This window comes from Lolium perenne, chromosome 6 (assembly GCF_019359855.2).
Source record: "Lolium perenne isolate Kyuss_39 chromosome 6, Kyuss_2.0, whole genome shotgun sequence".
Taxonomy (NCBI): domain Eukaryota; kingdom Viridiplantae; phylum Streptophyta; class Magnoliopsida; order Poales; family Poaceae; genus Lolium; species Lolium perenne.
In genome coordinates this window covers 181,289,142-181,360,092 of record NC_067249.2, presented here as the reverse complement: position 1 = coordinate 181,360,092, position 70,951 = coordinate 181,289,142, and the positions used below count along the sequence as shown (strand labels likewise).

Here is a 70,951-nt window from a genome sequence, read left to right as displayed (position 1 = left end):
GCACCGGTTCATCCTTGTGTTTGTTTCATATAACCTTGCTAGCCTAAACCTTGTATCGAGAGGGAATACTTCTCATGCATCCAAAATACTTGAGCCAACCACTATGCCAATTGTGTCCACCATACCTACCTACTACATGGTATTTTTCCGCCATTCCAAAGTAAATTGCTTGAGTGCTACCTTTAAAATTCCATCATTCGCCTTTGCAATATATAGCTCATGGGACAAAATAGCCTTAAAAACTATTGTGGTATTGAATATGTACTTATGCACTTTATCTCTTATTAAGTTGCTTGTTGTGCGATAACCATGTTTCTGGGGACGCCATCAACTATTCTTTGTTGAATATCATGTGAGTTGCTATGCATGTCCGTCTTGTCTGAAGTAAGGGAGATCTACCACCTTATGGTTAAGCATGCATATTGTTAGAGAAGAACATTGGGCCGCTAACTAAAGCCATGAATCATGGTGGAAGTTTCAGTTTTGGACACATATCCTCAATCTCATGTGAGAATAATAATTGTTGCTACATGCTTATGCATTAAAGAGGAGTCCATTATCTGTTGTCCATGTTGTCCCGGTATGGGTGTCTAAGTTGAAGAATGATCAAAAGCGAGAAATCCAATGCGAACTTTCTCCTTAGACCCTTGTACAGGCGGCATGGAGGTACCCCATTGTGACACTTGGTTAAAACATGTGCATTGCGCTGATCCGGTAGTCCAAGCTAATTAGGACAAGGTGCGGGCACTATTAGTATACTATGCATGAGGCTTGCAACTTGTAAGATATAATTTGCATAACTCATATGCTTTATTACTACCGTTGACAAAATTGTTTCATGTTTTCAAAATAAAAGCTCTAGCACAAATATAGCAATCGATGCTTTCCTCTTTGAAGGACCATTCTTTTACTTTTATGTTGAGTCAGTTCACCTATCTCTCTCCACCTCAAGAAGCAAACACTTGTGTGAACTGTGCATTGATTCCTACATACTTGCATATTGCACTTGTTATATTACTCTATGTTGACAATTATCCATGAGATATGCATGTTATAAGTTGAAAGCAACCGCTGAAACTTAATCTTCCTTTGTGTTGCTTCAATACCTTTACTTTGATTTATTGCTTTATGAGTTAACTCTTATGCAAGACTTATTGATGCTTGTCTTGAAGTACTATTCATGAAAAGTCTTTGCTTTATGATTCAGTTGTTTACTCATGTCATTACCATTGTTTTGATCGCTGCATTCATTACATATGTTTACAAATAGTATGATCAAGATTATGATGGCATGTCACTTCAGAAATTATCTTTGTTATCGTTTTACCTGCTCGGGACGAGCAGAACTAAGCTTGGGGATGCTGATACGTCTCCAACGTATCGATAATTTCTTATGTTCCATGCCACATTATTGATGATATCTACATGTTTTATGCACACTTTATGTCATATTCGTGCATTTTCTGGAACTAACCTATTAACAAGATGCCGAAGAGCCAGTTGCTGTTTTCTGCTGTTTTTGGTTTCAGAAATCCTAGTAACGAAATATTCTCGGAATTGGACGAAATCAAGACCCAGGGTCCTATTTTGCCACGAAGCTTCTGGAAGACCGAAGAGGAGTCAAAGTGGGGCCACGAGGGGCCGCCACCATAGGGCGGCGCGGCCCAGCCCTTGGCCGCGCCGACCTGTGGTGTGGGGCCCTCGTGTGGCCCCCCACGTTGCCCTTCCGCCTACTTAAAGCCTCCGTCGCGAAACCCCCAGTACCGAGAGCCACGATACGGAAAAACCACGGTACGAGAAACCTTCCAGAGCCGCCGCCATCGCGAAGCCAAGATCTGGGGGACAGGAGTCTCTGTTCCGGCACGCCGCCGGGACGGGGAAGTGCCCCCGGAAGGCTCCTCCATCGACACCACCGCCATCTCCATCAACGCTGCTGTCTCCCATGAGGAGGGAGTAGTTCTCCATCGAGGCTCGGGGCTGTACCGGTAGCTATGTGGTTCATCTCTCTCCTATGTAGTTCAATACAATAATCTCATGAGCTGCCTTACATGATTGAGATTCATATGATGATGCTTGTAATCTAGATGTCGTTATGCTAGTCAAGTGAATTTTACTCATGTGATCTCCGGAGACTCCTTGTCCCACGTGTGTAAAGGTGACAGTGTGTGCACCGTGTGGGTCTCTTAGGCTATATTTCACAGAATACTTATTCACTGTTATGAATGTTATAGTGAAGTGCTTATTTATATCTCTTTATGATTGCAATGTGTTTTGTATCACAATTTATCTATGTGCTACTCTAGCAATGTTATTAAAGTAGTTTTATTCCTCCTGCACGATGTAATGGTGACAGTGTGTGCATCCGTGTTAGTACTTGGTTTATGCTATGATCATGATCTCTTGTAGATTGCGAAGTTAACTATTGCTATGATAGTATTGATGTGTATTATTCCTCCTACATAGCATGAAGGTGACAGTGTGCATGCTATGCTAGTACTTGGTTTAGTCGAATTGATCTTTCATGCACTCTAAGGTTATTTAAATATGAACATTGAATTGTGGAGCTTGTTAACTCCGGCATTGAGGGTTCGTGTAATCCTACGCAATGTGTTCATCATCCAACAAGAGTGTAGAGTATGCATTTATCTATTCTGTTATGTGATCAATGTTGAGAGTGTCCACTAGCGAAAGTCTAATCCCTAGGCCTTGTTCCTAAATACTGCTATCGCTGCTTGTTTCTTGTTTCTTGTGTTACTACTGCTGCAATACTACCACCATCAACTACACGCCAGCAAGCTATTTTCTCGGCACCGTTGCTCTTGCTCATACTTATTCATACCACCTGTATTTCACTATCTCTTCGCCGAACTAGTACACCTATTAGGTGTGTTGGGGACACAAGAGACTTCTTGCTTTGTGGTTGCAGGGTTGCATGAGAGGGATATCTTTGACCTCTTCCTCCCTGAGTTCGATAAACCTTGGGTGATCCACTTAAGGGAAAACTTGCTGCTGCTCTACAAACCTCTGCTCTTGGAGGCCCAACACTGTCTACAGGAAAAGGAGGGGGCGTAGACATCACTCTGCGTGATGCCTCAACTCAGGGTGAGACTGCAGTGTCATGGGCACTCCCGCAGCATCACGCCTCACCATGTGAGCGAAGCGGGACGCAAGCAGGCGTACCACGTTCTGTCCACAGAGGCGTGCCAGTGCCTCCTGAAGGGCTCTCGCAAGTCCGTCGAGCCAGTTGCTCTCACGGAACGAGAACAGGATCCTCTCCTGGTTGGGGGACTCCATCGTGCCCCTCAGATCTGCAGTGATGATCCACTGCAACTCGCCGCCCGGCTGGTCGTTCACCTGAATTCCGTGGAACTCAGGGTGAAGGCGACCCAGAAAGGTCGAGACAGCGGTGAGGTCGTGCTCGAAAATCAGACTCCCACCGTTGCCGAGCTGGTAAAACTTGGCTTGGATGGGTTCATTGGGCTCCATCTGAAAAAGAATTGGATGAGTAAGTTAGAGAGTGGACAAGTGTGGCAAAATTTTAAGTGGATTCAAACAAGTAAGAGCATGATTCATCAATTTTTGGAAAAGATCTCAAAGGCAAGAGTGTGAATAACTTTTCATAAATATTCCCTTCATTTGATTTCAAAGTTAAGTTTTTCTGAACGTCCATTCTAACTAGGGTCTCCTAAGGTCAAACAATGGCTCTGATACCAACTTGTCAACACCCGGATTTTTAAGTCCAGATGCCTATTATGTCATTCATCGCAATCCCAGGATAATGTTGTTGCGAGGCATAATAGTCGAATATCATAGTCATCATTTATTACAAACCATATTGTCTTACAACTTGAATCACATGATCCATATTACACAAATAGTTGATCTATCGATCAAAGATCAAACACAAGTTCATAGCGGAAGCGTAAATATAAAGGGACTCTCTAGTCCACAGGCCAACGCTTGACGTTGGAAGACTCCTAGTTGTCATAAGCATCCTGCTGGTTATCTCCGGGGTAGTTCTGTTCATCTTCATACTCTGGCCATTTGAATAGCCAGGGACAAAGCCGTAAGTACTTTAAGTACTTGCAAACTAATACTAAAGTAAAAGCTAACTATGTGAGTAATGAGGTTAAACTCTAGTTTATCTTGCATAAGCCACATTTTAGTTCAAAGCAGTTGATTCATGTGCTAACTAACTCAAGTGGGAACATTAGTGTCATTCCCACAACAGGTATTGTAATTCAACAAGTCACCAAGTCACCATTCACATACCAAAGGTTTTCAAAAATCTGACACCGGAAACTGTATGGCCTTTCCAACCGTCCGTAACCGTGGACACGGCTATTCGAATAGATTCACACTCTGCAGAGGTTGCACACTTGTGCCACAACATTTGATTTCATCCGTCGGGATAACCCCGAAGCATCGTAACACAGTACGCGGATCATCAACCCTAACCTTTCACTTATAAACCCTAGTATGAGCACCTCTCCCCATGAGCTTGGCCTCCCAGTGAAAACCAACTGTTAACCTGGGAGCTGCACAGGGCTTGGCCTTACAAGTCACCTCAAGTCACATCTTTTCTCAGCAACGGAGGCAGCCTCGGCATAACCCCTATGATGTGTGTTCAGAGGGAACCCATACTAAGATGCATAAACTTCCAGTTAAGCCCTACCCATAATCAGGTATTGTGGGGGTACTCAATATTGGAAAGGTATCGCATTCAAACCAAACATCAGTTTTGTATCAAAATCACCATCTTCTCTTGGTTATTTTCACCTTCACACAACATTCAATGGAATGACTCATCATTCCAAAGTTTCAAATTTAACAACTCATATGTTCTCATCTAGTGTAGTCAAGTTTTAGTATTTAAGCACTAGCACTAATCATGAGGGGTGCTACATTTGCTTTGCTATCTTTGCTACTCTAGTAATCTTATTCACCTACTAAGTTGCATTAATTCTTTGAAAACAACAAGTAAACTTGTATCATATAAACTTAGGATAGGCTTGTGTTAAGAAGATAAGAATCATGATGCTTGGCCCAAAAGAGCTTTGCACTTTGCAAGAGTATTAGCTTGCCTTGGTAGTTCTCAAGGTTCTCTTCTTCCTCTTCTTGGTAGTATCCTTCCTCTTCTTGGTAATCTCCGGTGCTAGCGTCTAAATTTGAATACGAGTATAATTACTCACTAACTCAATGGCTATTCCCAAGCATCATAAATATATTCACACAACTATGCTAAGCACAAAATTAATCCCATTAAGGTGCATTGGTTGTGTGACTTGAGAAAATAAAATCATTCCCCTTTATTCATAATGTGAAAGTTAATTTCCATAGGGTTCTTGAGGAATAATTTCCTCTCATTGAATCTTCTTAAGATTTAATTTCTCAAACAATAATACATGAGCTTATGTTGACCCAAGTCAACCATTCATTATCCTCATTTGAGAAAATGATTTAAATGAGGTAGACCACCTCATACCATTTAATAATTCTACAAAATGATTTAATTCTCCAAGTCTTTCATATAAGAGTGTTTGACCAGGGGTTCAAACATCACATGAATTCACTTGAGACAAGATTTAAATGAAGTAAAACACTTCATATGATTTCTATATTAGTTTTGGACAATATCACCTAGGTAAACTAGTCATATTGCCCATTATTTAACTAGGACATGATCATGCAAAGTGACCACATCATTTTCTTGCAAAAACAATTAGTGTAAGTCAAATGTGAGCTATTGGAGTTGGAATTAACTTAATAGCTATTTTTGTTGATTTTTAAAAATTATCTGAATATGGAAAAGTCCCTGCCTTCATCTTTTTCTCAGATTAATTCTACAACAGATCTTGAGGTGAGACCAGTGGCATTTGGTAGATCTTTTTACTAGCTTTCCAAAAATATAAAATTTGCTAAATTTGGCCAAGCCAAACAGATTCTATGAAATTTCAAAGTTGGGTCCAGTATTGATTTTGAATTAAATTTGTTAAACGAAATTTGAACTAAAAAGGCCGGCGGGAAAGCTAACTGGGCCTAAAGGTTTAAAAACGGCCCAAGGCCAGCCCACCACGCATCCACGCACGCGCGGGCCGCCTGACAGTGGGCTCCACCCGTCAGCGACACTTAACGCCCGAAGCGGTATGGATCAACTAGGTGCGTTGGATTAGATCGTGATCTAACGGTGCGCATTCATCGTCGTCGCCGGCGAGAGAGGAGCTCTGGCACGGCGGCGGTAGGGGGTCGGAGGCTCACCGTGGCTCCAGCTAGGGTTGGTCAGTGTGCTTGGGGACGTTGTGGACGACGGCGATGCAGCCTGTAGCAGTGGCGTCGCTCGGGGAAGTCTGGATCGACGGCGATTGCTGCAGAGCTTCCGCGGCTCCGATCTTCCGATTGAGCTTGCTCCGGCGATGATTGATGTGGCTAACGGTGCTAGGCGAAGCGGTGGTGAGTGGTGATCATGGTGGTGTTCTTGGATCGTCGAGGGGAGGTCTCCTTTTATAGGCGCGTGAGGGTGGCCGTGGTTGCTGTGGCAAGTCGACAAGGGCGCGGCCTCTCCGGCGAGCTAGAGGTCTAGGCGACGACGGGGTCGTGTTCACGACGTCACGACGAAGCTAGGAGCGTGAACGGCGAGGCAAGGGGACGCGTAGGGTGGTCGGGTCCTTGCGCGTACTGGCGCGGCAATGGCGGGCGCGTTCGTCCTCTCCGGCGGCCGTGGTCACCAAGGCATGACGAGAGCGTGTCCGGCGAGCTCCGCGTGGCGAGGAGAGTACCAGGGTGCGCGGAGATGGTCGGGGTACGGCGAGGTACGGCGAACGCCGCGTGGCCGTGTCGCGCGCGTCTGTGCGCGATGACGTCGCCCATGCCGCTCGCGTCACACCTGGAGCGTACTGGGCGCGCGTCGTCCGGGTCCTGTCGTCGTCCTCCTGGTCAATGGCGAGTACGGGCGGATCCAGGGGATCAATGGCTAGCTACTGGACATGATGGCGAGGCTGAGAGAGGTAGGGAGAGAGGGGTGGCATGTCGAGATGGAACATGGCCGGCATGGTCGTGTTCTTGCCATGTCTGGCCATCTCCTGATGTTTCTTGGCATGGGTTAAGTGTAGGAGTGTCTAGGTATCAATGCTAGGGCAAGTGATGGTCAAGTGGTGGCCTGGTTTGATCAATTTTGAAAAATGGGGAAATGTTGCATATGTTTCAAAGTCCTCACTTTGAATGCCTCTAACTGTTGATCCAAGAAGAATTTTGTAAGATGATCTTTACCAAAGTTGTTCACCTTGTTGTGTACTTGGATGACATGCAAAGGTTTGAATTTGTTTGGTTTAGAAATTTTGAAATATAGAGGCTCAAAGTGGTGACCAGAGTGTAATTGTCAAAAATGACCATTATCACATGTGCTTCCTATTTTGATTTTTGGATTTGGTTTCAAAGGGGTTTCTTTGATTCTAAAAGTTGTAATAACTCTTTGATATCATAAAACAAGTAATGGTGAAGATCAAATGGGTTTGGGATCAAATTTGCAAAAATGGCATATACCATATTTTAGGGTTTTTAGGGTTTTACTCTTATTTGAAAACTTTCTCTTTTTGGTTTATTTACTTTGTGATCTTCACTTGATCACTTTAGGGTTTTAGAGTTCATCATATAAACAATCAAACAATCATCATGGCATATCACTCAAAATGCACAAGTCCTATGCAGGGTACTATATGCACTTAAAAAGTTTTTGTTTGTTCTGAAATTTGGTCTCTGGAATTCTTCTTCTCTCTTTATTGAAATTTGGGATGTTACAACATGGTGGGAAAATTACACAAGGCCTCGCCAGGAGGATACGAGTATATGCTTGTCGCTGTCGACAAATTCACCAAGTGGATAGAAGCGAAGCCGATAAATTCACCAGATGCAGCGTCAGCAATAAAATTCGTGAAGAGCATTGTTTTTCGGTTTGGAGTACCTCATAGCATCGTCACGGACAATGGCAGTAACTTCACATCCAAGTAATTCAAGGCATACTGCGCAGAAGTAGGCATTAAATTGCACTTCGCGTCAGTTGGGCACCCGCAAACTAATGGTCAAGTCGAGAAAGCCAACGGTATCATCTGCAACGGTATCAAGAAGCGCCTGCTAGGACCACTAGAAAAGGCTCGACATACTTGACCAGAAGAGTTGCCAAGTGTTTTATGGAGTATTCGAACAACGCCAAATACAGCGACATAGGAAACTCCGTTCTTTCTGGTCCATGGAGCCGAGGCAGTACTACCGATCGAAATAGAGCATGATTCCCCAAGAGTCACAGAATATGATGAAGAAACTTCCAGAAGAGCATTAGAGGACGATGTAGATGCACTCGATGAGGCTCGAGACGAAGTACTATCACGGGTCACCAAGTACCAGCAGGACTTGAAAAACTACCACAGTCGACGACTGCGGCCAAGGTCTTTTCAGGTCGGAGATTTAGTCCTACGGCTCAATCAACAGAGTACTGAAAAACTCGAGTCGCCATGGCTTGGCCCTTACATCGTCACAGAAGTAATCGAAGGAGGAGCATACAGGATCAAGGACAAGAAGACAGGGGTTCCCGAGAAAAACCCTTGGAACGTGGCACAACTCAGGCGGTTCTACGCTTAAAGTCGAAATATAGTCCTCCTTTGTAAAAATACAATGTACTGAAACGCCCGCGAGTTTTCAGACACACTCTTTTCCTTTTCAGGGCACCGAGTGGGGCTGGAAAGGTTTTTAATGAGGCGGGCTCGAGGTGCTGCAATATAGTAAAAGATATTGGTGACATACATCTTTTTCGTCGACAGGCTCGGGGGCTCATAACCCACAACAGCAAAATATATATATACTCTCGCAAAATAGTAAATTCATCAAGACGCAAAAATAGTATAAGCTCCGGCCAAAGGTTCGGGGGCTTCGCAATATAGATTACACTTCACAATATAGACAACTTCATTATCACAAAGAATTCGACAAAAAATACAGACATGATTTCTCGCAATATAGTACAATTCAGTTAATGCCTAATATACTATCTATGGATAGACCTTTGTTATTTGCAGCGGTTGTCGTATGTTCAGCATAGCTCCCTTTGACAAAGAATTCAGAGTCCATCCGAAGAAGTTCGTCCATCATTTCTTCGGCTACAGGAGTTACAATGTCATTGATTTTGTCGACGTTCCTTTTTCGCTTCGACTGCTTGGCCAGACATTTGGAGACAATCGTCGTCAGGTCTAATTTTCGATAGAAGATCTGTATCATGATCATGGCGAATCTTGCCCCAGCAGATAATTGAGCTCGCACAAAGTTATGGATACGAGGAGCATCCCGAAATTTATCCATCAAACCAAGAAGAGTGTCGGGCGCCTCGTTCCGAGGAAACATCGTCTTGTAAACCAGGGACAATGTTCTAGTGCAGAAATCAAGGAACTCGCGAACCTGACAGGCGCGGTCTTGAAACCTGACAATCTGTCGGGTCCGCTCTGGAGTGGCCCAGAACAGAGAACCATGGTCAAGAGAAAGGTTAACGAGAAGATTTGTCCTTGCGTTTACCCTTTCGTCTTTGGCAGCAGCGTCGAGAAAGGAACCTATTTGGCGACGACACAGGAATTTCAAAAAAAGGATACATCAGGAAGACAGAAGAAGTTTTGATTTGAAAAAGCATACCTGACATATCCACACTGGCTTCACTCATCAATTGGAGCATAAAATTCTCTCGAGTGGTTGCCTTTTCAGCTTCAGAAACGGCGGCTTCCTTGGCAGCTATGGCTTCTCGAGCTTGTTGAAGTGCAATTTTCTCTTTTTCGGATGCCTTGCGAGATTGCTCCATCATCACAAGTGTTTGCTTCTTCGCATACTGAAGTTGTTGACGAAGTTCTTCCAAGTCTTGCGATAAATTCTTACTCGAGGAATCTTCACCAAGTTCAGTATTAACAAGCGCTTTCTTCGAGCGAGAAGAAGTAGGCAAAACATCGGAAGGAGCAGGAGTTGGAGTATAGTTATCGAACGTCAACTGAAAGAAAAGGCTCTACATCAATCATCAAGCAAGATAGAATTCCATTAATTTTCAGAATATTTACAAGACATTACAATGGAGAAAGCCCTAACAAACTAGTGGGATAGGCGTCGCCAAAGATACTTTGGCGACAGCATCAAAAGAAAAAAGAAAAGAAAGAAAGGGTGGTCTACTTGACCTCCGGCTTGGATGTGCTTGGAGCAGGAGTTGGTTTAACACCAAGGAAGGAAAGGATTGGTTTTGAGGGAGGCTTGGCAGCTCTAATTAGAGATTGCCATTTCTTCGTTTCCATCTCCCCTATGTCGCCAACCTTGGTCCAATCGACGTTTTGCTGGCTATCAGCAATCAGCGCGATGGTGCCCTCAACGCCAATCTTTAGGCCCTCTTGGCGAAGTTTGAGCCCAAGATCTTCCGACACGTTGAAGCCTTTGGCAAGAGCAACAAAAGTGTTGGGCTCCTCTTTCTTCGGGAAGAAGTAGGGGAAAAGCTTCGACAGACCTGCCTCAGCGTCAACAAGGCCTTCGCGTGCTTCATCCCCATGGATTTCAAGAAGGGTCAGCGCGTCGAGAAGCTCGTCGCCTTCAGGACCATCCACTTCGTATTCTTGATGAGTTCTCCCTGAAAACAAGCAAAGGGTAGCTCGTAAATAAAGAATGCTCGGAAAATGTGAAGTAACCCGAGGAAATGCACAAGGATTCGAGCACTTACTAACAAAACTTCGACTCTGTGACTCCAAGCGACTGAGGATCTTTTCTTCTCGAGCAGCTTGCTCAGTTACTTTGTCGCTCAAAGCAGTCTCTGCGTCATGAAGCCTCTTCCGAAGATCTTCAACACCAGCAGCATCTGCCTTGGCCTTTTCAGCATCTGCCTTGGCCTTCTTGGCATCCGCTCCAGCCTTCTTACGAGCCTTTTCACTTTGCTCCAATTTTTGAGCAAGTGCATCAGCACGCTTGTTGGCTTTCGCAAGATTTTCTGCCAAAATAGTCAAAACCAGTCAAAATCACGACAAGAAAGGAGTGAGAAGTCGTGGGCCAGGAGACGCAGCAAAATATTACCTTCAGCTTTGCTAGCATATTCACGGTACCCGACGAATTGGGCATCGAAGTGGATGAATTCCTTAATCAAAGGCTAATAAAGAAAGATAGAGAAAGAAAGCGTCAGTATAGTAAAAAGCTCGACAGCACAAAGCAAAAACGAGGCAAACAATGAAAAAGTCGATAGCATCGGAAAATACTTAGCACAAAAAAAGAGAAGGGACTTACATCATCCAAAAGAGGAGTCGTGGAACCACCCAATTGTAGGGCAGGCTCCGTGATTGATTCAACCCTTGCCCTTTTTGGCGAAGGGACACGGGGGCTTGCAGGAGGAGTAGGCTATTCGGTGTTTTGTTGAGGAGGCGAAGATTCTTCTCCTTCAACTTGCACTTTTGAAACAACTAAAGTACGCGACGTACTCGTTCGAGCAGTCGCGTCAATAGCTTGCGTTTCTTCCTCGTCACCACTACAGTAAAATGGCGACAGTATAAGAAGCAAGATAGACAAAAAACGTCAAGAGCAACACAGTAAGAAGCAAGGGGTAACTTACGAGCTGACGAGGGCATCATCGTATGGATTGAAAGCCGCCTTCCTATCTGAAGGACCAGCTTCTTCGGCTTTGGAGGTGCCGGAATCTTCGACTTCATCCCTCTTCCTCTTGTTCCTTGGAGAAACAGCAGGAGGAAGGGAGTGTGTCGAGGCAGTGGCCTCAGACTCAGCGTCTTTTTCAGAAGAAGCCGCGGATTTGTGAGAACCCGCGACTTCACTTTCAGGGCGCGAGGTGCCTTGGTTGTCATCATCGACAACGGTACGGTCTTCAACTTCTCCACCCTCAGGAAGAGGAGGAAGAGAAGCGAGAACGGGGTGGTTCTGAGATAAAGAAAGAGTGTCGATGAAAAAGAAGTTATGCAAAAAAAGCTAGCAAGACAGTAGTCGATAAAATAGTAAAACTCGAGGAGACAATATAGCAACTAAGAGGAAAAATTACCTCAGGGAGGGGATTGGCGACACTATATGGCGCAATGCGGCAAGAGGATGGAATTGGATCCTTCTTGTTGAGCGATGAGATTTTGCAGATAAGCTTTTCAAAATCCTTCAAAGGAAGGTCTTTTGAGAGCCTGTCGACATCTTCTTCACCAGCATACTTCCAGAGGGGATTTTTGCGAGCCTGGAGAGGCTGCACTCTAATCCTAAGGAAATAGGAAGTAATCTCAATACCCGAAAGTTCCTTGCCGCGGGTGTTCTATAGCTCGTGGATGCGAGTCATCAGCGCTTCTGTCGCCAACTTCTCAGCTTCGGTAGCTTCAGCATCCCAGGAACGGCGGTGAAGGATTTTGGCTTCTCCGTCAAAAGGAGCGATGTTGTCCTCCACTGGATTGGAGCTTTCTTCATGGATATACAGCCACTTCTTCCACCAACCTTGGACGGAGTCGGGGAATTTGACGTCGAAATATTCGACGTCAGAACGAACACAGATAACAACGCCGCCAAAGTTGTAGGCGACGTTGTGGGAGCCATTACGGCGGAGGCAGAAGATACGCTTCCACAGAGCCCAATTAGGTTGGACCCCGAGGAAGCACTCACACAATGTGATAAAAATCGACACGTGGAGGATGGAATTGGGCGTCAACTGATGCAGTTGAAGCCCATAGACAAACAAAAGACCCCAAAGAAACTCGTGGATTGGGGGAGAAAGACCTCGGATGAGGTGGTCAAGAAAACTGACCCGATACTCGATTGGAGGCCTTGGATAGCTCTCCTCCTTGGGGAAGCAGAGCGAGTTCTCCTTCTTGCTGAACCCCATCTTCTTCAGCAGGTTGATGTCTTGGGCAGAGATCTTGGATCTCTCCCACTCGGCGTTTCCCAGATCCGCCGTCGCCATCTTCGACTCTGGAGTGCTGTGCCCAGTCAAATGGATGCGAGGCGGCATCAATGAGCTTGGCGGCGAAGGGTGTGAGTGTGGTTGAGCGCTTGAAGCAATGGGAACAATGGAGGATTTTGCAGAGGAGAAGCAGAGGTGCGGCGCGAGCGAAAGGACTAGAGGAGGAAGACGATACCTTTATATAGAGGTGCGGTGAATCGACGCGCCGTTGGATTGAGAGATTGCGGGACAGATGGTGTACACGTGGACAAGGGGTAAAAAGTAATTTCATACAGACGAGAAAGCACAGGAGCTACAGTACGTGCGCCAGGAAAAGCGGAGGACGTGTGTCCCCCACTGGCACGACGTGTCAATACGATGCGTAATTTGGGCCCGCAAGGCAGTGAGAGAGAACTTCTCGCGTTTTCCAGGAACAACGGTCGTGGCTATCGTCAGCAGTGATGTCACCTTAGCAAGAGAAAATTTCGGCTCAACAGCTTCATAAAAAGGCGACAACAGAAGATTACGGATTATTTTGAGAGCCTTTGATCAAATACAAGTTTTTGATCAAATGCTCGGGGGCTACTTTGGAAAAATAAAAATTTCGAGAAAGACAAAATAGAAATGGCGAGAGTCTATGATCAAATACAAGTATTTGCTCATAGCCTCGGGGGCTACTCCCATCGGGAGCGCTGTTCGCGCACCCGAGAGATTTGAAAAACTATGCGACAGGTGAAAAATATAGCGACATAAGGCGTGGAGCCTACACCCAAGCACAAGTCCTTGACTGTAACCTCGGGGGCTACTCCCATCGGAAACGCTGTTCGCGTGCCCGATGAAATTATAAAAAAGAGAGAGAAAAAGAAGAAGAAAAAGTGAGCATATTTCGAGTTATATAAATAACTCTACATATACTCCCATCGGGAGAGCAATATAAGTCATCCGTTGACTCAATAAAATGTGCTATTCCAACAGCCGAATAAACACTCGACAATATATTCTCAGAACGCCAAAGTTGCGAACAATTTCTGAATGCCGAACTTTGCGAAGGTAAGACCCCCGGATCCGTTCTGTGTGGCGTGGCGCCGTCTCTGACTCGGTTTGCTACTTTTTTCCGTATCAACAGATACGAAGAAAAATCCTAACGGACGCGTTAGGTACCCGATAAATATGACTGGGACTCGACAGAATGGTAAGACCTTAAGCGGCACCTGTCGAAGTTTACACCAGTATCCCGAGATCATGTCCAGGGACGTGATCTTGAAGTAGGTTTTTGCGGATTGCCACTAGAGCAGTTAAGTAGTACCTGATCCGTCAGATGAACTAGCCCCAACTACCATTATCCCTGTACAATATAGAAATTCGTATGCAAAGATATGTGGTAAAGTTCAGAGTTATCGAATAAATATAAAGGTGGAGATTTTCTCTGACTCTACGATTCAAGCAAAATCTCGGGGGCTACTGACATAGGCATCCCCAATGGACCTGCCGAAGATGGTACCCGGGGTTTATTGAAGGCCCACGACCCGAAGGATAAGGAGAATTCAGAAGCCCAACTTGCTAGTTAAGGAAAGCTAGAGTTGTATTAGGAGAGAACACTTGTAATATTACGGGAGGAGTTGGAAACCTTCCCGGACTCTGTAACTTGTACATCACGAATCCCTCGGCTCCACCTCCTATATAAGGGGGAGTCGAGGGACAAAGAAAGCATCGATTCATTGTCTCACAAACCCTAGTTTTCATATCATCGAGTACTTTTCGGCTGAAACCTTCGAGATCTACTTGCCCTCTACTTCTAACTAAACCCTAGTCTACAACACGTAGGCATTGACAAGTTAATCCCTTGTCAGCCGGTTAATTACATCCATAGGATTGAGCCTACGGAAAACCTCCGATTAAACTGTGCTGATGGTCGTCGTCGTTTATATAGATATGAGAAGGATGTGGCTTTGTTTTGCCAAAACACTATCACGCATGCCATCGCGACGTGCATAATTAAGAATGAGATTTATTGATGAAAAGGGTGACTTTCGCCTCGTCGGTGCCCAGTCATATGGCCCTGACTTCATCAAAACGTGTTGCTTTTGCCTCGTCGGTGCCCAGCAACGGTGTGACTTTTCTCATCAGAATTACAACGTGTTGATGACATAGTGATCGAGCTTCGTTGTCACTTGGCCAGAATTTAGCCTAGCCTCGTCGGCCTAGACATATGGTGGGTATGGTAGTTTTCAGCCGTTTTCTCATGGAGATTGGGCCGATCCGAGCTAGACAATTGATGGGGCATGTCTTCGCTCGTTGTTCCAACCAAGGTCCTTCACCAGGAACAAGGTTGTACACCGCCGACATAGATGAGACAGTCGAGCGATGGTGTTGCGAAGCCAAAACTGATTCCAGCATCCGATGTGGATGAACTAGAACAGCTAGCACTTCGTGATGAATTTTGTATGATCCGCATGGTCGATTTTGATGAGGCAGTCGAACCATGGTCGTAGATATTCAGTAGAATCCACACGGTCGATATAGATGAAGCAATCACACCATGGTTATGTACGTGTAGCCGACCCTCTAGCACCCATCTCGGATCACTAGGAGAATAGCTATGCATAGATTGATTTTCACCCTTTCTACTAAACCAAGATTGATACAACAATCCGATCTACTATAACTTACCACCAAGAATCCAAGGCGGCAGCACGACCGCGTGATGACGTCCGGCACAGCGTAGCGCCGGCGCTCTTATCTTGTGTGTAGATGAAAAAGATGGGAAGATCAAGTGGTGGCAGGTGGTTTTCACAATCCTCAGCGCCCTCACGACGTTGGCATGTGGTGTTGTATTACTTGGGGCACTCGGCCGTTTGGGTATGGCCCAGTCTCGCCGTATTTCCTTCCGCGCGGGGAGCACCGCTGACATGGGCACTACCCTTCGGGTAACCCACATTACCCTATCCTGTATTGACTAATTGGAGGCCCATGAAGACACCTGAAGGCGAGATGGGCCACCAGGACGACGCACCAGAAGGTTCCTTGACGGGCAAGACAAGGAAGCGATCGAACAAGGAAAGATCGGATCTAAAACTACTGTAAACCTAGTCGTACTCGGTGAGACCTCTTGAGACCTAGCCTCCTATATAAAGGCCAGGAGAGGGGCTGCCGAGGGACACGATCAATCTTAGCAATCTTAGCCAACAAAAGCTCAGAGCTAGGTCATCTTAGCAATAGCCATCTCGACGAGATCTCAGCCGAACTATTCGGCACCCCATTGTAACCCATTATCATCATAATCAAGAACAGACAGGCAGGACGTAAGGGTTTTACCTCATCGAGGGCCCCGAACCTGGGTAAATCGCTCTCCCCGCTTGTCTGTGAACCGATGTCTCGTGTCAGCTTGCAGGATTTCATCAACCCTAAGCCCCTATCGGAGGGCATTGGCGAGGAGTACCCTCGACAATTGGCGCCGTCTGTGGGAACCCTGTCGGCACAAGGCAAGTCATCGGCAGTACCAGTCACGTCCGCGGCGTTCTTGCTCGAATCACCAACGCCAGCAGAGTCAACAGATCCGATCCGCTGCGGGTCCTTCGAGTTCGTGCCACGCCGCGAAGTACTTCACCGAAACTCTATGGAATCATCTCATGACGCGGAGGCTATTTTCGGTGGCGTCCACTTCGTCATCGATTTCGAAGGTTTCCTTCGCCTCCCTAGGGCCGGTGCGTCCGACTCAAAGGCCGTACCTCCGGAGGGTGTCCCTTCAGCGACAACCCTAAAAATTTCGCCCAGAAGCATACAAGGGAGCGACCGAGGGAATCTCGACACCGCGGTTGGACAAAGAAAGAGACGAAGAAGCTCACACCGTGAGGAGGAAGGCAGAACAACAGTTCATCCTCGACAGTGCGAGCAAGGATGCCACGACACATCGGCAATCAGGGGCCGCACCCGTTCTCCGTATCTTTCAGCTACAGAGCAACTCGAGGCGCCATGTTACCTCCACTCATACTTCGATCCAAAGGATGGTCGGGAGAAGTCCAGTCATTTGTTGAGGAACTGCCGACACTTCCTAGAGATTCGACAGTTCTGTGATGATCTTAGAGCCGAAGCTATATCAAGAGTTCACATGATGGAGGAGAAGGCGAGGTCCTACGACCATCCGCCAGAACCGTATGTACAGAACCATACGAGCCAATGGAAAAAGATGAATATGTACCAGCCGAAGTATTCCCAGCACTACGAGGACAAATCAGCATGATCCATAAAACCAGCTTTTCGAAGAGAGAAATCAAGAAGTTCTCCCGAGAAGTAAAATATGCGGAAGTCGCCATGGTTGATACGCCGGATTTCATCGACTGGTCAGAACAAAGCATCACTTTTAGCAGGGCAGATCACCCGAAAGCTGTCCCAAGGCCCGGTCACGCGGCCCTTGTCCTTGAAGCACAGATTGGAGGGTACAGTATGGGCAAAGTATTCATGGATGGAGGAAGCGGCTTGAACCTGCTATTCGCCAGCACAATGAGAGCAATGGGTTTAACAGTCGACATGCTAAGAGAATCTGACACAGGGTTCCACGGCATTATACCGACTCGACCCGCTTACTCGCTAGGCAAAACATCATTGGACGTAGTCTTCGGCACGCCCAGTAATTTCAGGAAAGAAAAGATCGAGTTCGAGGTAGTCGACTGGGAATCTCAGTACCACGCCATCCTCGGCAGGCCTGCGTTTGCTAAATTCATGGCCGTGCCTCATTATGCATACTTGAAACTGAAGATGCCAGGCAACAACGGGACCCCAATAACCGTTCACGGCAGCTTCGCTCGATCAGACAACTGCGACAGGGAATTCCAGAAGATCGCTTCGAAGTTTGGAGCCAAGGAAGAACTCAACGCGATCGATACCGTCACAGACCACACACAACCACCAGCCGACAATCGAAACGTAAGATCCGATGAGTTCGATGCTGCAAAGGAAACTAAGAAGCTGCAGGTGCACCCTACTGATCCGAAGAAGACGGTCAATACTTCGGCTGACCTCACTGACGCATAGGAAAGCGCGCTCATCGAGTTCCTCCGTGAGCGCTGGGAGATATTTGCATGGGAACCATCCGACATGCCAGGTATCCCCAGGGAACTCGCTGAGCACGCCCTAAATGTTGACCCGACAGCCAAACCAGTGCAGCAATCAATGCGACGATTTTCTGAACCAAAGAGAAGAGCAATTGGCGAAGAAGTTAATCGGCTCCGCAAGGCAGGATTTATTCGGGAGCTTAAGGAATCTGAGTGGGTGGCCAATCCCGTCATGGTGCCAAAGAAGGACACAACCACCCTCCGCATGTGCATCGATTACACCAGCCTTAACAAGCATTGCCCGAAAGATCATTCCCCACTGCCTCGAATAGACCAGATAGTCGACTCCACGGCCGGGTGCGACCGTCTCTCTTTCCTCGATGCATACTCCGGGTACAATCAGATTAAGCTGAAGAAGGAAGACCAGGAGCTAACCGCGTTCATCACCCCGCACGGCGTTTTCTGTTACAACGTCATGACCTTCGGGTTGAAAAATGCAGGAGCTACTTACCAACGCTGCATGCAAGCTTGCCTTGCGGAGCAGATTGGAAGAAATATTGAAGTTTACATCGATGACATCGTGGTGAAAACGAAGCACGCAGCCACACTCATCGATGACTTACGGGAAACCTTCGACAATCTGGACAGATACAAAATCAAGTTGAATCCCAAAAAATGCTTCTTCGGAGTGTCGGGAGGACAAGTACTTGGGTACTTCATATCAGCCAGAGGAATCGAAGCCAATCCCTCAAAGATCAAAGCTATTCTTGATATGGAGCCGCCAAAGAATCTGCACCAAGTGCAGCAGTTGGCAGGCCGGCTAGCAGCACTCAGCAGGTTCATTGCAAAGCTAGGGGAGAAAGCCTTGCCCTTCTACAACCTGATGAAAAAGTCGGAAAAATTCGAGTGGACAAAGGAGGCACAGGAATCCTTCGACAACTTGAAGAAAATCTTATCGACCTCCCCAATGCTCGTGACTCCGCGCGAGAAGGAGACGTTGCTCATGTACATAGCTGCAACAACACAAGTCTTCAGCAGCGTTTTAGTCGTCGAACGAGAGGAAGCAGGGAGAGTTCATGGTGTGCAGAGGCCCGTTTATTACCTCAGCGAAGTGCTCACTCCTGCAAGGCAGAGGTATCCCCATCACCAGAAGCTGGCGTATGCAGTATGGCGGTCGGCTCGCAAGTTGCAGCACTACTTCACGGAGCACCCGATTAAAGTTGTAAGCGAAGCACCCCTGAAGAGCATAATGACCAATCCGGAAGCCACGGGTCGAGTATCCCAATGGGCTATCGAACTAGCGCCACATGACATAACTTACGTTAATCGAACGGCGATAAAATCCCAAATCCTCCCAGATTTCGTGGCAGATTGGATCCAATCACAGACGCCGGCAGTACCCGACATGTCAGGGTCATGGATAATGTACTTTGATGGGTCAAAACGGAGTACAGGTGCAGGAGCAGGAGTGGTGCTGATATCACCGCAGGGAGATAAGATGAAGTATATACTGCGTATGAATTTCTCTCTGCCGACAAACAACGAAGCAGAATACGAAGTGTTGTTGCACGGAATGAAAATGGCAAAGGCGTGTGGTGCTACTCGTCTGGAGATCTACGGAGACTCAAACTTGGTGGTGCAGCAGTCGATGAACCTATGCGACGCAGTCAGCGACAACATGATCGCCTACCAGCGGCTGTATCAGAATATGGAAGCTAAATTCGAAGGATGCGAGCTCAAACATATCGGCAGAGCCAGTAATGAGGAAGCCGACACTTTGGCAAACATCGAGTCCACATGCTCCCCCATCCCAGACGGAGTGTTTTACGAAGTGATCACTCAACGATCGATAAAAGAAAAGACGTCGGCACCTCCAAAATCATCGGCTGATGAATTAGAGGCAAGCTCAGAGCAAACTCCTTCGGCTGAAGAATCTCCAACTCCTCCTGCCGAACAAGTCCTCCTCCTCGAGCCATTATGGACCAAACCGTTCCTAGCGTATCTGACAAAGCAAGAGCTGCCAGAGGACTCTGTGGAAGCTAGGCGACATTATTACGGCTGAAATGCTACTGAAATAATATCGAAATGCTACCAAAATATTCATGTTAGCTTATTATTGATAAATGCAAGTGAAATATTGCTGAAATGGTACTCAAATTTTATGGGCATGGATATCCATAGATATCCAGGTATCCATCGGATTTGGATTTGGGGCAACATCCATGCCCATGGATACTTTCGTGGGCGGGGCAGAGCGAGGCTGATGGATTTGGGCATGGATCTGGTTTTCCTATATCCGTCCAAACCCGCTCCATTGCCATCCTTATCCTCCAACATCGCGATACAAGATGATGTCGATCTCCTTGACGAAGCACGAGATATCGCCTTGGCAAGAACAACGGTGTACCAGCAAGCGCTGAGAAACTACGACAGTCGACGAATACGCAGTCGAAGTTTCAATGTTGGGGATATGGTACTGCGGCTGAAGCAAAAAAGACCCTTGAAGCTAGAATCTCCATGGGAAGGACCATACATCATCACCGAAGTGATACCAGGAGGAGCCTATCGGCTCAAAAATCCAGCTTCAGGGAAAGACGTCGAGAATCCGTGGAACATCGCCCAATTGCGACGGTTCTATTCATAGGACACGATTGTTTTGTCAGCGGCCTATAAGGTTGCTTTTACATTATGAATAAAGATCTAATCAGATTTTCTACCTTTTTTCTTGCTTCAGGCTTTGTCATCCGAACATAACGATTGGAGCCCCTACCATCGGCTATAACTCCCATCGGGAGCGCTGGCCCAAAAGAAATATGCTTACACAGTGTCATTAATTAAAATACTCTCAGCGAGAGCTAAGATTAATGACACACAAAAACAACCAATCCAAGCCTCGAAAAATACGCGAGTGCTGAAGTTGATGGTTACATTATCACAAGATAAGGCTCAAACCGGTGCACCGCGTGACGAAGCCAAGCTCTCAAATAAATTACATATCGACTTCGTAATAACATTGCATAAAACTCAACGAAGTCGTCGAGAAAGCAGGTTGAACTGATCACTCAGCCGCACTCGACAATAAAATATCAATCAAACTAACATAGCGTGCAGCGTACGCAGTAAACAATCTTATGCAGATACAAGGTTATTACATTTATAATTGGGTTCCCCGGTCCCAGTGAGCCTTCAGTTCCTTTTCAAGGCATGATTCCATCCGAGAAACGACGGTGTAAGCAGGACCTCTAGCAACATCATAGTACTGGCCTAAATCTCTTTCAGTATTTGCTACGGTTTTCAAGTCTAGAGATGGATGACACGCCGATATTGAAGCAAAGGCAAGCTCAGCACCAGCTAGAAGCTCTTTCCGCACCAGCTGTCGAATCCTCTCAGGAGACTTAAATCGGGTGAACAAGCCAGACAAGGTTTCGGGTGCTTGGTCCAGAGGAAACAAGGTGTTCCAAACCATCGTAAGATGAGCATGGTACTTATCAAAATAGTAATGCGCCTTCATCACCCGGTACTTAAACTTCGCCATGACGACAACCTTCGGACGATGCAGCCATAAACCATGTGTTGGATGCGCAACATCGGTCATCGCCTCAACCTCTTCATGAATCTTCTTGTCCTCTTCAGCCGCATCCGAAGCTACGACTGGAAAAGGAATGAATGTCAGATAAAAGAACATTCAAGCTATGCCAGAAATCAGAAGATAGGCTAATACTTACAGCCCAAGCTTTCGGTAGCAACATGAAGACCATCGAGAGCGTATTGTTCGACAACAACCGCTATCTCTCCCTTTTTCTTCACCAAAGCAGCCATCGCACGAAGAGAAGTGATGTCTTTATTTAGACAAGACACCTGATCACGTAAGCGACGAACAAGGCCTGGCTCGTCATTACTCGAAGGGTTCGGAAAGAGCTCGGCACGGGAAGAAGATGAAGGAATCTGCAGTACAGTCATCGGTTCAGATCAAGCATTAATATAAAAACTCCCATCGGGAGCATTGAACACACATCATCATACAGGCAAAAGGATGTTTAAACTGGCAACAGAGCCGAATTTTACGAGTTACGGATGATCTTATGTACAACAAGTCAAATAACAGTTCAAGGATTCGCCGACGATGAACCAGGAGCAGACTCAGGAACAGGCTCAGCTTGTGCTTCATCCACCAGCTTCAGAAGTCGGTTGGCGCAAGTTATTGCCGATCTCTTGAAAGGCTCAAGATCGACCAAATGGTTTTCATCATCAACCGGCAGTGCCTTAGAAAACTCCTCCAATTCCGACCTCATCCCATGGCCCATAAGCAACTGAAAAGCAAGAACCGCTCCAATCAAGCGGCTGCGGAGTTTTAGTACCTCCACGGGCTCGGAAGGATCAACAAGGAAAGCTTCCACCATCTCGTCGAGAGTCTTGTCCAGCTTCATCTTTGGGAAGATCATCGAGTATAGCTTCGACAGTGCTCCCTTGGTCTTTTGCAGTAGTCTAAGGACCTGGATATTAGACTCAGCGGCAAGTGACAAAGCATCGGCTGTGGAGTCCTCCCGAAGCTGATGGCATCGGCTGACAGTTATATTGGCGGCCTCTGAAAGAGAGACGTATCAGTAATCAATGAAGAAACATCAAGAAAGAAGCGGAATATCATGAGGATTTTTACCCAATAAATTCTTGACGGATTCACGGAGGACACCTTCCTTCTCATCGATTGCAGCCGCCGCTGCACGCCTGGCATCCTGGTCATCCTTCATCTGACGCTTCAGCCTCTTCACTTCGTCCTTCAACAAGGCGTTCTCATTCTTGACATCGGTAGTAAGCCTGTTGGCCTCAACCACCTGATCAGCCGAAGATTTGACGGCCTTCCGAAGTTGGGAGTTTTCGGCCTCAAGACGAGTGAATTGTTCAGCAAAATCCACCACATCGTCGACTGTAGCGTAAATCGGCTGCAGCCAGAAAAAATCAAGAGGAGTCAGACGATAGAAACTCGGCAAAGCCAGATAGACTAAGTACTCACATGCTTACGGCCAGCCGACGGGGTGGGAGCATCATCAGGAGGAGTAACTCTCGATACTGGGACCTTCTCCACACCCGTTCGTGAAGGAGGTGTTGACTTGGCAGGAGAAGGATTTGGTTCCTTAGCCGATGCTGCTCTCTTAGAGGCTAGCTTGGCCCTCTTCACGAGAGGAACATCGTCATCATCAGAGCTACTTAAATACAGTGCACAGTTAGCATGCAGGATGACAGGAAATAAATTAAAAAGAAAAAGAGTATAGATGCTCACAGGTCCAGATCATCTTCGTCCACGAAGAAACTTGTTGAACTCTTCTTAGCAGGAGGAGGCGAAGCAGCTTCATCGGCATCATTATCTCCTCCTCTAGGACTTGATTCAGCCGATGTGATAAGGTCATCGTGTACCTACTTACGACGCCTGCTCCTGAGGAAGGCGTCATCTTCGGCAGCTTCCTCCTCTTGGACATCGCTGCCCTCAAGAACGTGCTGAACGTCCTCGGTTCCCTCAGAATCATCGTCGTCATCCTCCAGTACCACGCCGCTCTCGGGTGAGGGAGGATAACATTGGGCAACAGTGGGAGCCTGTAGAAGGAGAGAAACTTGTAAGGCACAGACAGGAAAAGAAATAATAACAGAAAACGAGGAGCGGTAAGGTTACCTCGGACGGGAGGTGTTTGAAATCATAAGGAGGACGGGCCGATGTCAAGACAATGGTGTCCTTCGTACTAAGGCATGTTAGGCGACGAACTTCGTCTCGAAGCTCATCTGCCGATAGGTCGGCAGAGTTGATCCTTGACTTGTCGCTTTTGCCAGTATAAAGCCACAACTGGTGAGGCCGGGACATCAGCGGCTGCACTCGACGTTGTAGGAACACTGAAACTACTTCAGTGCCGCACATCGTCAGGCCTCCTGTATTCTTCAAAGTGACTATCTGCTCAAATAGTTCATCGGTTGTCGCCTTTTCTTCGGGAGAAAGGACGTTTTGCCAAGACTTCTTCTTGAGAGCTACCAAGACGTCATCAAAAAGAGGGAGATTCGAACGCCGCCCAGGAACGATGGGATCTCGCAGGTAGAACCACTTGTTGCGCCAGCCTTGGACGGATTCCTTCATCGGATAGTCGAAGTAGTCGACCTCCTTCCTGACGACGAAGCCGACGCCACCGACAACGGGGGGCCATTACTGTCGTTGTGACGCTTCACATAGAAGATCTTCCTCCAAAGGCCCCAGTGAGGCTCAATGCCGAGGAAGGCCTCGCAGACGGTAATAAAAATGGAAAGGTGGAGAATGGAATTTGGGGTCAGCTGCCAGAGCTGAATCCCATAGAAGAAAAGGAGGGAGCGAAGAAACTCGTGGGCCGGAAGAGAGAGGCCACGAAACAGGAAAGCAGCGAACATGACAGTGAAGCCCTTCGGGGGCTTTGGGCGAGAAACCGAACCTGGGAGACGAATGTCATCCTCAGATGCGGAGATGAAGCCGAGAGCGCGAAGTCTGCTGATGTCGCGGTTGGAAATGGCGGAGGCGCTCCAATCGCGGCTAACTTTGCCCGCCTCCGAGGTACTGCCGCTCTTTTTCTTGCCCATGGTGAACGGAGCTTCTGGTGAAGAGGCAGAGGAACAGGGAGGCTTGAGGGAGAAGATGAGCAGTAAACGGGGTAAAAGATAAAAAGAGAAGAGGCCCCCTATTTATCCTGTAAGAATTCGTGTTCAGTCGTGGCCATAACTCCACAAAGCATCGTGGGGGGTGGAGCGGATCTGACTGTACACGTGGCGCTTGAAGAAGGAGTGGAACCGGCGGCCCATTATTCCCACGTCGTGCAAAAATCGAGGAGACGCCTCGATCGCCACGCGTGCATTGGTCAAGCCCTAAAAACTGCCCGCGCAGAGCTAGGGTGGGCCCGTCAGGTCAAGTCCTGTCAATCGGCCCACAGCAGTTACACGTCAACAGTGACGTCATAAAAGAAACTCTTGAAGAATTTGAAGGAAAAATGAAAAGTTATCGGATGAAGGACTTGAGTCTACGCCCGGCTGCAGACATCCGCACCTAGACTCGGGGGCTACTCCCATCGGGAGCGCTGACACGCACCCGATAAAATGAAGACTCGACAGAATGAACAGTCGAAGGAAGAAGGTTTGAGTCTGCACTCGGTTACAAGCGCTTGCGCCCAGACTCGGGGGGCTACTCCCATCGGGAGCGCGGCGTGCACCCGATAAAAGTTTTTTGCACTCCAGGATCATGCCCGGGGACTTGATTCTGTGTAGGGTAACGTTGTTTTGCCATCGGCAGTTAACCAAACAACAGTTGGGCACGTTACTCATTATCCTTTGCATAAAGAAAATATATCGGATGACCTATGAAGATCTGTGGAAAACATCGGCAGAGGAGAATATTCGAGTGGTACAACTTGAGTCTACGCACGGACTGCGAGCATCCGTACCTAGACTCGGGGGCTACTCCCATCGGGAGCGCTGACGCGCACCCGATAAAATGAAGACAGAGCAGATTCAAGATGAATAAGGACAATGAAGGAGAAGAACATCAGGAGAAGACATGCTTTAGTCTCTACCCGAACTATCTTCGGCTAGACACTCGGGGGCTACTGACGTGGGCACTACCCTTCGGGTAACCCACATTACCCTATCCTGTATTGACTAATTGGAGGCCCATGAAGACACCTGAAGGCGAGATGGGCCACCAGGACGACGCACCAGAAGGTTCCTTGACGGGCAAGACAAGGAAGCGATCGAACAAGGAAAGATCGGATCTAAAACTACTGTAAACCTAGTCGTACTCGGTGAGACCTCTTGAGACCTAGCCTCCTATATAAAGGCCAGGAGAGGGGCTGCCGAGGGACACGATCAATCTTAGCAATCTTAGCCAACAAAAGCTCAGAGCTAGGTCATCTTAGCAATAGCCATCTCGACGAGATCTCAGCCGAACTATTCGGCACCCCATTGTAACCCATTATCATCATAATCAAGAACAGACAGGCAGGACGTAAGGGTTTTACCTCATCGAGGGCCCCGAACCTGGGTAAATCGCTCTCCCCGCTTGTCTGTGAACCGATGTCTCGTGTCAGCTTGCAGGATTTCATCAACCCTAAGCCCCTATCGGAGGGCATTGGCGAGGAGTACCCTCGACAACCGCAGCCTATCGGCTGTACGGCGTCTGCGCCTCTCCCTCTGGCCGAACGATTGCATGGGTTTATATAGGCAGGGGCAGGCGTGTGGATGAAATCAGTTGGCTTAAACCGCGTGATCCTTTATTTTTTTTGAACACAAGGTGGGGTCAGAGACCCCAGAGGAGCAATTCATAGAAACATCCGTGGCAGGTACATTTTACAGCGAAGTCCTATGTCATCTCTTGCCCTAATAAACCTATAATTTGAAATAAGGACCTCGCACTTTACAGAAAGCACCCTGAAATTATATGAGAAAAATCAATCGAGGACAGTGCCTCTGCCACCCTTCGCCGGCGAACTCCAAGCGTCACTGCCGAGCTCAAGGAGCTGCATGCTCGAATACTCCATGCCGGCGAGAAGATTCCGCCACTGGCAACCACCAGAATGCCGGGGACGCACCACTTGGTCCTCTGGAGGCGTCGAGCTCCAGCAGATGAATCGGACGGCCTCCGATCTGGAGGTTGAAGAAGGGCCACCATGCTGGCCGAGGATCACGGCGACGAGCTCGGTCGCCATGTGTTGCGCTCGAAGAAGATCATTTGCTCCAGGATGCCTCTCCGGCGATCTGCCAAGAACGGCGTCACCAGGAGCCTCATCTTCGATTCCACCTCCATGGTGGCGAAGAAGAAGAGGATCCAGGCTAGATCCGTCCAGATCGTGGGAGAAGCCGTCGAGCTTTATTGAAGGGGGTGAGGAAGCTCCGCCGCCCTCTGCCTCCGGCTCCTTCCATCGGAGCGCCACAGAGAGCAAACCCGCCACCATCAGCCACCGGGAGCAGCTCGAGCTCCGCCGTGGCCTAGCCCCCAAGGGCATAGCGCCATACTCCACAGGGGTAAACCGAGAAAAACTACCAGATCTACACCTACACCTAAGCCTAGCTACTCCGGCGCCTACCCATGACCATCTCCGGCCGGCTAATCCGGCGGAGGAGGCCCTGGAGCGGCCCGGCCGCAGACGGTGGACTCTCAAACCCTGTAGCAGCTCCGCGTGATCCTTTACTATCTTCGTTGGTGCAAAACGTCACCCATGATGTCAGCTGTTTAGCAACCGACGGTAGACGTGAAGGAGACCTGTGCAGGATCCATGCCATATGGGTCCTTCGTACTTTGTACGTATGACTCCAGGTATATGTGTTGCATAGAGCTAGCTTTAGTTACTTGATTAAATGAATATCCAGCTAATTAATCATCCGGCCATTAGCTGGTTAAGACCATTTGAGCTAGTGTCGCATCCCCTGAATGCAGACATGTAGCTGATCGATGTGGTGCTCAAGAACTTGACTAGGTAGCTAGCTCATTTGCATTTTAAATCTTTGTAATACCACATTACTTGAACTGTCTATCAAACTTGTAATCTGTTTGCACAAATGAGTCCAATATCATATATATATATATATACTCTTTCATAAATATTTTGCCTCTCATGGGACCCACACGTCATAGGCAAACACTATTATATTACGAGGGAGCCTGGCCAATGCATGCACGTTTCATTGATCGACCAAGGTGCTGCCCAAAACATGACTAGCTAGCTAGTACCAAGTTTCAAATGTTTGGAAGATCATATTATTTGACATATTCACCAAAATTGTGAATTTTCTGGTACAAAAATCCATCAAACAATGTTGCGATAAAAATTGCACTAACAGCCCGGTCAGTTACATCATGGTGAAAATTCAACCAACATCTCATGGGAACTGCGCCGCACTAAATTTAACTACATCCAGTTATCTATCATCGACTTACATTCTGCGAACAGAAAAGAGATCAAATGAACTGCACCGCACTAAATTTAACTACATCCATGTGAACTGAGCCGCACTAAATTTAACTAGATCTAGTTGTCTATCATTGACTTCATTCTGCAAACAGAAAAAGTAACCGCTCGTCGCTAGGCCCTACTATTTTGCTATGAGCTACCGGTGAAGTCTGAAATTGCATAACCATCAGTCAACGCACCAGCAACAAGTCATCCCGGCAGCCATCTCTCCAGGTCCTGCGACAAGTCATCCCGGCAGCCATCTCTCCAGGTCATGTAGCACCACCAGGTCACCACGATGCCAATGGACACTTCGCCGCCGCCGCGCTGTCTGACAACAACCGTCTGCTAGTGAATATCCATGGTGAAGGCTGATAGATCATGTAATAAGGTTGGACGTTGAGAGTTTAGTGGTGGTGTGTTACTAAGTAGAGTCCATACCTGCGCGTCGAGACCGGCTTGGGTGTAATCCAAATTCAGTTTCTTAATTAATACATAACCACTTTTCAAAAAGAAAGAAAAAGAAAAGAAACACGCAGAAACTAACTCTCCACTAGATGTGTGTTCCCTGTCAAGCTTATATGCCGCAAATGGCTGAGTAGGTCAATTGCAAGTCAATGCTTTTTAAGTCCGAGAGAAAATCTAAAGCAAAGTAAAGAGAATAGAAATTATCCAGCACACCTCCTATTTTTAGACTGATGCAAGTTATGGGATTTTCAAAACCAATAGGTGAAAAATCTAAATTGCAGCCAGGACAGGACTGGTTGACATACAGGTGGTTCTAGACTCCGAGCGGTGTACGAGCGCCGGCGTCGTCGATTAGTTTGATCAGGCTGGCGGCGCTGCTCCGTGGACTTCGGCTTCCACCACGAGCACGTCGGCAAACCGAGGAACTGAGGGAGACGTCGGTCGCCGGGGCCTCGACCTCCCCGTCTCGCGATTTTGGTCACTCCAGATGCTTCTTTCCTTTCTCTTTTTTGGGCAAACCATGCGCCGCCCCCGTTTTGTTACTACATTGGCTTGGGCCTTTGAAATTGTTGTCAATGTACTTGACCAGATCCAAGCTCTCTTTCTCCTGTTTGTTATGCTCCAGAGAAGGCACCTGTCAAGACAATGAAAGTACATAAGTGTGGATGAATATTAGAGAGATAATGGACTGCATCCTGAAACAATGTAGCATATTGTACACGTGAGACAGAATTGAGATGAACCACACCTTGTTCCTCGAGTAAACCTTCTCCTTGTACCAAACCGGAAAGTCTGCCAGATCGACCTCAACTATCTTGATCTTATACTCCAAACCCTGGACAAGAAAGCATGTACCAAACAGAAACAGTCAATTTGGCTGCAAAAAATCATTCAGTTTTTCTCAAAAGTATGAATGACATAATTCATTGTAGTTCATGGCAATCCAGACATGTAAGCTATTTTTGACTCTTATGTGTAAAAACAACAAGAAAAGCAAAATAAAAAGTGGGATACAACCATACCGGCGAACATAATGATATGAAATGTAACACACAAATTAACATCTAATGATCGGAAAACCACATGTACAACACTACCACCTATCATCGTCTATGTTACAACTAGTGTTCACTGGATACATGGGCTGAGAAGTTCCATTCTAGTATGACATGGGGCCTAAATATTGGCTCACCCTAAGCTCCCCAGGTAATCTATTTAGTGGGAAAAATATACTAGGTTACATCTACAAAGCACATACAAACACAAAATGTACAGAGAAACACCTGTTCATCATCGGCAGAAATCTCTCCTAGCATGAATCGAAAAAAAACCACACAAATCTACTAGATCAAAAAGTTTTCAGTTAGATCGAAGATTAGCTTACCGTGGATGTAGCCGGAGACGCGGCTGATTTAGCAGGAGGCGTGGGGATGTAGCCGGACAACGCGGGGAATTAGCTGTCGGCGCGAGAAGGTAGCTGGAAATCGGCCGCTGCCACGGTGAACCGGCCGCCGCCGGCACGAGGTAGCTGCGGACGCCGCCGCGAGGAAGCAACCTCTGCCACGATGTAGCAGCCGGCACGAGGAAGCAGCCGCCGGCATGAGGAAGCGGACCCCGGCGAGAGGAAACAACCGGCGCCGACGAATCTCTCCCCCGGTGCTGTGAATCGCCGGCGAGATCGAGCGAATCGACTAAAAGAGGAAACAGCTCGTCCATAGGTAACAACTGGATAGGCTTCTGCGCGCTGGGGCCAAGAGAGTGAAACGCCCAGCTCGCGTCGGGTCGTCCGATCGCGATCGCGCGGCCACAAAACGTGACCTCGGTGTAACCCTTGAACAAGGTCGACTGAGTAATAGAAATTGCGTAACAGAACCCGCTAGTCCCATTCTCCCCCATTCTCCTCGCACTCAGCCGCCGCTCCTCTCTTCCCCAAATCCCCAATCGACAGCGCCCTGCTCGACCCCAAATAAACCACCAGCGGCGGGCGGCAGACGTCGGCGGTCCGTGCACCTCCGGCCGTCCCTTCCCGTGGGTCACAGCTACTCCTCCCGTTCTCCTCCTCAAGATCTAAGGCAAGTCGCAAGTGACGGCCAGACAACGACGGCGACCGGCGAATCCACGAAGACGGTGACGGTTGAGAGTAGGAGCACGTACAGGCGAGGCTTGTAGCAGTCGGGGACCATCTGCATCCACGGATCCATCAAGGTAATAGGAAATTTCTACTCCTTTTTTCATGTATTATGAGCGATCCTGCATACTGCATACAACACATCGACCAAATCACACTTGCTAGTTGCAGCGACTCAAATGATGGATACAGATCCGTATTCTACTGGGACTAGACAAGCTCACGTAGGAATTTGTGCAAGTGGGAGGTCAGCAGTTTAGGATAAAACAAATATGAAAGTAGTCTGTCTGTACATTGTACATCTATTTGTTCCAATAACTTATTATGTAGTTATGTGCTCCTTGATTTGTTAGAGTTCATCACTGATTGGCTGCAGCAGAAAACAGTCTGTTCAGATAATTGTTGTGTAATTTGTGGTACTGTGTGGTAGGAATGGCATCAAGTTCAAGTGAGTCTGTTGAGCAGGAAAATGTCCCATCTCCAGTTCGTTTGAAGAGAAAGCCCACATATATGGTGTGGAATGAGTTCAATAGGGTTATTCTTGCTACTGGAGAATTGAAGGCTGAATGTGTATGGTGTCACGTGCTGTTTGGAGGAGAATTTAGAAATGGGACATACTGAATCATGAATACTATTCAAAGAAGGTGCAGGGAATATTGAAGACAAAGAAGATGCAGGATCAAAACAGGTTACTTGAATAGGATTGTGCATCACAGCATTTTGTTAATCACAACACTAGATTTTTGTAAAATGTTGAAGGTCTACAGGAATTTCGGAGTTATGGTAACTTCAACATGTTGCTCCAGTCCTTCGGTAATCGGTAGTGCTTTGTCCGAGACTGGAAACTGCAACCCCAAGTCCCAATAGGATGGTGATTTGTATGTTTTATAACAAAAGGTTAAACAAGCAACGATGGAATAGATTCTAAAAAAATGTAGTCCATTAAACCATTAGAAGGCATGGAATGGAATATAAGCATTCTTGTACATTACATATGACACTTACATATACATGTACAGCATTAGACAGCAAAGTTCCGTATAAATTGCATGGACATACTGAAGTTACTTTTTTTCTATTAAAAATAAGGAAGAAAACAAAATCTCAAGACATATCAGCCACACATATGCATCAAGAAAACCGTTATCAAACATGAAGATTACCTTAGAGGCAAGGCAATCTTGTTTTGGTGATCAGAAACGGCTAGCCCCACATACTTACTGCCAACATCGAGCCCAAGCAGCCGGCCCTGCTTCTTTGACCCACCCTCAAGTACTTTCCGGAACAACTCCTCCGCTTTGAGCAGCCTCATTGTATGCCTCCTCTGCTTTCAACTGCGAGCACAGAAAGGCAGGATGATGATGGTACATCACAAACATGTGCAAAAGCACTCTTAATTTTTCTATATTCATCCCAAATTTCAGAAAATCAAAGAGTTCAGATGGATTCACATCACAGTGTTACCCCCACCGAGTTCACGGAGGATGGATTAGTGGGGAAACCGATCTAGATTAATGATTCTATGCAGTGTCAAAACGAAAACCTGAACATGGTCAGAACTCAGAAGACATCGCATAAAAAACTTCTGTCAAATGGAACTCGAGTGCAGCCTCAACCAAGATTATGGATAGTTGGTACTACAGCATGCTAGAAGATATATGGACTTGTAACGGCGGAATAACACATATGGTAGGCCTACTAGTTACTAATTTCCCCCTTTGGCACTGTTATCTTTTCATTAAACTACTAATCCAGTGTACTAGTCTAATCATATTCTGAAATTACCACTCTGCCGTCGTCTCTTTTCTTCAGGTCTCGGCAGACAGAGACGTCGCTCGTTCTCTACTCTTTCTGCTCGTCCTGCCCGTGACCCCTAGCCGCAGGAGCCGCTGCATCTCGCCTCCGTCGGCCCAGGGAGGCAGTTACGAACTGCGCAGCGCCGGCGAGCTAGCCTAGCTCGTCAATGTTCGGCGTCGCACTAGACCGTGTGCCAGGGAAAACGTAGGAGGGGAGATAGTGGAGTTGGGGCGCGTGTGCTCACCCGATTCGCTCGGCAGCAGCGGGCAACAGCCGGTCGGAGCAGAGATCGGTGGTGGCCGGCGGAGCTGAGGCCCGACGGCGACCAGCAGAGCAGAGGTCCGCGCTAATCTGGAGCGACCCAACCTGGAGGAGACGCCGCCGGTGGAGAATGCGCGCCGCGCCGGGGCGCCAGGGAAGCAAAGAGGAGCGAGCTGCCAGGGTGCGGCGGCCGGGGGTTTGCAGCTCGTCGGAAGAAAATTTGGAGCTGCAAGCAGGCCTATGTGCTGGGCTGGGCTGGGCCAGCAATATACTTAGGGGCTCAGATATCAAGCACTGGAGACCACACTGAACTGGTGCTCAGATTGACAGATTCGGAGATTCCCAGGTCCTCCCTCCTCTTCAGCCATCGGTGGTCGGAGACTGCACGACGACGAGCAGAGAAGCTCCCATGGCGGAGGCAGCAACAGAGCAGCGGAGCCCCGACAAGCCGCGCCCCGTCCGCTGTATCATGAAGCTAGGTGCTCGCCCCAGTCGTATCTTTCTTGCGCTGTTGCGCATTTCTCTATAGCTGTGTATTTCCCCTGCAGCCGGTGCTGATCGATTCAGAGCATGAAATCTGCCGACGCAGGTGGAGCGGCCATCACGAACAAGGGGGAGCTGCAGAGCATCGACGAGGGGAGCCTGCGGTCGACGTGCGCGCAGCTGCGGCAGGCCATGTCCGGGTCCGGCGCCGCCACCCCGGAGAAGGTCATGGGGATGGACTGGAGCAGGAGGCCCGGCGATTATTAGAAGTAGAATTTAGAAATGGGACATACTGAAATTCTCGTAGCCACAAAGCCAGCCTTCACCAGGGGTGTATGCAACCCTCCCTTATGAACTCCAGATCTACTTGCTTGGAAGTGAACAAAAGAACCTGAAGCATTAAATTCAGGTAGCAGATTATTACAATCTCGACATCATTGAACAACACAATTACAAACTCAAACTCTAGCGGTCCAATTATAGGTACTGGTATTACAGGCAACATGATATTAACCAATCTCCCTTGTTAGTGTTTTCGCAAAAAAAAAAACTCCCTTGTTGTTTAGCACTGTCCCTTAGGAAGGACCCAGAGACTATCAATCAGACGAGCCAACTTAAATTGAAATCCACAAAAACGTCGAAAAACAATGTGCTGAACCTGCTCGCTAACTGGGAGGAATTTCACGGGCACTTGGCAGTTAGCAATCATGTTCATCTGGATTCTACACGACTACACCACAAACCACCCAGACAAGCTCATCATCAGCAAGCCAAAGACAGAGAACCACAACCCAGAGGCAACAACAGATTTCGAGCTATACATACCGGCATCATGGACGACGATGAAGTTGGTGTCGATCCCCAGCCCCGCCATATCCCTGAACCCCTCCGTGTCCACGGCTGGGTCGGCCGGATCGTCGGGCCTCCTGCTCCAGTCCATCCCCATGACCTTCTCCGGGGTGGCGTCGCCGGACCCGGACATGGCCTGCCGCAGCTGCGCGCACGCCGACCGCAGGCTCCCCTCGTCGATGCTCTGCAGCTCCCCCTTGTTCGTGATGGCCGCTCCGCCTGCGTCGGCAGATTTCATGCTCTGAATCGATCAGCACCGGCTGCAGGGGAAATACACAGCTATAGAGAAGTGCGCAACAGCGCAAGAAAGATACGACTGGGGCGAGCACCTAGCTTCACGATACAGCGGACGGGGCGCGGCTTGTCGGGGCTCCGCTGCTCTGTTGCTGCCTCCGCCATGGGAGCTTCTCTGCTCGTCGTCGCGCAGTCTCCGACCACCGATGGCTGAAGAGGAGGGAGGACCTGGGAATCTTCGAATCTGTCAATCTGAGCACCAGTTCAGTGTGGTCTCCAGTGCTTGATATCTGAGCCCCTAAGTATATTGCTGGCCCAGCCCAGCCCAGCACATAGGCCTGCTTGCAGCTCCAAATTTTCTTCCGACGAGCTGCAAACCCCCGGCCGCCGCACCCTGGCAGCTCGCTCCTCTTTGCTTCCCCGGCGCCCCGGCGCGGCGCGCATTCTCCACCGGCGGTGTCTCCTCCAGGTTGGGTCGCTCCAGATTAGCGCGGACCTCTGCTCTGCTGGTCGCCGTCGGGCCTCAGCTCCGCCGGCCGCCACCGATCTCTGCTCCGACCGGCTGTTGCCCGCTGCTGCCGAGCGAATCGGGTGAGCACACGCGCCCCAACTCCACTATCTCCCCTCCTACGTTTTCCCTGGCACACGGTCCAGTGCGACGCCGAACATTAACGAGCTAGGCTAGCTCGCCGGCGCTGCGCTGTTCGTAACTTCCTCCCTGGGCCGACGGAGGCGAGATGCAGCGGCTCCTGCGGCTAGGGGTCACGGGCAGGACGAGCAGAAAGAGTAGAGAACGAGCGACGTCTCTGTCTGCCGAGACCTGAAGAAAAGAGACGACGGCAGATTGGTAATTTTAGAATATGATTAGACTAGTACACTGGATTAGTAGCTTAATGAAAAGATAACAGTGCCAAAGGGGGAAATTAGTAACTAGTAGGCCTACCATATATGTTATTCCGCCCTTACAAGTACATATATCTTCTAGCATGCTGTAGTACCAACTGTCCATAATCTTGGCTGAGGCTGCACTCGAGTTCTTTTTCACAGAAGTTTCTTATGCGATGTCTTCTGAGTTCTGACCATGTTCGTTTTGACACTGCATAGAAGCATTAATCTAGATCGCTTTCCCCACTAATCCATCCTCCGTGAACTCGGTGGGGGTAACACTGTGATGTGAATCCATCTGAACTCTTTGATTTTCTGAAATTTGGGATGAATATAGAAAAATTAAGAGTGCTTTTGCACATGTCTGTGATGTACCATCATCATCCTGCCTTTCTGTGCTCGCAGTTGAAAGCAGAGGAGGCATACAATGAGGCTGCTCAAAGCGGAGGAGTTGTTCCGGAAAGTACTTGAGGGTGGGTCAAAGAAGCAGGGCCGGCTGCTTGGGCTCGATGTTGGCAGTAAGTATGTGGGGCTAGCCGTTTCTGATCCCCAAAACAAGATTGCCTTGCCTCTAAGGTAATCTTCATGTTTGATAACGGTTTTCTTGATGCATATGTGTGGCTGATATGTCTTGAGATTTTGCTTTCTTCCTTATTTTTAATAGAAAAAAAAAGTAACTTCAGTATGTCCATGCAATTTATACGGAACTTTGCTGTCTGATGTTGTACATGTATATGTAAGTGTCATATGTAATGTACAAGAATGCTTATATTCCATTCCATGCCGTCTAATGGTTTAATGGACTACATTTTTTACAATCTGTTCCATCGTTGCTTGTTTAACCTTTTGTTATAAAACATACAAATCACCATCCTATTGGGACTTGGGGTTGCAGTTTCCAGTCTCGGACAAAGCACTACCGATTACCGAAGGACTGGAGCAACATGTTGAAGTTGCCATAACTCCACTTTATAGGAAATTCCTGTAGACCTTCAACATTTTACAAAAATCTAGTGTTGTGATTAACAAAATGCTGTGATGCACAATCCTATTCAAGTAACCTGTTTTGATCCTGCATCTTCTTTGCTTTCAATATTCCCTGCACCTTCTTTGAATAGTATTCATGATTCAGGAGTTTAGAGTTTTTGGTCAAGAGTAACTTCATTTATACCCAGTCAGGTTGGACTAGGGAAGTCCAATTTTCTTTTGATGAGCTCTGCTAGGCTACATGTCTTTCTAACTATCTGAGCACTTGAGCAGTGGAGTTCAAACTTCCTGCAGTGTTAATGCACTCATTGCGTCTATTGTTAGTATAAATAATGCAGTCAAGTCTGTTGAGGCATTAAATAACTATTATCTGAGACCGTCTTGTAGAGAGGTAGGGGAGGTGCTCTTGCTCTGGGAGGCAAGGTGAAGACTTATTCTTCTATTTTATTGCATCCTTATCTGAGGGTACATGATAGTTTTATATAATATGGTGCACTTCATCCACAAGCCGGAACTAGACTTCAACCAGAATCCTACTATTTCTCGATTCTTCCTAATTTAAAGATGAACTACTCAGAGATCATCAGGATCCACTCCCTAGCTTGGTCTGTGTGGGCCATGTGCTGTTCAAATAACTCCTGACTATGATTCTCAGTTTCTTGGATATGGATTGTCATCTTAAATTTGAAATAACCTGCTTCCTCTATTGTAGTCAATACTTTTATCTTGAGAAAAAATATTATGATAGTTTTGTAGTTTATATTTTTTATGATCTGGTGATGAGATAGATGATGTGATTGCATTGGCTTAATAAAGTAAACTTACATATTGGAACTAATATGCACATTGACTGCATCTTGCAGTGTGTTGGGTAGGACAAAGACAAACATCGACTTGATGGCAGATGATTTCAAAACACTGGTATGTTCATGTGCCTGTTCACATCTAAAACTTACTCATCAACATGAATTCAAGTATTCAACATGCAATGTCAGTTTATTCTATATCGAACGCTTTGCACCCCCGCGAACATTTATAAAATTTCATTGATTGAGTTTGATTTTGCATTCTGAAAAGCACACTTTGCTTCTAGTCAGTGGTAAAAAAGGGAAATTTGTTCTTATTTGCATTAAGTCAGGGTTTCATGTCTTGTCTGTATTGGCTTATTTCCCATCTTGCTTACCTTCCCAAGATATTTAAGGGCAGCATTGATGATTGACCTTGGACAAATCAAAAAGATTTAGCAATATAAACGTCACCATTTATGGAAGTTGGATTTTTCTTTCCATATGCAACTGTGCAGAACAAGATAGTCACCTCTGAGTATTGCTATACTGTAATGGCGCAATCATTGGCCGCACTTCGTAAAATTTAACCAATGCTGGTACTAACTTGAATTTCCATATCCTCCTGGATGGGTATTCACAACTCCTAACTTGAGATTTGTGTGTAGAATGGAGCTGAATCAAGCTTGGTTGAAGCTAATTTACAGATATGAGCCATACATAGTCTAAATAGGACTAGTAGAATCTTGTAGCCAAAAAAAGAGCATAGATTTAACATTTATTTTGGATGTTAAAGATAAAGCCATCACGTGGGCATAGCATGCACACATAATATTAAGTTAAATTAGCAAATAGCTGTAGTTTTCTTTTGTTACTTTTTCCTTCCGTATTTCATTTGGTTTTACTATTCTTTAATGAGTGACCAGTTGTGTTCTTTAGGAAACATTGAATACCATAATTTATTTTGTGAACCTGCAGCATATTATGCATATTTAACTCATGTTAGGCTCTGTTTGGCATGCGGGTGGCATTTTAAGTTAGTTTTTGCTATTTTCATACATGAAATAATTGCTAACCACTATTTTAAAATCATAATAAAACTATCTTACTAGATGCAGTAAAGATTCCTATAACTAAGTAGATTTTGAATCACAATGTGACAGAACACATGAAAGAGTCAAAGAGAAACTAGCCCTTGGCTGAACTGAGGTAGTAGTTTTTTTGACGAGTTACAAACTTAGTAATTTCTCAAATCTCAATCATTACTTGTGTTCAGCTGTTCCATATGTTGTAGTTTTCTTGATTTCTGACCTCTTTTCAACTGTTGGTTGTGCACATTGAAATTGCAATGCCATTTTCTTTTTTGTGAATAGGTTAAGAAGTACTCCCTCGAAGGGCTTATTGTGGGTTATCCATTCAACTTACAGGGACAATCTTCTCCAGATGTAAAATGTCCTTCTGCTAGTATAGTTCACCGCCTGTTTGACCTTTATTTATGTTCTTTAATGTCTTCTTTTCTGTAAAGCAGGCAATACAAGTAAGCCTTCTTGTTGGAGAACTTTCTAAAACTGGGAAACTTGATAATTTGGGCTACACATATTGGGATGAAAATTTTACCTCAAAGGTGACAACTCTCTTTTCCTCTGTGCACATTTTTATTGAAGCAGGAGAAGGGGTGGAGTGCAGTACCCACTGGTTACATTGTAGTTTTATAAGACTGCTATAGGTTGTTTTGTGGGAAAATAATGGCATGTCTGTTTCCGAATGAGTTGATGGTGAAGTTTTCTGACCGATCTTGATGTTTTTGCAGTGTGTGGAAGCCCTTCTAAATCCTCTGAAACTAAGTACTCCGGTAGAGACCAAAACCATGACAGATAAGTTTGCTGCAGTTTGCATACTCCAGGTACATACACCAAGTACCAGGCTGACATCATATTCCAGTCAGTTGGTTCATGCTTTCAGTTGAGATAATCATCATGGTAGATCTGTAGGTCCAGCTGAATATCTGCGTTAGTGACATTGTGAATTAATGTTCTTTGTGGACAGGGCTATCTAGATAACATGAACAGAGCTATGAGATCCACAGACGATTGTAAAGAGTAAGGTGACACCTGAGCTCCATGTACACTAAACCAAGAAATATCATTGGGTCAGCTTCTGGTAAGCTTTCATGTCTGATTTTGATAGAACCTTTTTGTTGTTGTTATCATGTCTGTAGCTTACATAGTTTGATGAGCTTATTTTACTTCTGAAATGTTCTCCAGCCTAGCGGTCAGGTCTCCCTTTAAAGCATGGATGTGAAACCAGTTCCTCATGTCGGTACATTGATATGCAGTTCTTCGGGGCGTGAAGGAAACTCTGAGCTGGTGCGTTGTTAGGCTTGTACAGCTGACATATTTCTACTGACAGTTCATCATCTGGCAAAAGAAGCTTTCCTGCTTAGCCGCTGAAGGCAAATTTGTTAGTAGATGATACTAAACTATTTGAGACTGTTCTTCCTTCCTTTCTTTCTTTCAACCTCTGTTTGCTTATGATAGTTTTGGCATTAGCATAGTTGTGATAATGCCTGCATGCCATAAAGCTACACGAGAGGTGCGAGACGCATTGCCTAGACTAATATCGTCCTTTCCATAAATTAAGCATGCAAATGCATTGTTAGCAGCCTGGGTAATTAACCCCCTTCCTGCAACTTTCGGTTTGTTTGTCGAACCAAGAATGATCAGGTGAGCTGTTGGGAGATGATGTTTCCCTTTCTCCAAAAGGGACAAACCAGTTTTCATGCCTCAGAACACATATTCATCATGATGCTGATAATTCAATTTTGTCTCGGTACGCTGCGTGTGCTCACTGAGATTTCCCTGCACGCAGGCATTGATGCATATATTCGTGTCTTATTCCGCTCCTTTTTGGATTGTGTGCGCAACGGATTGATCTTTGGATTACGTACGGAATTTTGTGATAAAAATCTTCGTTGCCTGCACACAACAGATCTCAAATCCGATCCTACTAAGTTAGGCTCACGAAGAATTTTGTGACGATGGGCAACTTGACTAACCTCGTCTATCCAAGTCACGGCTCTACAGAATATAAGCAAAGGGAGAAAAATGGAGCCACTTGTCGAGCTACAAACTCTCGTGGATATGCTAAAAATCTATTCTACTCCGTACATTTCTACACAACAAGTCTAGAAGCAGTAGTAGTATATTTTCCTTGTACTTCTTCCTTTTCCTCGCTGCCCCTGCCAGCTGCTCCATGCGAAGTCAACACAGTTGACACTTGACAGCGTCGAGCAGAAGAGATTTCACAGGCAAGGAAAGACAGGTCAGGAACACATGAAATCAGCCGTCGACCGTACTGTTATACTGTCTACAATAATTTGATTCCATCAGGCTGCGTGACGTTTCGACGATCTCGCAGCCGCTGGTGGTCGCCGAGCCGGCCGGCGGTTTTGGACCGAATGCATGCACTAGCTACTTGGGCGCTCGTCCATTTGTTTATCTTTCTGGCGATTTCTTGACCAGATGATCCGTCAGCATTCCACGAATTCTTGGTGTTGATTTTGCTCATCCAACTGTTGAGTTTGACTAAGGCCACCAATATGGCTAATCTGCTTAGAAAGGATATACTAAGGGATTGCCGCTAGTACTAATCTTGCAGTATTGCCTTGAAGAGTAAGTACCTAACTTCTCTTAATATTTTTTCGCAAAAGAAAAAATTTCTCTTAATATTTATGTTCCATATAAGTTGTCGCTGATTTGGATGTAACGCCACAAAAATTAGCAGCAACTAATATGGAACAGAGTTTGTGTGTAGATACATCCCAATCAAAAACAACCAATATAGAACAGAGTGTATGTCTAGATACATCTAAATCAGCGACAATTTATATGGAGCGGAGGGAGTACCCTTTATGAAGTAGGTACATTTCATTGTCCATTATCATCATCTTTATTTTTGGTGCCTCTGATACAGATAGTCTAGCAGCCCATGCAAGAGCATCGTTTTTTTTTGGTTTTTTTTACGGTACCTTTTACCACACCTGAGAAGTGGAGAGGTATGATTTAGATAACGGTCAGGATTAAACGGCCCGACAGCCCATCAAGACGTAGATAGTGAGGGAAAAAATTAAAAGTAGCAGTACCGAGACCGGCCCAACAATTGGCCCAGCACGGGACGTCCTATGGCACAAACGCCGCCTCGAACATCATCCCGTCGTCCGTGTGGAGCGCGACAGCCGCCGCCATCGACACCATCGGCATCATGTCGTCCTACCTGGAGCGCGACCGCCACCGCCGCCATCGACACCCGGCCTTCCTGCATCTAGGGCGAACGCCGCCGCCACCTACGACTCCCCGTCGTCCTGCATCCAGGGCGACCGCAGCCGCCAGCGGATCGGCCCGGTCATGCATCTCCGGCACCAGGTCGACGCCGTCGCAACATCGAGAGACGCCGACTCTAGGTAGCGTATTTCTCATCACCCCACCTAGCCAACGGAAAAATAGGCACGGTGTTACCTTTCTGGCTTGCCACTTGATGCATCTCGAAGGCTTGAATGCCATGGCCAGCATCCGCGGATACGCAGCGACACTGAACACTGTATTCTGGATGCAGGGCGACAGGGCTGCAACTTGTTTTGTCCATGTCGGTATTCGAGCCTATTCCTAGGTTTGTAACTAGGTTCTTCATTGCATCTTTTAGAGAGAATAGTACACAAATGATTTGCAGAGATATGAAATCGTTGAGTCAAGTCACCATAAGACCAAATTGCCGGAATTCAGTAACTAGTCATGGCTAGGCAGCAGGCATAGAATGGGTGGAGTGGGCTACAATGCTACTGCTATTGTTACAGGAAATAAGAAGAGTCGGAAGAGTTGAAAGTTAGGTTCCCAGTAACCATGCTTTATGAAGGGAAATAGAAGAAATTGAAGTATGTCCACACTAACCTAGTATAAGATAGTATTAGACATCCCTTGCTTTTGGTCATGGTCCAGCTGAATGGTGCAGATATATTCTGGAGGTCGGTCCCGTTGGGCGTGGCTGGCGAGCGATGCCACCAGTAGGTAGACGCCGCTGCAACATCAACAGACGCCAGACAAACTCGTCGGCAGGTACGTTGAGTTGCATAAGAAATTCCTTCAACTTTCTGGTGGTACTAATGGGATCTTTGCTAGGAGCTTCCACATGCATCTCAAGGCCCCAGTAAGTTTTAGTTCACGGTGAACTTTAGTACCAGTGAGATGTTAAATCATTGATCTAATTTAGTACCAACCTGTTGTATAGCCACAACATATGTCTGAGTGAGAAAGCTATGCCATTTATGTATACAATGATAGTTACATATCAACAAGGATAACTGTTATTTTGGTCAACCATTGTGAAATCTGCAACAAGCCTGGGACTGAAATTATGGACACTAACTGATCATATGATAAATTTCATTTGAGTATGTTCGGTCTAGACACTCTAGCAGAGACCATTGTACAGTTGAGAGCACCGAAAGAACAGTCAGGACAACTGAGAGAAAGGTCTGGCAATAAGAGTTAACCTTATATTTGGAAACTTTGTCCAACTATGTTAAGTCCTTATTCTAGATTTCGATATAAGATATTAGTGATTGGAGAAATAAAATTCACTGTGTGTATGCCTGGAATTCCTCTAGACACTCTGAAAAATTAAAATTCACTGCATGTATGCCTGGCATGCAATTTCTTTTGCTAGTGCAGCACTATTGGTTTTTGTAAGATTTATGTGCCTCAGTGTTGTTGGGTTTCGTTTAGTCCATGATTTGGTCAGTGATAATGAGATAGTTAAGATGCTGATGTATGGATGCTAATATATTAACTCCTATTTATTCAGGTACATTGACTGTATGGATGCTGCTCCTCAGGGGATTCTTGATCTCTGCTTATGCATTGGATAGCCACTCCTTATGGGATTCTTGATCATGGATGTGTTAAGTTGATTCAAATGGCACACATGGTCATAGCCGTAGTTAATTTGCAGGATCAAAACAAAAGTTTTCTTGCTACAATGAAGGTTTCTTTGTAGCTATGTTGATTCACTGATGTCCATCAAGCACTACCCGCAGGCAGATGTAAAAGGCAAGCAACAAGCTGTTGTCAACTATCAGGAGATTAAGAGAGAGAGGTGGTTTCAGCAACGATGTCAGAAACTGGCTCGTACATGGCTAAAACCTGATGCAGGCTTCCTGAAGCTTAACGTGGATGGGTCTTATAGTGAACAGGCAGGGAACGGGGGTGCTGGCTTGGTCCTGCGGGATGATACTGGATCAGTTTTGTTGTGTGCCTGCCGATACATTCCAGCATGCACCTCGCCACTGGAAGCTGAGCTTGTTGCTTGCAGGGAAGGCATTGCCAAGACAAGAGAATGGTCTGATCAGCCTTGCATTGTTGAGATGGACAGTGTGGAAGCAGTCCGGATGATCAAGTCTCCGGGCTTGGACAGATCATGTTTCAGTCATACGGTGCAAGAAATCAAGCAATCGATGTAGCTAGATCCTAGGTAGAAGTTGTTAGCAGTCGATAGGAACCAAAATCATTCTGGTCATTTGTTAGCAAATAGGGGAAGATTGAGTGCTGAAAATGTAACCTGGATCAGGATGTTTATGTGTGTTGCCTACAGGCCGGAGGCTTCTCCTGTAGCTTAATCAGTACTATATTTATTTCGCAAAAAAAAAGAGTAGAAGCCGTAGTTAATTTGCAAGAAAAAACTCAGTATTGCTGGTGTTTTCTTTCTCCGTTCCATGTATCCCTTGAATGAAATGAAATGATAGCTTAGTAAAAGGTCTTGACAAAGAGAGCATTTTCTCCAGTGAGGTTCAGGGTCTAGATGAGGGTGGTGGTACCAGAATTTGGGTTCTTGGAAATGCTAGGTAAGAGCCATACAGATGTAGTTGACAGTCAGGTATCTACTGGTTTTGCAAATTGCACTGACACGGTATCTGTCTGTCTCAGAGCCCCTTGTTGGCTAAGGAAAATATGGCATGGGGGAGCTGAAAGTGTACCACCTTTGTTAGGTCCCCAGACCCATTTTATTTTTGAATCGAACTACGGCGGGCTTACGCCAGCCTGAACACCTTTCATAAACCTCAAAATTTACAGTGGTCCATTACAAGTTTTTAGAGGACAAGAGCAGAGCTAGGATTTAGAGAAGCTCAGGGGGGATCATACGTGATACACCACGAATTTAGAATGCATCTAGAGTTTTCTTTTGGGCAGCGGTAGGCCCACAACCAAACATCTTGAACGCAGTTCTTCACAACGAGGGGAAGGCTTTCATCAACATTGTTGAATACGAGGGCATTCCTTCGTTTCCAAATGTTCCAGAGAATAGCAGTGTTGACAGTGGCTTCTTCGAAGCTTCGGAAGAGGAGCTGCAACACGTCAGTCAGCGAGGCATTGCTGAGATGAGTAGCGTCGGGGTGGAAGAAGCTCCAAACATCTTGCGCCCTAGGGCACCGAATCAGCAAGTGATCAGTGTCTTCGTCAGCAAGGCAGGAGGGGCAAGCAGCAGAGGAGGCCACAGTGTGACGGAAGCGGCGCTCGTTGGTGGGGAGGCGTCGTCGTCGAGCGAGCCAGCAGAAGACCTTGCATTTCAGCGGCGCAGCAGTTCTCCAGACCATGTTTGCCTGATCATCCACCTGCAGATGCCTGAAAGAATTGGTGTAGAAATCTTTGTTTGTTAGTCCTTTGTTAGTGAGGCGTCCCACACGAGCGTCCAGGGTAACCGGGCGAAGCACTACAGAGCCAAGCTCGCTAGTGAGGGCAAGGAGGTCACCCGTTGCGGCATGAGAGAGGCGAGGGCCAAGGTTGGAGTTTAGGCCGGTGTGGAGAACATGGCAGACAGAAGCATTAGGGCGAATAGAATGAGAGAAGAGGGCGGGGTAGCGTTCATGAAAGGGGGCCGGACCAAGCCATAGATCAAGCCAGAAAGAGGTGGAATTCCCATCTCCGACGGACACTTTGGAGATGAGGCGAAAGGTAGATAACCCGGCAAGAATAGCCTTCCAAATGGAGGTGTCCAGGGAGTGGCGGTCACCCATGTCGTGATTATCAGTCCACCCATAGGAGCGACGGAACCAAGCAACCCAGGGAGCATCGGAGGCAGAGTGCAGCTTAGAGAGAAATTTACCAAGGAGAGCGGAGTTTTGGGCCGGTAAGGAGATGACCCCCAACCCCCCTTGCTTTTTGGGAGCACAGACGTCGGTCCAGGCAACTTTGCATTGACCACCGTTGCACGTTTCTTCACCCGTCCAGAGAAAGGCACGTCTACGCTTATCAATGGCCTCGATAACCCCAGCGGGGAGGAGCCCCGCATTCATGGCGTGGGCAAGCATGGAGGTTAGGACAGAATTGACCAACAGAAGACGCCCCCCAATGGGAAGGGATCTGCCCCTCCAGCCGGAAAGGCGCATGTCACTTTTCAAGATAATGGGGGCAAAATTTGCCAACCGAAGCTTGTGAGTAGATAACGGAAGGCCGAGATAGGTTTGAGGGAAGGAGGAGACGGCGCACCCGAAATTTTCGGCAGCTTGAGCGGCTTCAGCGGAGCTCATCTTGATTGGGACGAAAGTGCTCTTGTGGAAGTTGATGGCCAGACCAGTGGCCGCAGTGAAATCGTCCAAAATCCTTTTTAGATTGGTCACATGCTGCGGGATAGCCCTGATAATAATAAGGGTGTCATCAGCATATTGAAGGATTGCGCAGGGGAGATCATCCACCAGAGGGTGGAGGAGGAGCCCATCTCGGGAAGCTTGGAGGAGGAGCTGCTGGAGGACATCGGCAACAATGTTGAACAAGAAGGGGGAGAGGGGGTCCCCTTGGCGTAGGCCACGCCTACATTGGATCCATCTGCCCGGAACACCGTTGAGAAGAACAGAAGTTTGACTAGAAAGATTGAGCATTCTGATCCAAGCCCGCCATAAGTCAGGAAAACCTTTGGCGCGAAGGATTCGGTCAAGCGCCTCCCAGCTGATAGAATCGAAAGCTTTGCGGAAGTCTAGTTTGAAGACCGCGGCAGGGGCAGATCTTTTGTGACAGGTCTGGACAATGTCAGCAGCATAGACAAAATTCTCAGCAATGGAGCGCCCAGAGATGAACCCAGTTTGGTCAGGGTGCACAAGGAAGGGGATGAGCTCGCGAAGGCGAAGGGTGAGACATTTAGAGTGAATTTTTAGGTAGCAATTTTGGAGGGATATAGGCCTAAAATTATCTGGTTTGTTGGCTCCCTCCTTTTTTGGGAGCAAGACAATATAGGATTTGTTTTGATCCTTTTGATCTGTACCACAGACACAAAAATGGCTATCTCGGTTCGTTGATCCGTTTGAGCTGTGTCGATGACGAGTTTCAGTGTGCAATTGAACTATTTCAAAAGTAGGATAAATAGTATCCAAATTGTATATTTAATAACAAGATCTCTGAATCAAACAAAATGAAAAATTGAAGCAAACAGTACTAGTACCAAAATCGATAAAAACAGCTACTCTGAAACATGACAAATTCAAGTAAACACTGGAGAAATGCTGATCATAGCAAATTCTAATCAGGCCTCGCCATCAAATCCAGGTCCTCTGCCGTCAATCTTGCTAAGCCAGGTCTTAAACTTGTGCTTGCGGGCTCAGGTCTTCGCCATTATCAGGGTAGAGATGCTCACAATAGGCGTACTTTAAATTAATCAACTCGCTGACACGCAATCAGCGAGCATTCATAATTGCTGCTGAACTAGGCCACCTTCTTAAGATAGAGCCAGTGAACATCCAGCGCCACATGTGCCATTGGCTGGCAAGTACCTAAGACATGAAGGCTAAATACTTTGTCATGATTTCTCTTTTAGCTGGTCCGAATAGCTAGGCTGTTGTCATTCCAAACAAATCAGTCGAAACAACATTGTGCTTGCACTAGTCGAAAAATAAATAATGAAGCTCTTGCTATAGCAGAGAACTAACTGGACAATGCAGTATGATGATGCTTATAGAGACTAATAACAAAAGAAAACAGAAACAGAGCTGATGGAAGCAAGCATGAATTACTATGGATTGCTAGCTACTGGTGATCAAAGCCACCAAAGAGGCCCGACAAAAATTTATTATGGAAATATTTCTTTTTAAATTAAACTTGCTCAGTGGATATTAAACATATTTGCCAAGAAAGAACAAGACATAAGGCTTACTATACTATTTGTATTATTAAAAAAGTGCAAGCCATAAACTTCATTACAACTTTATAAGCATTGCAATCTTTATTTTGCTCATCAACTTGAATATTACTTATGCACACAATATCACTTTTGTTGTATTTGAGAATTATGATGAACATACAAGTAGCCTAACTAGTAACTACACACTTGTTAACAAATGCAAGGTTCAGATCTACCATACTACAGAAGAAAAGATATGGATGCAACAAACTTGTAAATTGCTAAAACATATTCTAGAGTGCAACAATGATGTATGGCACCTATTTTCCATGTTTTGTCAGCCCAACGACAAAATATGATGTATTAGCATAACTACTCACACTTTCTCTCCTCATTTCTTTGGCATTGTAAACTTCTATGCATCAAGCTAATTGTTGTTTCCACGAAAACTGACACAATGGTGTAGTAAAACTACCGATACCAATACTCTATAGTCTATACTGCAATTTCAGTATTCATTTCAGAATGTGGTAGCACAAACTTACAGGAGCCTGTCGGTATCTTGTTCAGAGAGCTGGCACTCGCTCAGTGACCCAATTTTGGCCACCAGGCGGTCGCTAAGAGCGCAGGCACACCTTCCCGGCACCCGCACGAGCGCCGGCCACCTGGTTGTCGTGGCCACCGACAACCCCATCGCGACGAGAACTGCACGCCGAACCCCATCTTGTCGCCGCACTGGGACGAATTCATGTCCAGCTCGCAGTCTACCACGGTCTTGATGGCGACGAGCTGACGACGACCACCGCGAAGGACCGACGCGGGAGAAGCCGACGCACGGGCGACGCCTTGGACCACCGAATCACGCGCCCGCGACGCCTCACATCGTCACCTACCAGCACCACTTCGTCGGCCTCCTCCAATCTCCTGCGCCACCGCCGAGCCGGCACGGGCGCCGCGACGTGATGACCGCCACGCACCGCTCCCGGACCACTGTGAATACCTCGGGTGTCTTCGTGTGCGAAGAGGACGGTGAACTCCATCTTCAATCGGCGGTGAGGCCAAGGGTGTCACGACCGGGACCGGTGTTGCGCTTAGCCAGAATCGACCGCCTTGGCGACGGAGGACGTCGTCGCCGGCAAGGGAACGCGGCCAGGACATGTACGGGAAGTTGTGGATTGCCGGGAGGGCGGGATTGCCAGCTGCACCCAACCCAGGGAGTTCCCTGATGAACGAGGGTTAGGCCGTCCCGTCCCCTTCCTCAACACCCAGCCGCACATGTGCCGGAACGCCAATTGGGCCATGGGTATCTACTGGGCTGGGCCCGGCTAGGGCCTCTTTCAAGTTTGTTGCGAAATTTGGCATCGGTATGATACATACCTCTCTCGTTTTTTAGAGCAGTATGACTTCTTTTGAGCCTTTGGATGGACTAAAATAGATGGCTGTTATTGATTTGAGGGTACCACAAAAGAACTCTTTTTTTTTGAAATGGGTGCAAGAGCATGATCATTATCTTCATGCTGGATGAGGTCAAGCGACACTATCTAAATGTTGTTCGCCGCTTTCACTAGGTTGATGGATTGTTTAAACATTTATGGAACTCTCAAATTCCTCAGTAGATTAAAATTTGACTGTGCTTGAACTGGTACAATGCTATTGCCACTAAATATATCATGATCAAAATTAATAGTCCAGGCTCCTTTTCGCAGTAATTTCTCAGATTTTGCCGGCAAGCAGAAACGTGCAAAACTTGGAGGTGGCGGTAGTTGCTTGGTAATCTGGAAGATACATAATAGAGTTTGTCCCAAAGGGAAGTTGATCGAATCCCCTACTGAAATAATCTGTTATGTTTGTGTTTTTTTCCCAACAACCATCATCAATTCATCATGGTCCGACCTTCTGCCAATTCATTCTATAGATCAACATTAATTATAAGCCATATTTTGAAACTGAGGTTCCATCTTCTTTCAGCCATATATGGCACAACAACATTGTGCTCGTTGCAAGTAACGAAGAGATCTGTGCCCATCTTCTGTTGCCATTTACCCATCATCATCGTTCTTCTAAGTACAGTTGTCTCAACCAAAACAAACATTATGCTCATTCCTTAAAAACACATTATGCTCATTGCAAACAATGAAGAGATATGGGCCCATCTTCTGTTACCGTTTCCCATCATCATCGTTCTTCCACTGTGATAGAATTTTCTCAGGTGCAGTACATGAGTAGATCAATGTCAATGTGACAGTGATGAGTACGTCACGTTCGATGGGCACTTTGCTCGCCGTGACCGGTCTCGATCCACAGCATGCAAACTTGGGTTTGTCCACAGGAACATGTCCCTCGATCAATCGTGAGATAGCGAGACTCGTCCCATCTGTGAGCAGTAACATCACACGCTCGCATTACATACAAGATTACAGACGACACGACACCTCGATCGATCGGGCCGTGAGACAAGCTAATCAGGCCACACACGCCATGGCTAGTGCATGTGTTGCCCCGCTAGCTGTTTGCTGCTAGGTTGTGGATATTTGTCGTCCCGTAGCCCGTAGGCGTGTCCCTTGGTCGTGTGGCTACGGAGCCGTGCTATACGTCCCTGCGCTCGTCCACCTGCTGCTGCTGCCCAGTTCCATTCATGGCTAGCCGTCGATCAGCTCGTGAGACTGCAGCGAACAGATGAACTTCAAAGTCAGAACCGGACGGCGCGACGCGGTAGGATCGATCTCGGGCCACCGTCCACCGACTAATTAAGGAGTGAGACTTGTCAGGATCGGGACGGAGGCTGATCGATCAATGAGACGAATGGAGATGCAGATATCATCAGTTGCGTCTATCCCAAGTTCCTAACTAATGTGCTCTGGGCAGGGCTTAACTGAACCAAGTTGGCAGGCATTACGCGCCAACGTGGTTGTTGATCAGCCGCATGATCGATGGTCAGCTGAAGTCATGCACCAAGATGCTACGCCTAATTCCTAATATTCCCCACTAGGGTACTCTGAACAACTAAACTCAGTAGATCACCCACCGCGTCGATCACCCGCCCAAAAGGGCATGCATGCGCTCACCGCGCGCGAACGACGTCACGGCCGGCCGTTTGGTGGCCAGATCGCGGAACGCACATAAGATGGAGCTAGCCGCCGAGATCCTCAGTCCTCACCGAGGCACTCGATCAGCATCGCTAGCTAGCTCTTCCGAGCCACGATCACCCGATCGAGGTAGGTGTCTTGGGTTTGCCCTTGGCCATGGCCGGCATCCTGCCGAGGTTTTTCGGCCCCTTCGGCGGCGGCGGGCTGCCGCCGTACGATGAGTTCGGGATCAAGGAGACGAGGCCCCGCCTCCCCGGCCGGCGGACGGCCGGGTACGACCTGGTGGAGAGGATGGAGTACCTGTACGTGCGCGTCGTGAAGGCGCGGGAGCTCCGGTGGGGCGCCGAGTTCGACCCGCTCGCCGAGGTGAAGCTCGGGAGCTACTCCTGCACGACGCGGCACATCGAGAAGACGGTGGGACCCGAGTGGAACGACGTGTTCGCCTTCTCCAGGGAGCGCATCCAGGCGTCGTTCCTGGAGGTGCACGTCCGCGGGCGGGGCTTCGCCGCCGACGAGTACGTCGGGCGCGCGCGCTTCGACCTGGGCGACGTGCCGGTGCGCGTGCCCCCCGACAGCGCGCTCGCGCCGCAGTGGCACCACGTCTTCGACAAGGGCGGGGAGCGCGCCGGGGAGGTGATGGTGGCGCTGTGGGTGGGCACGCAGGCCGACGAGTGCTTCCCGCTGGCCGTGCACGCGGACGCCGCCTTCGCCGTGGACGCCGACCTCGCCGCGCACATCCGGTGCAAGCAGTACGCGGTGCCCCGGCTGTGGTACGTGCGCGTGAACGTCATCGAGTGCCGCGACGTCGAGCTCGCGGACAAGGCCCGCGTCGGCGAGCTGTTCGTGCGGTCGCGCGTCTCGACGCAAGTGCTCAGGACCAAAACGTGCGTCTCCCGGCTGCCGTCCTACGGGTGGAACGAGGACCACCTGTTCGTCGCAGCTGAGCCGTTCGAGGACCACCTCATCATCTCCGTCGAGGATCGCGTCAAGGTCGATAAGGAGGAGGTCATCGGCCACGTCCACATTCCGTTCACCGACTTCGAACGCCGGTGGGACGCACGCCCAATTCGCCCAAGATGGTATAATTTGGTGCAACCAGAGGGAGCCACGAAAATCGAGAAGTTCTCCTCCAAGGTCTGCGTCCGGCTCTGCCTCGAAGGCGGATACAGGGTGCTGTCGGAGCCTATCCACTACCTGAGCGACGTGCGCCCGGCGGCGAGGGAGCTGTGGCACGGTCGGCCGCCCATCGGCCTCGTCGAGCTCGGCATCCACCACGCCTTCGGCCTCAGCGCCCTGCGTGAGCGCAACGGGCGAGGCTCCTGCGACGCCTACTGCGTGGCCAAGTACGGCAGCAAGTGGTTCCGCACGCACACGGTGATCGACAGCCTCGCGCCGCGGTTCCACCAGCAGTGCTTCTGGGAGGTGCACGACCACTGCACCGTGCTCACCGTGGCCGTCTTCCACAACTGCCAGATCGGCGACAGCGGCGGGCTAGTGACCGGCGACCCCGTCAAGGACGTCCTCCTCGGCAAGGTGCGCATCCGGCTCTCGACGCTCGAGACCGGGCGCATCCACACGCACGCGTACCCGCTCATATCCCTCCACGGCGGCGGCATCAAGAAGATGGGGGAGCTTCACCTCGCCGTGCGCTTCTCGAGCACGTCGACGCTGGGCCTGCTCCAGACGTACGCGCGGCCGCACCTGCCGCCGATGCACTACCACTGCCCGTTGTCCGTGGTGCAGCAGGAGAGGCTGCGGAGGGAAGCGGTGGCGGTCATCGCGCACCGGCTGGGCCGGGCGGACCTGCCGCTGCGCCGGGAGTGCGTGGAGCACCTCTGCGAGGCGCACGGGCACCGGTGGAGCATGCGGCGCAGCAAGGCCCACTTCTTCCGCATCCTGTCGGCGCTCGCGCCGCTGTTCGCGGCGTTCAGCTGGTTCGTCGACGTCTGCCGCTGGAGGAACCCGGTGACGACGGTGGCGGTGCACATCATCTACGCCATGCTGGTGTGCTGCCCCAACCTCATCCTGCCCACCTTCTTCCTCTACAAGTTCTGCCTGGGGCTGTGGAACTACCGGCGTCGGCCGAGGCACCCGTGGCACGTGGACACCAAGGTGTCGCACGCCCACACGGCGCACCCGGACGAGCTCGACGAGGAGTTCGACGAGTTCCCGACGGCGAGGCCGCACGAGGTCGTGCGCATGCGGTACGACAGGCTGAGGAGCCTCGGGGCGCGGATACAGGAGATGGTCGGCGACGTCGCGGGGCACGTCGAGCGCGCGCGGTGCGTCATGACCTGGCGGGACCCCCGCGCCACCACCATGTACATGCTGCTCTGCTTGTGCGCTGCCGTCGTCACCTTCGTCGCGCCGTTCCAGGCGGTGGCGCTCTTGACGGGGTTCTACCTGATGCGGCACCCGAGCCTCCGGCAGCGGCTGCCCGACGTGCCATCCAACTTCTTCCGGCGCCTTCCCTGCAAGGTGGATTGCCTGCTTTAATCGGGGCAGGATTTCGATTTGGCAATGACACTGTCACTGTTACTGTTTTTCCCCCTCAAAACTTTGTTTCCCTTTGCCACGTCTGCAATTGTAATGGTTAACAAAAGTCAACTATACTTTTTGACTTACTAAAGAAGGGTTAAAATAGCGTTATTTTTTCGCTAATAGCACTCTATAATATATTTGGAGAGTCTATGTTAAATTTTAGTGACTTTGCTTCGCTATAACATATTTGAAGAGTTTACGATTAAATTTTAGTAACTCTGCTAGTAACGCTATTCCAGAAATAGCATTGTATATCGCGCTACCACACTTTATTTTCCAACCTATTTGTGCAAGGGCTTAAGAATAAATTGCCTTATGTCTGTCACGGTAATCATCTTTACTATTAAATAGGAGTTGATTTGATGATCGTCATTGGAGTCATCATGTACGTTTAATCACACCACAACATCTGCAACATTTGATGTCTTGCCGTTGATCAATCAAATTAATGAATGATGCGTTAACTCGGATCGTGGTTGTTTCTTGCATTGTTTTTGTTCCTACGCCTTCCAACCCAACCCCCGCTTTACAAAACAAAATCTTTGCCTTGCCACTAATGCCAATATCGAAAACGAATTTAGCCACGATCCCCTCGTTTTTCATTAACTCCCTCTCAAGCAAAATTTTAGTAACTTTGCTCGCTATAACATATTTGGAGATTCTACGTTAAAATTTAGTGACTTTGCTAGTAACGCTATTCGCGAAATAGCATTGTATATCGCGCTACCACACTTTATTTTCCAACCTATTTGTTCAAGGGCTTAAGAATAAATTGACTTTAGGCACGGAAATAAACTATAATATGTTAGTTGCTTTTCTAAATCGGAAGATAATACTAGTAATGCTGATAATTCTTAATAAAGTACGACAAATTTACGTGACTTGAAAATTATGTATGATTGCAAAGATACAAGGTGGATGTTGAATAATTAATCTGTAGCCTCACTTTTGGACTATATCAATTTATTTTTGCTAAAATCTTTTTTTTTGCTTTGTGGTATTTTTATCAATACCTGTCTAAAACATTTTGCGCACTATTAGCATGATATAGGTGTATGCTATTTGTTTTAGCACGCTACGCTATTATAAATTTGAAAAGCTTAACTGCTCCGAGACAGGCAGACCTCCTCCGCTCTGTGTGTTCCTGAATGAAACCCAGCCCCCTCGTCCGGCGATGCCTCGCCCTCCTCCACTCCAAGAACCCGGTCCCGCTCGCTCCCACCACCACCACCCAGCTTCACGCTCTTCTCCTGACGTCCGGCCACCTCCACTACAGCAGCCTTTATCCACTCTTCATGCTGTACCGAGCGTGCGGCCTCCCCTCCAATGCCCACAACTTGCTCGGGCAAATGCCTCAACCACACCCGGTCTCCTTGGACAACTCCCTCCTCCGCTCCTACACCGACCTCGGCCACTACAGAGATGCGGTCGCTCTTTACTCTCAGATGCGCTCATTCGACCACCTCACCTTCCCCTTCGCAGCCAAGGCCTGCGCCGGCCTACGCCTCAGCTGCCATGGACGCGCTGTGCACAGTCGAGCGCTCGCCGCTGGCTTCGGCGGCGATGCGTATGTGCAGAACGCATTGATTTCCATGTACATGAGCTGCGGTGGTGTTGCTGAAGCGGAGGCGGTGTTTGGCGCGATGCAGAACCGTTCAGTCGTGTCCTGGAATGCCGTGATTGCTGGGTGCGTCAAGAATGGCTGTGCGGAGAGGGCATTGGAGGTCTTTGGTGAGATGGCTGGTGATGGTTCTGAGGTGGACCGAGCCACGGTTGTGTCCGTACTGCCAGCTTGTGCGCGAGTCAAGAATTTGAGCACTGGGAGAGCTGTGCACCGGTTGATTGAGGAGAGAGGCTTGGGGGACTACGCTGCGGTGAAGAACGCATTGATTGATATGTACGGGAAGTGCGGGAGATTGGAGGATGCACGAAGGGTGTTCGACGACCATAAGTATGATAAGAATGTTGTTTCTTGGACGGTGATGATTGGTGCGTACGCGCTGAATGACTGTGCGAATGAGGCTTTTACTCTTGGTTGCGAGATGCTGATGACCGGTGGTGCGCCATGGCCCAATGGAGTGACCATGGCGTATCTACTGTCCGCTTGTTCTAGCTTGTCATCAGGGAAGCATGCCAAGTGCATGCACGCGATGTGCATTAGACTTGGGCTTGAATCAGACATCGTTGTTGAGACTGCACTTATTGACGCTTACGCGAAGTGCTGTAAGATGAAGATGATGGAGTTGGTACTTGAAAATGGCTCACGGCGGACAGAAACATGGAATGCGGCTATCTCTGGTTATACTCGTGGTAATGAGGACAAGAGAGCTATTGAATTGTTCAAGCGGATGATTGCAGAGTCTGTGCACCCAGACTCTGCAACATTTGCAAGCATCCTCCCAGCTTATGCAGAATCTGCAGACCTGAGACAAGCAACGAACATCCACTGTTGCTTGCTGACTCTCGGTTTTCTTCGGAGCACAGTGATTACAACTGGTTTAATCGATGTGTATGCCAAGGCAGGTGGCTTGGACATGGCATGGGCGCTCTTCTGCGGGCTACCTGAAAAGGATGTTGTTGCCTGGACCACGGTCATCGCTGGGTACGGTATGCACGGGCATGCTCGAACTGCCATCCTGCTATATGACCGGATGGTGGAGTTGGGGGTGAAGCCGAACACCGTGACCTTCACCTCCTTGCTGTATGCTTGCAGCCATGCCGGCATGGTAGATGAAGGCCTTCAGTTGTTTGAAGATATGCGTAACATTCATGGCATCATGCCAAATGTCGAGCACTACTCATCACTGGTTGACATGGTTGGGCGTGCTGGGAGGATCAAGGAGGCCTACGGCCTCATTAAAGACATGCCATTTGAGCCCAGCACCTCTGTGTGGGGTGTTCTTCTGGGTGCTTGTGTTCTACACAAGAATGTTGAGTTCGGGGAGATTGCCGCGAAGCATTTATTTGAGCTTGAACCGGGGAACACTGGGAATCACGTGCTGCTTGGGAACATATATGCTGCAGCTGACATGTGGAAGGACGTTCAGGATGTCCGGAGAGTGATGGTGGAAAAGGGTCTCAGCAAAGAACCAGGATCTAGTTTGGTTGAGACAAGGTCTGAACATCGCTGAACAGCATTGTTATAGAATGTAAGTCTTATACTTGCATCAGATAGATCAGAGCGGTTCTTCATTGATGTATATATGCTAGCAGTTAGGAAAGTCATATAATTTTTTTTCTCCACGGCTAAGAAATACTCTTCCTACCCGGAAAAAAAATACTCTTCCTTCTGCAAGCAGACGAAATTCCAATGCACACCCAAGGCACAGGTCATATACAAGATGTGATAAAAAAAAGAACATGGATACTGTATTTTAGAGTAAATACAAACCATATTTGTTTTGATGGTGAAATCATTTTTCTGAGCGAGGATCTGCCTATTATAGGGACGGTGGCGCGCATATTTGTTGGACACAACGTCTCTGGTTCTACCACACCAAAGGAGGGGACGTGCTTGGTCAAATGGCCTTCCCCAAACGTAGTGGCATCATGCAGGCTTCCATCTGGATTGCCCATCCCTGCCATCCCTATATTTTGCCTCCTCCCTCCTCTCTTTCAGGCCTTCAAATCTAGCCCCTGTTTGACTGCTGCATACCCCGCCTCCTTCCTCCCTTCACCACACCCTGTTCGTTTCTCAACCGAAGAAAACAAGGAAGGACAAAAAAAAGCATCAACCATGGTGAGTGCAGCCCAATCTCATTCTTCTGGAATGTTGTTCAAGATTTTTTTTTTCCCTTATAACGGGGTGATGTATGTTAATATGTTATGGGGATTCCTTCTTGTAAGTCGAATTCTGCATCGGGAATGGCCGTATGCGACGAATGCAAACTCAAGTTCCAGGAACTTAAGGCGAAGAGGAGCTTCCGCTTCATTGTGTTCAAGATCAACGAGAAAGTGCAGCAGGTGGTGGTGGACAGGGTGGGGCAGCCTAATGAGAGCTATGATGATTTTACAGCCTGTTTACCCGCTGATGAGTGCCGCTATGCAGTGTTTGATTTTGACTTCGTCACTGATGAGAACTGCCAGAAGAGCAAGATCTTCTTCATCTCTTGGTAAAACTCCCCAGACGACATTTATTCTTCGTTTAAGATCATAACGTTTTCCATTTCCATAGTATGTTTCAGTTCTAGAAGGTGTTTATTGGATCTTATGAATATCAGTTGCCAATATAAATTTCTGAACTAGGATGGGATTCAATCTGAACTAATCGGCTGTGCATGTTAGATCACTGCAGTTTGGTATTTCCTTGGACCATTTGGCTTCTATGAAATATAATGCAAAACACCCTTTACCACTGGTTCTTAATAAAATTAACATATCTAACTATCATTAAAGAACATTCAGAAATTTATTTCATATGATACTGATGATCAAAGCCTGCAATTTTTTAAGATCAGTTTGCAAAGAAATCAGGAAGAAACATATTAGCCTATTTTCCACAGTAAAATAGCAGCATAGATCTATGTCAGGAAAGATAATACAAAACATCTTTCTACACAAAATTTTAAATGTAGGATGTTGTCTAGTCTTGCCACTCTAATAGCTGACCTTATATTTATTCATTTCTATGCAAATCTTTCAGTTTGTTCAGGTAGACATATGTGGCCTATTAATATTAGCCCTACTATCTTTTACCAATGATGTAAGAAGAATGACATGACAACATATTCAACTTTGTGTTACAGATGCTAACAGCAAGGAAGATGTGTCTTCATATTTTTCTCATATATCGTAATGATCATTTGTGGCCATTTGTCAGCGTGGATTAAGACTCTGAAAAGGCCACAAGATGTTTGTTCTAACCAGCTGGTTTCTGATTTCAGTAATCTTGTGTCCTGACATTAACGAGTAGACTCCATGCCGTAAAATCTTTAAGCATGATCGTGCAAATATCGCAACATAATGATACTGCCTCCGGCTATTTTCAGCTGAATACTGAAGCAGCGTTGTTGTGCGTCCTGCTATTTCTTTTGCAGGGCTCCTGACATAGCAAGGGTGAGGAGCAAGATGCTGTACGCGAGCTCCAAGGACCGCTTCAAGAGGGAGCTCGACGGCATCCAGGTGGAGCTACAGGCGACCGACCCAAGCGAGATGAGCATGGACATCGTAAAGGCGCGGGCCCTCTGAGTGAAAAAACCCAAGCCCGGCTACTACTACCTACACCCAGGAGCAGAGAGCCTTCATCGGCACCGGCTCCTGTTCTTGCAATTCCTCCCCATCCGTTTTTCGTGCCATTGGAAGCAAAGTGTTGTGTAATGTATGAGATTGTATGCCGTCTTCATTCTTCTTTTTCCCCGTATTTGGTGCCATAGTCTCTGTTCCTGCTGTAAACTAGAACATATGTGCATTTTGATGCAAGGTGTGAACCCTAATGTGCTGTAGGTAATCACCGAGTTTCACACAAAAAAAATTGATTTTATCTCTCTGTTGCTGATGTGTGTGTCTTTTCCAATACTGTGTGTTCTGAATTCTGAAACTTCTCCTATTATCGTCTCCTTTTTATCAGGAGCCTTTGCCCTTTCAACAAATCTTATTTTTGGGCGTAAAAAGACATCAATTAATAGGCCCCAGCCGGCACCGCATCTTCCATTTAGGGAACGGATTCCCACACCGGCGTCCCCCAAACCGGCGCCCCCAATTTTTTTTTGTTTTCTTTTTACAATATTTCAATCACATAAAATTATTCATACAATATTTTAACATAGTTTAACACAAATACAAAGGAAATTATTCGTATATAATTCAAATTAAATAATGCGTTGTTGGCGACTCCTCTCCTCGCCAACAAATGCGCAACCAGATGCCTGAAGTTGAACATAAACACCTGCATCTCGTATTTCTTGATGCATGTGAACGAAAGAGGCAAATTGTTGGGATACATGCTCTACTTCAACAAGAGGCTCCTGATAATCAAATGGTTGATCATCATGCACAGGCTCGCCGCGCTCGCTCTTAATGATCATGTTGTGCATGATCACACAGTTGTGCATGATCACACAGGCGTTCATCACCTCACATGTCTGAGACTCAGACCAAGTGAGAGCAGTGTACCTTACAACGCCGAAACGCTATTGAAGCACCCCAAAAGCACGCTCAACATCCTTGCGAGCTGCTTCCTGGCATGTCACAAAATAAGCGGAGCCGGGATTGTTTTCACAAATGTAGCATACGTTGGATAGATACCATCAGCTAGATAGTACCCATGTTGTATGCGTGGCCGTTTACCTCAAAGTTTCCGGTAGGAGCTTCTCCCTCAGCCAGCCTGGAAAATAACAGAGAGCGCTGCAGCATGTTGATATCATTGTTTGTTCCTGCCATGCCAAAGAACGCATGCCAAATCCAGATGTCATAGTTTTCCACCGCCTCAAGAATGACACTGCACTTACTAGTATGCCTCTTGTAGATCCATTGCCAAGCTAAAGGGAAATTCTTCCAACCCCAATGTATATAGTCGATGTTTCCTAGCATCCCAGGAAACCCTCGGGCTGCATTTTGTTCCAGGATTTAAGCTGTATCATCTTCCCTTGGTGATCTCAAATAACCCCCACTAGACACCGCAATGACGGCTCAGCAAAACATGTAGACAGTCTGTGAACATGTCGACTCCGCCATGCGCAGGTAGTCATTGGTTGTATCTGGAGGACCTCCGTATGCAAGACAGCGCATTACAGAAGTGCATTTCTTGATTGAGGAGAAGCCCCACAAACCTATGCAATCTTACTTGCTCATGAAGTAGTTGTCGTACTCTCTTCATGAATAGATCCTTGTTCATTCTAAACCGGCGTCAAAATTCCTTCGGCGAATGAGTAGCATCGTATGGCGAAGTAGTCGCACTCAAGAAGCATGGCACCTACTTGACAATGCCGGTTGACGTTCCTCCTCTTGTCTGGCCTTGAACCGCCGCGGCGAGGCACAGGCAGGAAGGGCTGGCGAATGCGGAGGAGGATCGTCAAAATTAGTTGCTGCTGCCGTCAGACAATGGCAGTGCTCTGCTCCTCCATGAACAGCCGCACCAACATCTTGTTGTTGAAGCCCATTGTGGCAATCCAACGAACACCTTACGGGCGGGGCGGTTGGCCATTTTGGCGGCAGTGGCGGCAACCTCTATTCCAGCCGAAAGAGCGGTGGCCAGTCGAGGGAGTGGCGGCAGTGTCGATGGCCGGCGGTTTATGGACATGCAGGGTGGAAGGCTAGCACAGGAGACACGACGTCGACGACGGCGATGGGCGGGAGTCGGCACGGGCGATGTTGGGAGGAGGGGAAAGCGGTGCGTCTAGCAGAAGGGCCCTGTGGGTGCTTTCTTACGTGGACGAGGGTGCCGACGCGCCCGATTCGTGCCCTTTGCGAAGGGGCCGACACGGGGTTGCCGACGCTTCTACTGGGCTCGACCCCCCTGACATGGGTATGCCTAATGGGCATGTCATGTGTATACCCCTGGTTATGTTTTAAGGCATTTGAAGAGTTGAAGGCTTACGGACCCGAAGGTTTGGAGGCCCATGAAGCCGAAGATGTGCGGCCCAAGAAAGTAGAGTCAATATAGGGAAACTTGTAGCAATATATGCAAAGGCCCAATGCGGCCTGATGTTTGTATACTTGTACGACACAGAAAGTCTCGGCTTCGCCTCCTATATAAAGGCGAAGCCAAGGGCAAAGAAAGAATCGATCATTGTGAAACCCTAGCCACCATTTTTTTCTAGTTAGATGCCTTTGTTCGTCTGACCACCTTCGAGTTCTACTTGCCCTCTAATTCCACGAAACCCTAAGTCTAGAATCTGTAGGCATTGACGAGTTGATACCTCGTCAATTGGCGCTGTTTGTGGGAAGAGAGGTAGCAAGGTCCTGATCTCGATGGCATCATCATCATCATCGGCATCAAGCATCGCAATGGAAGGAGGTAAATGATGCGTGCAATTAACACACGTCCGTTGGGAACCCCAAGGGGAAGGTGTGATGCAGACAGTAGCAAGTTTTCCCTCAGAAAGAAACCAAGGTTTATCGAACCAGGAGGAGCCAAGAAGCACGTTGAAGGTTGATGGCGGCGGAGTGTAGTGCGGCGCAACACCAGGGATTCCGGCGCCAACGTGGAACCTTCACAACACAATCAAAGTACTTTGCCCCAACGTAACAGTGAGGTTGTCAATCTCACCGGCTTGCTGTAACAAAGGATTAAACGTATTGTGTGGAAGATGTTGTTTGTTTGCGAAGAACAGTAAAGAACAATTGCAGTAGATTGTATTTCAGATGTAAAGAATGGACCGGGGTCCACAGTTCACTAGAGGTGTCTCTCCCATAAGATAAATAGCATGTTGGGTGAACAAATTACAGTTGGGCAATTGACAAATAAAGAAGGCATAACAATGCACATACATATATCATGATGAGTACTATGAGATTTAATCAGGGCATTACGACAAAGTACATAGACCGCTATCCAGCATGCATCTATGCCTAAAAAGTCCACTTTCAGGTTATCATCCGAACCCCTTCCGGTATTAAGTTGCAAGCAACAGACAATTGCATTAAGTATGGTGCGTAATGTAATCAACACAAATATCCTTAGATAAAGCATCGATGTTTTATCCCTAGTGGCAACATCACATCTACAACCTTAGAACTTTCTGTCACTGTCCCAGATTTAATGGAGGCATGAACCCACTATCGAGCATAAATACTCCCTCTTGGAGTCACAAGTATCAACTTGGCCAGAGCCTCTACTAGCAACGGAGAGCATGCAAGAACATAAACAACATATATGATAGATTGATAATCAACTTGACATAGTATTCAATATTCATCGGATCCCAACAAACACAACATGTAGCATTACAAATAGATGATCTTGATCATGATAGGCAGCTCACAAGATCTAACATGATAGCACAATGAGGAGAAGACGACCATCTAGCTACTGCTATGGACCCATAGTCCAGGGGTGAACTACTCACACATCGATCCGGAGGCGATCATGGCGATGAAGAGCCCTCCGGGAGATGATTCCCCTCTCTGGCAGGGTGCCGGAGGCGATCTCCTGAATCCCCCGAGATGGGATTGGCGGCGGCTGCGTCTCTGGAAGGTTTTCCGTATCGTGGCTCTCGGTACTGGGGGTTTCGCGACAAAGACTATATGTAGGCGGAAGGGCAGGTCAGGAGGCGTCACGAGGGGCCCACACAGTAGGCCGGCGCGGCCAGGGCTTGGGCCGCGCCGCCCTATTGTGTCGCCGCCTCGTGGCCCCACTTCGTTTCCTCTTCGGACTTCTGGAAGCTTCGTGGAAAAATAAGCCCCTGGGCGTTGATTTCGTCCAATTCCGAGAATATTTCCTTTGTAGGATTTCTGAAACCAAAAACAGCAGAAAACATCAACTGGCTCTTCGGCATCTCGTCAATAGGTTAGTGCCGGAAAATGCATAATAATGACATATAATGTGTATAAAACATGTGAGTATCATCATAAAAGTAGCATGGAACATAAGAAATTATAGATACGTTTGGGACGTATCAAGCATCCCCAAGCTTAGTTCCTACTCGCCCTCGAGTAGGTAAACGATAACAAAGATAATTTCTGAAGTGACATGCTATCATAATTTTGATCAATACTATTGTAAAGCACATGAGATGAATGCAGCTATTCGAAGCAATAATGAAGATAATGAGTAAACAACTGAATCATATAGCAAAGACTTTTCATGAATAGTACTTTCAAGACAAGCATCAATAAGCCTTGCATAACAGTTAACTCATAAGCAATAAATTCTTAGTAGAAAGCGTTGAAACAACACAAAGGAAGATATAAGTTTCAGCGGTTGCTTTCAACTTCAACATGTTTATCTCAACACAAAGTAATATAACAAGTGCAATATGTAAACATGTAAGAATCAATGCACACAGTTTACACAAGTGTTTGCTTCTAAGATAGAAAGAAGTAGGTAAGCTGACTCAACAATAAAGTAGAAGATAGTCCCTTCGCAGAGGGAAGCATGGATTACTATTTTTGTGCTAGAGCTTTTCATTTTGAAAACATGAAACAATTTTGTCAACGGTAGTAATAAATCATATGTGTTATGTATAAGACATCCTATAAGTTGCAAGCCTCATGCATAGTATACTAATAGTGCCCACACCTTGTCCTAATTAGCTTGGATTAACACGGATTATCATTGCATAACATATGTTTCAACCAAGTGTCACAAAGGGGTACCTCTATGCCGCCTGTACAGAGGTCTAAGGAGAAAGTTCGCATTGGATTTCTCGCTTTTGATTATTCTCAACTTAGACATCCATACCGGGACAACATAGACAACAGATAATGGACTCCTCTTTTAATGCTTAAGCATTCAACAACAGGTAATATTCTCATAAGAGATTGAGGTTTTGTGTCCAAACTGAAACTTCCACCATGATTCATGGCTCTAGTTAGCGGCCCAATGTTCTTCTCTAACAATATGCATACTCAAACCATTTGATCATGAAAATCGCCCTTACTTCAGACAAGACGAACATGCATAGCAACTCACATGATATTCAACAAAGGTAAAAGTTGATGACGTCCCCAGAAACATGGTTACCGCTCAACAAGCAACTTATTAAGAAATAAGATACATAAGTACATATTCTTCACCACAATAGTTTTTAAGGCTATTTGTCCCATGAGCTATATATTGTAAAGGCAAAGAATAGAAATTTTAAAGGTAGCACTCAAGTAATGTACTTTGGAATGGCAGAGAAATACCATGTGGTAGGTAGGTATGGTGGATACAAATGGCATAGTATTTGGCTCAAGGATTTGGATGCACGAGAAGAATTCCTCTCAATACAAGGCTAGGCTAGCAAGGTTGTTTGAAGCAAACTCAAGTATAAAATGGTACAGCAAGACTCACATATAAACATATTGTAAGCATTATAAGACTTCACATCGTCTCCTTGTTGTTCAAACACCTCAACCAGAAAATATCTAGACTTAGAGAGACCAATCATGCAAACCAAATTTTAACATGCTCTATGTAGTTCTTCATTAATAGGTACAAAGCATATGATGCAAGAGCTTAAACATGATCTATATGAGCACAACAATTGCCAAGTATCAAATTATTCAAGACATTATACCATTTACCACATGCGGCATTTTCCGTTTCCAACCATATATCAATGAACGAGGTAGTTCAACCTTCGCAATGAACAATAAGAATAAAGCTAAGAACACATGTGTTCATATGCAACAACGGAGCGTGTCTATCTCCCACATAAAGAATGCTAGGATCCAATTTTATTCAAACAAAAACAAAAATAAACAAACAGACGCTCCAAGCAAAGCACATAAGATGTGACTGAATAAAAATATAGTTTCACTAGAGGTGACCTGATAAGTTGTCGATGAAGAAGGGGATGCCTTGGGCATCCCCAAGCTTAGATGCTTGAGTCTTCTTAAAATATGCAGGGATGAACCACGTGGGCATCCCAAAGCTTAGACTTTTCACTCTTCTTGATCATAGTATATCATCCTCCTATCTTGACCCTTGAAAACTTCCTCCACACCAAACTCGAAACAAACTCATTAGAGGGTTAGTGCATAATTGAAAACTCATACATTCAGAGGTGACATAATCATTCTTAACACTTCTGGACATTGCACAAAGCTACTGAAAGTTAATGGAACAAAGAAATCCATCAAACATAGCAAAACAGGCAATGCGAAATAAAAGGCAGAATCTGTCAAAACAGAACAGTCCATAAAGACGAATTTTCCAGGGGCACTTAACTTGCTCAGATGAAAATGCTCAAATTGAATGAAAGTTGCGTACATATCTGAGGATCACGCACGTAAACTGGCAGATTTTTCTGAGTTACCTACAGAGAACCCTGCCCAAATTCGTGACAGCAAGAAATCTGTTTCTGCGCAGTAATCCAAATCTAGTATTGACTTTACTATCAAAGACTTTACTTGGCACAACAATGCAATGAAATAAAGATAAGGAGAGGTTGCTACAGTAGTAACAACTTCCAAGACTCAAATATAAAACAAAGGTACTGTAGTAAAATGATGGGTTGTCTCCCATAAGCGCTTTTTTTTAACGCCTTTCAGCTAGGCGCAGAAAGTGTGAATCAAGTATTATCAAGAGATGAAGCATCGACATCATAATTTGTTCTAATAATAGAATCATAAGGTAACTTCATTTTCTTTCTAGGGAAGTGTTCCATACCTTTCTTGAGAGGAAATTGATATTTAATATTACCTTCCTTCATATCAATAGTAGCACCAACAGTTCGAAGAAAAGGTCTTCCCAATATAATGGGACAAGATGCATTGCATTCAATATCCAAGACAACAAAATCAACGGGGACAAGGTTATTGTTAACCATAATACGAACATTATCAATCCTCCCCAAAGGTTTCTTTATAGCATTATCAGCAAGATTAACATCCAAATAACAATTTTTCAATGGTGGCAAGTCAAGCATATCATAGATTTTCTTAGGCATAACAGAAATACTTGCACCAAGATCACATAAAGCATTACAATCAAAATCATTGACCCTCATCTTAATGATGGGCTCCCAACCATCTTCTAACTTCCTAGGAATAGAAGTTTCAAGTTTTAGTTTCTCTTCTCTAGCTTTTATGAGAGCATTTGTAATATGTTTTGTAAAGGCCAAATTTATAGCACTAGCATTAGGACTTCTAGCAAGTTTTTGTAAGAACTTTATAACTTCAGAGATGTGACAATCATCAAAATCTAAACCATTATGATCTACAACAATGGGATCATTGTCCCCAATGTTGGAAAAAATTTCAGCAGTTTTATCACAAGCAATTTCAGCAGTTTTAGCAGTTTCAGGTAATTTTGCACGCTTTGCACTAGGAGTAGAAACATTGCCAACACCAATTATTTTATCATTGATAGTAGGGGGTTTAGCAACATGTGAATCATTATCATTACTAGTGGTGGTAATAGTCCAAACTTTAGCTACATTACTCTCTTTAGCAAGTTTTTCATTTTCTTCTCTTTCCCACCTAGCATGCAATTCAGCCATCAATCTTATATTCTCATTAATTCTAACTTGGATGGCATTTGCTGTAGTAACAATCTTATTATCAATATCCTCAGGTTTAGCAGCCATTTTATTAATTAAGGAGGATTGTGACGCAGACATGTATGAGATTCGGTTTTCAGCATTTGAAATCTTAGTTTGCAAACCCGAAATCTCCATATTCAAATTTTCAAGTTGATTTCCTATATTTTTCAACAAGGTAGATTGTTCATTCATCGTTTTAGTAAATAATTGATTTTGCTCATATTGTGATTGCATAAAGCTCTTAGTGGACCTTTCAATTTCTAGCATCTTTTCATCATATCTACCATAAGAATTACCAGAATTATTCCTATAAGCATTGTTGTTGAAATTATTATTTTTAATGAAGTTCACATCAACATTATCTTCTTGAGCAATCAATGAAGCTAAAGGAACATTGTTTGTATCAACATTAGATCTACCATTCACAAGCATAGACATAATAGCATCAATCTTATCACTCAAGGAGGAGGTTTCTTCGACAGAATTTACCTTCTTACCTTGTGGAGCCCTTTCCGTGTGCCATTCAGAGTAATTTATCATCATATCATCAAGAAGCTTTGTTGTCGCGCCTAGAGTGATGGACATAAAGGTACCTCCAGCAGCTGAATCCAATAGGTTCCGCGAAGAAAAATTTAATCCTGCATAGAAGGTTTGGATGATCATCCAAGTAGTCAGTCCATGGGTTGGGCAATTCTTTTCCAAAGATTTCATTCTCTCCCATGCTTGAGCAACATGTTCATTATCCAATTGCTTAAAATTCATTATTCTACTTCTCAAAGATATAATTTTAGCAGGAGGATAATATCTACCAATAAAAGCATCTTTACATTTAGTCCATGAATCAATACTATTCTTAGGCAAAGATAGCAACCAATCTTTAGCTCTTCCTCTTAAGGAGAAAGGAAACAATTTTAATTTTATAATGTCACCATCTACATCCTTATACTTTTGCATTTCACAAAGTTCAACAAAATTATTAAGATGGGCAGCAGCATCATCAGAACTAACACCAGAAAATTGCTCTCTCATAACAAGATTCAGTAAAGCAGGTTTAATTTCAAAGAATTCTGCTGTAGTAGCAGGTGGAGCAATAGGTGTGCATAAGAAATCATTATTATTAGTGTTCGTGAAGTCACACAACTTAGTATTTTCAGGAGTATTCATTTTAGCAATAGTAAATAAAGCAAACTAGATAAAGTAAATGCGAGTAACTAATTTTTGTGTGTTTTTGATATAGAGAACGCAAACAAGATAGTAAATAAAGTAAAACTAGCAACTAATTTTTGTGTGTTTTTGTTTTAGTGCAGCAAACAAAGTAGTAAATAAAGTAAAGTAAAGCAAGACAAAAACAAAGTAAAGAGATTGGAAGTGGAGACTCCCCTTGCAGCGTGTCTTGATCTCCCCGGCAACGGCGCCAGAAAATATGCTTGATGCGTGCAATTAACACACGTCCGTTGGGAACCCCAAGAGGAAGGTGTGATGCAGATAAAGAGCAAGTTTTCCCTCAGAAAGAAACCAAGGTTTATCGAACCAGGAGGAGCCAAGAAGCACGTTGAAGGTTGATGGCGGCGGAGTGTAGTGCGGCGCAACACCAGGGATTCCGGCGCCAACGTGGAACCTGCACAACACAATCAAAGTACTTTGCCCCAACGTAACAGTGAGGTTGTCAATCTCACCGGCTTGCTGAAAACAAAGGATTAAACGTATTGTGTGGAAGATGATGATTGTTTGCGAAGAACAGTAAAGAACAATTGCAGTAGATTGTATTTCAGATGTAAAGAATAGGACCGGGGTCCACAGTTCACTAGTGGTGTCTCTCCCATAAGATAAACAGATGTTGGGTGAACAAATTACAGTTGGGCAATTGACAAATAAAGAAGGAATAACAATGCACATACAAATATCATGATGAGTACTATGAGATTTAATCAGGGCATTACGACAAAGTACATAGACCGCTATCCAGCATGCATCTATGCCTAAAAAGTCCACTTTCAGGTTATCATCCGAACCCCTTCCGGTATTAAGTTGCAAGCAACAGACAATTGCATTAAGTATGGTGCGTAATGTAATCAACACAAATATCCTAAGACAAAGCATCGATGTTTTATCCCTAGTGGCAACAGCACATCCACAACCTTAGAAATTTCTGTCACTGTCCCAGATTCAATGGAGGCATGAACCCACTATCGAGCATAAATACTCCCTCTTGGAGTCACAAGTATCAACTTGGCCAGAGCCTCTACTAGCAACGGAGAGCATGCAAGAACATAAACAACATATATGATAGATTGATAATCAACTTGACATAGTATTCAATATTCATCGGATCCCAACAAACACAACATGTAGCATTACAAATAGATGATCTTGATCATGATAGGCAGCTCACAAGATCTAACATAATAGCACAATGAGGATAAGACGACCATCTAGCTACTGCTATGGACCCATAGTCCAGGGGTGAACTACTCACACATCGATCCGGAGGCGATCATGGCGATGAAGAGCCCTCCGGGAGATGATTCCCCTCTCCGGCAGGGTGCCGGAGGCGATCTCCTGAATCCCCCAAGATGGGATTGGCAGCGGCTGTGTCTCTGGAAGGTTTTCCGTATCGTGGCTCTCGGTACTGGGGGTTTCGCGATGAAGACTATATGTAGGCGGAAGGGCAGGTCAGGAGGCGTCACGAGGGGCCCACACAGTAGGCCGGCGCGACCAGGGCTTGGGCCGCGCCGCCCTATTGTGTCGCCGCCTCGTGGCCCCACTTCGTTTCCTCTTCGGACTTCTGGAAGCTTCGTGGAAAAATAAGCCCCTGGGCGTTGATTTCATCCAATTCCGAGAATATTTCCTTTGTAGGATTTCTGAAACCAAAAACAGCAGAAAACAGCAACTGGCTCTTCGGCATCTCGTCAATAGGTTAGTGCTGGAAAATGCATAATAATGACATATAATGTGTATAAAACATGTGAGTATCATCATAAAAGTAGCATGGAACATAAGAAATTATAGATACGTTTGGGACGTATCAAGCATCCCCAAGCTTAGTTCCTACTCGCCCTCGAGTAGGTAAACGATAACAAAGATAATTTCTGAAGTGACATGCTATCATAATTTTGATCAATACTATTGTAAAGCACATGAGATGAATGCAGCGATTCGAAGCAATGATGAAGATAATGAGTAAACAACTGAATCATATAGCAAAGACTTTTCATGAATAGTACTTTCAAGACAAGCATCAATAAGCCTTGCATAACAGTTAACTCATAAGCAATAAATTCTTAGTTTTCTCATGTAACAGTGATGATACCCTTGACAGATTCATTGTCCCTCAAGGCACTAATGATGGAGGATGTGAACCTAACCTTGACAAGAAATCATCCAATTTCGGTAAGACTTGATCTGAATCGTAGTTCAGATTCAAGTTGGTTCAGTGAGGGCGACCGCGAAAATCACCGAATGGGTTCGGTCCGTCTTTTCCTGATCTTTCTTTGTTAAAAACAAAAAAGGCGTGGAAAGTGTTGAAACAACACATAGGAAGATATAAGTTTCAGCGGTTGCTTTCAACTTCAACATGTTTATCTCATGGATAATTGTCAACACAAAGTAATATAACAAGTGCAATATGTAAACATGTAAGAATCAATGCACACAGTTTACTGATACGTCTCCAACGTATCGATAATTTCTTATGTTCCATGCCACATTATTGATGTTATCTACATGTTTTATGCACACTTTATGTCATATTCGTGCATTTTCTGGAACTAACCTATTAACAAGATGCCGAAGTGCCGATTCTTGTTTCTGCTGTTTTTGGTTTCAAAAATCCTAGTAAGGAAATATTCTCGGAATTGGACGAAATCAACGCCCAGGGTCCTATTTTGCCACGAAGCTTCCAGAAGTCCGAAGAGGAGACGAAGTGGGGCCACGAGGTGGCCACACCCTAGGGCGGCGCGGCCCACCCCTTGGCCGCGCGGCCCTGTGGTGTGGGCCCCTCGTGCCGCCTCCTGACCTGCCCTTCCGCCTACTTAAAGCCTCCGTCGCGAAACCCCGATCGAGAGCCACGATACGGAAAACCTTCCAGAGACGCCGCCGCCGCCAATCCCATCTCGGGGGATTCAGGAGATCGCCTCCGGCACCCTGCCGGAGAGGGGAATCATCTCCCGGAGGACTCTACGCCGCCATGGTCGCCTCCGGAGTGATGTGTGAGTAGTCTACCCCTGGACTATGGGTCCATAGCAGTAGCTAGATGGTTGTCTTCTCCCCATTGTGCTTCATTGTCGGATCTTGTGAGCTGCCTAACATGATCAAGATCATCTATCTGTAATTCTATATGTTGCGTTTGTTGGGATCCGATGAATAGAGAATACTTGTTATGTTGATTATCAAAGTTATGTCTATGTGTTGTTTATGATCTTGCATGCTCTCCGTTACTAGTAGATGCTCTGGCCAAGTAGATGCTTGTAACTCCAAGAGGGAGTATTTATGCTCGATAGTGGGTTCATGTCTCCGTGAATCTGGGGAAGTGACAGAAATCTCTAAGATTATGGATGTGCTGTTGCCACTAGGGATAAAACATTAGTGCTATGTTCGAGGATATAGTCACTGATTACATTACGCGCAATACTTAATGCAATTGTCTGTTGTTAGCAACTTAATACTGGAGGGGGTTCGGATGATAACCTGAAGGTGGACTTTTTAGGCATAGATGCATGCTGGATAGCGGTCTATGTACTTTGTTGTTGGGGGGATGACCCCCGGTATGCCAAAGGCATGCCAAACCGGATGGTTTGAGCCATCAGGATACCGGTTAGATGTTCATGCCGGAGTCTAAGATAGGCGTTTGGCTGAACAGGTTAAGCCGGTATCCTCAGAGGAGGGATACCGGAACCGGATAGAAAAGATACCGGGCCACTGGAAGGATGAGCTTGTCGGCAGGGCTGGTCAAAGATCCTTTCCAGAGCTAGAAGACAAAGATGAGCTAAGCAAAGTAGCTTTAAACGAAGGGCTGACGATAAAGAAGAAGATGACGAAGAAAGAAGCCGGAGGACGTCAGCCTCCCTGATTAAAGAAGACCCCGGTGTCATCTATGATTAAAGTAGCTTTGTACAGTAGCCTTGTAGAGTAGTTTGTCCAGTCAAAGATGCCATTAGGGTTTCTTGCACTGTAAGCCACCCTCTCCCCTATATAAGGAGAGGGGCAGCCCTCCTTGCGGGCACGCACGAACGTAGGTAGGCAGAACTTGTAACTTGAG

General features: G+C 46.6%; 5 protein-coding genes and 2 long non-coding RNA genes across 9 annotated transcripts; 5 read left to right on the top strand and 2 right to left on the bottom strand.

The window, feature by feature from the left end:
- Positions 1–27,764: 27,764 nt before the first annotated feature.
- Positions 27,765–30,129, bottom strand: LOC127306771 (uncharacterized). Of its 2 annotated transcripts, none has more exons than XR_011747468.1 (4): positions 29,761–30,129; positions 29,125–29,211; positions 28,350–29,010; positions 27,765–28,239 (listed from the first exon to the last, which is right to left on the bottom strand). It is a non-coding gene; the product is annotated as an uncharacterized lncRNA (long non-coding RNA). The 2 variants fall into 2 exon arrangements; XR_007854862.2 differs by having other exon boundaries at positions 28,682–29,010; positions 29,761–30,118.
- Positions 30,130–30,234: 105 nt separating this feature from the next.
- LOC127306769 (uncharacterized) lies at positions 30,235–39,446 on the top strand. 2 transcript variants are annotated; one of them, XM_051337474.2, is made up of 8 exons: positions 30,235–30,581; positions 35,419–35,589; positions 36,864–36,921; positions 38,159–38,230; positions 38,314–38,409; positions 38,596–38,688; positions 38,832–38,945; positions 39,121–39,446. In XM_051337474.2, exons 2-7 carry the CDS (start codon positions 35,441–35,443, stop codon positions 38,886–38,888), a joined length of 525 nt encoding a protein of 174 aa, XP_051193434.1. In that variant the 5' UTR covers positions 30,235–30,581; positions 35,419–35,440; the 3' UTR covers positions 38,889–38,945; positions 39,121–39,446. The 2 variants fall into 2 exon arrangements, with proteins under 2 accessions (XP_051193434.1, XP_051193433.1); XM_051337473.2 differs by having other exon boundaries at positions 30,236–30,581; positions 39,050–39,446.
- Positions 33,661–34,349, bottom strand: LOC127306770 (isopentenyl phosphate kinase-like). Its single transcript, XM_071822808.1, has one exon. It carries the CDS (start codon positions 34,130–34,132, stop codon positions 33,776–33,778), a length of 357 nt encoding a protein of 118 aa, XP_071678909.1. The 5' UTR covers positions 34,133–34,349; the 3' UTR covers positions 33,661–33,775.
- Positions 39,447–40,983: 1,537 nt separating the features above from the next.
- LOC127306772 (uncharacterized) lies at positions 40,984–43,517 on the top strand. The gene is made up of 3 exons (XR_007854863.2): positions 40,984–41,244; positions 41,790–41,893; positions 42,642–43,517. It is a non-coding gene; the product is annotated as an uncharacterized lncRNA (long non-coding RNA).
- Positions 43,518–49,831: 6,314 nt separating this feature from the next.
- Positions 49,832–52,749, top strand: LOC127306773 (FT-interacting protein 3). Its single transcript, XM_051337475.2, has one exon. It carries the CDS (start codon positions 50,183–50,185, stop codon positions 52,520–52,522), a length of 2,340 nt encoding a protein of 779 aa, XP_051193435.1. The 5' UTR covers positions 49,832–50,182; the 3' UTR covers positions 52,523–52,749.
- A 933-nt stretch (positions 52,750–53,682) lies between these two features.
- LOC127306774 (pentatricopeptide repeat-containing protein At5g39350) lies at positions 53,683–56,146 on the top strand. Its single transcript, XM_051337476.2, has 2 exons — positions 53,683–55,716; positions 56,014–56,146. Exon 1 carries the CDS (start codon positions 53,716–53,718, stop codon positions 55,696–55,698), a length of 1,983 nt encoding a protein of 660 aa, XP_051193436.1. The 5' UTR covers positions 53,683–53,715; the 3' UTR covers positions 55,699–55,716; positions 56,014–56,146.
- A 7-nt stretch (positions 56,147–56,153) lies between these two features.
- LOC127306775 (actin-depolymerizing factor 1) lies at positions 56,154–58,052 on the top strand. The gene is made up of 3 exons (XM_051337477.2): positions 56,154–56,306; positions 56,414–56,679; positions 57,604–58,052. The coding sequence occupies exons 1-3, from the start codon at positions 56,304–56,306 to the stop codon at positions 57,752–57,754; spliced, it is 420 nt and encodes a 139-aa protein (XP_051193437.1). The 5' UTR covers positions 56,154–56,303; the 3' UTR covers positions 57,755–58,052.
- Positions 58,053–70,951: the final 12,899 nt, after the last annotated feature.

Coding starts and splice junctions, on each gene's coding strand:
- LOC127306770 (XM_071822808.1), bottom strand. CDS start 34,132: ATGAAATCTGCCGACGCAGGCGGAGCGGCCATCACGAACAAGGGGGAG.
- LOC127306769 (XM_051337474.2), top strand. CDS start 35,441: ATGAGGCTGCTCAAAGCGGAGGAGTTGTTCCGGAAAGTACTTGAGGGT. Junction 36,922..38,158: donor CAGATGATTTCAAAACACTG/GTATGTTCATGT, acceptor TTTTGTGAATAG/GTTAAGAAGTACTCCCTCGA. Junction 38,689..38,831: donor CTGCAGTTTGCATACTCCAG/GTACATACACCA, acceptor CTTTGTGGACAG/GGCTATCTAGATAACATGAA.
- LOC127306773 (XM_051337475.2), top strand. CDS start 50,183: ATGGCCGGCATCCTGCCGAGGTTTTTCGGCCCCTTCGGCGGCGGCGGG.
- LOC127306774 (XM_051337476.2), top strand. CDS start 53,716: ATGAAACCCAGCCCCCTCGTCCGGCGATGCCTCGCCCTCCTCCACTCC.
- LOC127306775 (XM_051337477.2), top strand. Junction 56,680..57,603: donor AAGATCTTCTTCATCTCTTG/GTAAAACTCCCC, acceptor TTTCTTTTGCAG/GGCTCCTGACATAGCAAGGG.